Source organism: Malurus melanocephalus, unplaced genomic scaffold (genome assembly GCF_030028575.1).
Source record: "Malurus melanocephalus ecotype Western Australia unplaced genomic scaffold, MMel_1.1 scaffold_538, whole genome shotgun sequence".
Classification (NCBI taxonomy): domain Eukaryota; kingdom Metazoa; phylum Chordata; class Aves; order Passeriformes; family Maluridae; genus Malurus; species Malurus melanocephalus.
In genome coordinates this window covers 17,851-73,288 of record NW_026623770.1, presented here as the reverse complement: position 1 = coordinate 73,288, position 55,438 = coordinate 17,851, and the positions used below count along the sequence as shown (strand labels likewise).

Here is a 55,438-nt window from a genome sequence, read left to right as displayed (position 1 = left end):
TAATTCTTGTGAAGCTGTAACTACAAAAAATCGTATTTTAACAGTATTGTAGCAATAAAAGGAAGCTAAAATATATGTATGTAACATCAGTCTTTCCCACTTGGCAAATACTGAAATGAAGGGAGCAGAGTCTTTTTGTCTTAGATTTGTCCAGAGTAGAAAATATTATGTGCTTTCCACTTAAAAGACAAAAAAAGAAGACTATTAACTGAACAACACTGCATTTATGTGTTCCCAGCAACAAAGAAACCAGATATAAAGTAAAATATTTACAACTTGGAAGAATTCCTTGTGCAATTTGTAACAGGTCTACCTTATGAGAAATTTTTGAGGCTGAAATTATTAATAGTATCTTTGCATTAATATTTGCTCACATGAATGGGAATACTGAAACATTAAACATATTTCTGTAACTATTACAGAGTATTTTTCCATGTGAATTCCTCCCAGAAAACCTTATGTACTGTTTACAACTGGATGAAGAAATGACCAAAGATGGGAAAAATTAAAACTGTTGGCACATCATGACACAGGTATGAACTGTAGTTATGGTTTTTGGTGTGTTTTTCTTCATCCTAGGTTTTAATAAAAAATACTGTGAATATGCACTCTGGAAGCTTAGAACATATATGGAAGGCAGAGTAAYTATGAACAGATGAAAAGAGAATAAGGTTGACTTAAAGCACGGGAAYTTTAAGCCAGGTTAAAAAATTCATTGCAGCACAAAAACCAGTAATGACGTATTGTTAAGGAGTCCGTAGAACACTACTTAAGGGTCTACTGACACGTGTATTTTATGAATAGCAGAGTCATATGGATAGTATGTTGTTGAACAAAATGCTGCAAGGACAAATTCTAAGGGTTCTCGAATGATGTGTAATTACATGGAAAAAATTTGGTATTTACAGGTGGATTTTGCACTTTGATATAAAACTGCATACTTGTTAATATTTCAGTCTGGACATCAAGTTCTTTAAAAAAATTAGTGTAAAAGTTTTTGACTTCTAGTTGCAGGCACTGATATTAATTTAAAAAAAAAAAAACAAAAACATATGACCCATGGTATTACGATTAAGAATAATTTCCATAGAATAGAAATACTATTGAAATCAAAATTATAAAAATACATATACACTGGCATGCAAAATGACATCCAGTGCAATATTACTCTCCTGTCAGTCCACAGTGGGAGACTGAAAAAAGTGCAGCATATACAGATGTCAGTAAAAGCAGCCTGGGGGAGTCATGATCTCACCCAGAGGAGGAAGACCTTTCAGCCTACTACTCAGGAGTGAAGATGAGACATGCCATCCCCTTCACTGCATGTGCTGCACAGGTCAGAAAGCAGTGCAGGCCTCCCAAAAGGAGAAGCACAAAAATCACTCTGAAGCACAGACTGACCAATCTGCATGAGCCTACTTAATGAGATCAGACATTTAGATGCTCTTTAGAGTAGGTATCAGTGAGGTCAAAATATTGCTCTTGGTTTACCATTTGGGATTTAGGCTGCAGATGACAAAAATAACAGTCTTACTCATAATGGAAAAGATTCACATTTAATATTTGATTTAGGATACAAGTAACCTGCTGTTGCCTTTCTCCATTAAGATTTTGCTCAGCCATAACTAATTTCCCCAAGAGTACACAGTATTTTCTTTAGCCGCCTTCTTGTTCAATGTCTCCATTTTCTCTGTGTGCTTAATCCTTAACTAAAACTATCTATTAACTTTACAGGGACAAAATTAACGTGGAGTTAAGTCTGGGTGGAATGGGGCTGTGTCTAACAAATAAGTGTGCAAATTGTGTCATGTGAAAAAGCATTAAGAGTAGTATTTAAAAACTGATCAAAATGATCTCTGTGGAAAGCACAGATGTTTGAGAATAAATAGGTATAAGGCCTTTTACTTAGGAGAGCCTTCCAACAGCTTTAAGATCAGATGTGTTCAATTTTCTGTGTGATACATCCAAGACCACCATTTACCACTCAGCTGTAGTTACTGTAACGAAGTACAGCATTTTGAATTGTTCAAGTTATCTAGGTTTCTGTACTTGTTAACCACTACACTGAGTGAGGTTATGCTGCGTAATTATTGTGTTGGTATTTTGGTAGCATTTTTGTTCATACACAAATCTGACTTTACAATCCGGGGAAGAACATCTCTCTATTTAAACACCTTGCAGTAGTTGTGTCCCAAATGAGGAGAAAAACAACTGCCAAAGAAATTAATGTATTTGTAAGCATCTTCTTCTGTACAAGGATGTTCTCTTGTACTGATTGCTACCTGTTTTTCCTGTTATTTAATCCACTGACCCTTAAGAGAGAATTCTGGAAAATACTGTGCAGCTAACAAGACCTCAAAAACTGCATAACCCATAGCTCAAGAAGGAATTCAAATAGGACAAGTGCTGCCTGAGAATGTCATCTACAAAGTGTAAGAAAAGGCTTTCTATGATTTATTCTCCTTTTCTGAATCAACTTTTCTTTGCTCAGAAATAGCCCAAGTGTTATGTTTGAACCTCCCTGAACTTGCCGGAAGACTTGGATTTGTCATTACCTTAATCCTTTGTCTAAAGGGAGCTATACAATAAAAGTGCAGCGTTTAAACAATTATTAACAAGTTTGTTCATGTTTCAGCTGGAATTAGGATCTCTTTGAACTATTTCAAGGAACTGATTCTCAGAAAAAAGATAAAATTTAAACTAAATGGAAGTCAAAACACAATCTTGAAATAATTTAGCCTAGTTAGTTCTGAGTAGGGAACATAAGGAAAACACTGTAGACTGGCAACAGAAGTGAAGATAATGAGTCACATCACTAAGAAAGGAAGAGATTTGAATTTTAAAAAAGGAAGAAACAACATGGATTCTTTGCCAAAGGAATATTTCCTTCTAAAATCCCTCAGAAACCAGGGGAGACCTCACTGCAGTTTTCCAGTACCTAAAGGGTGCTTATAAAAAACAGGGAGAATGATGTTTTGCACAGGCAGAGAGTGACAGGACAAGGGGGAACAGTTTTAAACTAAAAGAGGGGAGCTTTAGATTAGCTATTAGGTAGGGAYTCTTGCTGTGAAGGTGGTGAGGCACTGGAGTTTCAAGGCCACGTTTGACAGGGCTTGGAGCATCTTGGTTTGGTGGAAAATGGTCCATTCCAGATCCATCCCAACCCAAACCATTCTAAAATTTTTTTAATTAAGTAGTAGAAAAAAAGCAAGACATAATGTTTAAGAATCCTGAATAAAACCCACCAACCTTTCAGACATGCTTTACTTGCTTTTCCATTTCAGCAAGGCACTGCCCTGCCATCGCCAGGTGCTGTAAAGGTCTCCATGAAACAAATAAAAAAGCATTTGCCAGCTGCTATTTCAAAGGAACTTATCTAAAGAAGTGACCAGATTCTCTTTTGAACCTTATATAATATACACTGAAGTCAGGACTACCAGGGATGCTTTGGTACTTTAAAAGACATTTTTGAGCATATTGTGTACTTGTAGGAAGCACTGCTCACAACCTTAGCAATATGGTCCCCCTAGTTTCACTGTCACCTCATATTTCAAAGGCTTTTATTTTATTACTTTTTGTAYGCCGCCTGGGCTCATGTCAGGATTGAATGGATCCAGAGAAAGACCAGCTCCTATTCAGATCAGACTGCTGACCAGAAGGTCAACCATTCAATTCTGCAGAAAAAGTCAGTAGAACAACAGTAGAGCACAATGGCTACAAGCACTGATCTTTGTATTTGCCACACCCAGGTGCCAATTTTTCACTGTGATCAGTGTGATGTCTGAAGAAAGGTAGTGTGAGCTCTTAGTAAAAACTGTGTGAAGCTCAGCTACACAATCCACTTATTACCTTTGCGGAATGCATTGTTATGTAACTACAATTCACTTTCGCTTATGACCTTTCAGAATAACTATGTCAACAGAAACTTGTTTAACGTTATTTTGAAGCATTCTCAAGTCTGCAAAATTTACTCCTTCACAATGCAACAACAGGTTACATCTCCTATACAGTGATATTTATCAGGAAAGTTCACTATCAGAATCAAATGGTTTTGCATAATTTTATTATTCTGAACAAAAGATGAGCATTGAACACCTAACTCTAACCTAAAAGCTGGCCTTATTAATTCTATTTGTAATGATCTATCTTGTAGTTATGATGTATCTTGAACTACTACAAAAGTGGGTCCAATTTTGCTGGACCTGTCATATTTTGTCATTCAATTATTTATCTGAAAGATACTTTCTAGGAATGCTTTGACATTTGAAAYTATGAGGTCAAATATTATTCTTTAGGCCAATTCACAGTTAAGCCTTTATCCCTATTAATTACARAAAGTTGGTGTGAAAAAAAACAAAGCTTGTAGCCCCAGTCACACTGAAATACTGCCATGAAACCAGTAGCATCATGCAAGGTGTTCTCAGACATCCCAAATGCATGCTGTAGGTACTAGGCTGGTGTACACAAATCTTTCCCCAACACCAATAAAATGCAACTTAATAAACTAATAAATAACTTAAAAGCTTTTTACACAGTAAGATAGTTTATCACCAGCTTAAATTCATGATTTTCTGCATTCATTGAGTTTGTTTTCCCATATGGTAGGTTTGCTACATATTAAATATTTAGTTAAGCTTTTCCATTTATAAATGCTTATTATATGCCAAAGCTGTACACAAATTCAAGAGAAAAGGAACAGTAACATAAAAACAGCTAGAATTAGTTAAAAAACCCACCAACCTCTGCAAAGTCTAATATTAACTGTTTAAAAAAGCTATTGTATATAAATCCCCATTCCTGTTTTGCAAATACACAAAACATCTGAAAAACTGTCAGTAATTTTATGACTGGAATCTATCTCTCCAGTTAAGCACAAATTGTAATTAATACTCTGCTATTCCCACTATATAGAAGTTTTATTACACAGAAAATCTATTTAGCCAAGGTATATTAATTATCATTATATGGTCAAGTTAGCAGATTGAAGAGGCAAGARATAATGATTTGACAGAGCAGAAATTTTAAGATTAACAGTTTAAGTAAATCTTTTCTTCCAAGACAGTGTAAGTTCTTTAGCATAGCTAAGTACCTCCAAAGAGGCACAAAAACCAAATAGCCCTTTCAACTGAAGTAAAAAANAAAAAAAAAAAAAAAAAAAAAAAAAAAAAAAAAAAAAAAAAAAAAAAAAAAAAAAAAAAAAAAAAAAAAAAAAAGAAAAGAAAAATTCAAAAGTTTCATTTCAAAAGGGGATCTCGAAATTACTAGATTCACATACATCCCTGTGCCATGGTCCTGTAAGATACATTCGGTAATTTAAAATAAAGATTCCATATTTCATATCTTCATATATATTATATATTTAATATATAATATATATTTATATGCACATTACACATATTATACACTCTCAGTCAGCAGGATTAAACTGTTTTGTTTTGAAATGTTTGACTGGTGTCACTAATTATCTTCTATTATTTTGTGAATTCAATGGAATATATCTACTACCTCCAAAGAAGAAATTTAAAAGATCCAGATGGAATCTGTGGATCAATACTAGCACCAATACATATGGCCATTATTTCAAAATGACTGCAGGGACTGGAGTAATATATTTGTTATAACTCTCTTCTTACTGCACAAGCACTTCTGCAAAATATGTAGGCAGCAATACCTCTCAGGTACATACATCTATTCCTGTTAAATTTATATTTTATACAACTTTCCTTACTGTAATATACAGTATCTCTCTTGTTCTGTTGGATTTTTCAATTTTCCAAGGAGAAAAGTGATCAATAGCTATCCAACAGATTTTTTTTTAAAATCCCCTCTTTCTCCTTTCACTGTATGGCTCAGTTTCAAGACTTAATTGATAGGCAGCCATCATCACTATGACCAGTACCCGATGAATGCAGTTCACACTGACTGTTGATGCTTAAAACGCAAATTTTTGAGGTTGGCTTGCTGTTTATGGAAACCAAGATACTCAGAAGTTGCATCTTTCCAGCATGCTTACCACCGTCTATCACACAATAATGTCAGTCAGTCCCAATACTACAACACAATCAGTTACCTACCATTTGGGTAACAAAAATAACAAACCCAGCTGCAATTTTAAACATTTTAAGATTATTCACCCTGAGAACACGAAGGAAGTGTTTAAAAATAATTATGATATGTTTTCTCTTCACATATATAGTTTTTTTTAATCTTCATTCCTCTTGGGTACCTGGGTTTGTATCAGAATTTAGCCTCACACTTGCTTTATCAATTGACTTGCTCATGCCACAGTCAGGTACTGGTGATAGAAGAGCCCAAAAAGGCTTGTAGAAAAAAGGCAAGCAGCAATCCACCAGGTGAGGAAAGACAGGAGTCCCCGGAACAGGAGAGGAGTGAAAATATTCTTTAGGCTTCCCAAAGCCATTGTTATTTGTACTACAGTCACTTTCATCTTTCCATCTGCAGGGGGAGACTCAGAATAAACAGAATTGGGAAGCAGACTGTTTTCTCCTGGAGTGTCAGAATTCAATTCAGGGTAGATGCCCCAAGAATAATTACCTGTTAAAAAGAAACAAGATTTTTGTAGAATTAAAGTTCTGTTATTTCAATCACTCTACAGATCGTCTTCAATATTTTTATACACAGGCAAAAATGTTAAGTTTTCATAACTTAGTAAATACAAAYATATTCATCTGCATGGCTTCCTGGTCATACCAATAAGCTACTGAGGTGGGATTCATCTTATATTTAGACATCCTAATATCTATGTGTGATACAGCTGCCCTGAGACCCCTGTACGTCCTGGATATGAGTCATCTCACCACATGGAGATGCCTACTCCAGGGCAGGATGAATCACAACCTAATAAAGCCTATCTCTACCCATTGCTTTTTTGCAGAGAGAATGACATGACAACATGGCAGGCTGTGAAAGACTTGCCTCACAAGTAATAAAGAAAAAAAACAAACTAGAGTGACATCAGATCTCCCAGTAATCAAATGAACCCTGTATCTCATAATTCCCATTCTAAAAGCCTACTGAAAATAAAAAAGCTGAAAAAATTCCTTTGTGAGGTGCTCATGAAGTTAAATCAACCATGCTTTATGCAGTTCATTTTTAAAATACTGCTAAAAAGACAAATATTTCAACAGAAGTAAAGAGCTTAATTGGTTGTATTATACAATTTCTCAGAAACAAATCAAAACAAATGAGCATGTAATTCAGATATCAAAAGCAGCAACAGAAAAAACTGCCTAAAAGCCACACATGAATGTCTGAAACTGCAGGAAACTACAAGGTGCATTTGTACTGCAGGTACCCATGAATTCTAATTCTCTTTAGTCAGCCTGTGTAGAACACAACAAACATTTGTTGATCCTATTTTGCCTACCTAGTGTTTTCAAGAGCAGAGTTGTGTGAAGGAGCATGACCAATGGTGCAACATACTGCAGTGCAATTACACAAAGATAATAGAATACCCGAGCCACCTGGAAAAACAGAAGAGAGAAAAATTCATGAATCAAAGCAGACATTTATGAACATAAAAAACCAGTACCTATGCATTAAAGCCGTTTTAAGAGTAACTCTTAACATATGACAGACTGTCTTCAAAAGACCTAATGAAGAAATACCTATAATGAATTCTAGTTTCAGAACAAAACTTGAGAGAAATGCTGAAAGGAAATAATTAAAAGTATCAATTGTGTCAAAACAAACAGAATCAATTTTGCTTCTGCAAACTGCATGGCATCACTCAATGATTCCTATTTTAATACACCAGAAACAAAAACATATATGCTTAATTTTACAGGTTTCCAGTGATTTACAAAAGAAATCCTATTTCAAAAAAGAAATAGTAGTCACAGTCCAAAGCCCATAAAAAGTAAATGAAAGTTTGGTTAAGATTACAGTCCCTTTTCAAAAGCAAGATATTTTTAAGATTTCCAAGTGGAAAACATCTGTATTTTAAAAACAATGACAAGATGATTTTTATTAGATCAATAACAGCATTTAAATGGTCTTTATTTCAGGTATACACTATGGTTCATTGAAATCCATAGATACGTCCCTCTCCCTGCTTTCCACTTCTTCCATTTTTCTCAAGATTGTTACATTATATATTTTATATAAGCTATTTACCTCAAATATTAAACAAAATAAAGAAGGAAAAAAGTTATAAAATCAATAGCAAGCAAGCTAACTGGGTTTTTTAAAAAGAACAGAATGCAGGGTGGCAAAAAAGATGAAGGCAGACATGAGAGTTTTGGGAAAGCCTTTCAAGCCTCAAAGGGCTTCTTAATGAGCAAGCATCAAAAAACTAACATGAGAAGAAAAAGTAGTAGGACACTGGTAGAAGAAAAGGCATAAAGAAATATACTATCAAAATAGTATATTATTTTGATAGAAGAATATTTGATGGAATATGCCAAAAGTAACAAATTAAAAAATAATGATCACTGTAGAATGACAGACAGGAAAGAATTCACTGGCAGGAGCTCCTAAAAATGGTGAAGCAGACACGATTAGTAAAACAAGACAAGACTTTATCGAGTGACTATGGCCTTCTAAAAGAGAAGGTATGAAAATACTGGAGAAATGGATTTAAGGAATGCCAAACAGAGAAGACATTACTGATTTACAGATAGAATGAAAATTCCCAGTACTAAGTAATGCATTTATAGCAATTAGCACAGTTCTATCCTAACCAGTTGCCACTACATATATTACCTAACTTTTTTCCTGAAGAAAATTCCTAGCCACTTTATTTGTAAGTAACTACACACAATTCACTTATGACCTTCAGACATTCTAACTACAARTAATAATGACAATCGTGGGAGAGGAATCTTTGCCTTACAGTATGCTTCAAAATTTCTCTGCAATACATCTCAACTCAGTACTATCATGCAACACTAGAAAATGCAGTTTATTTTGCAGGYGACACAACACCACCATTCTACCTTGTCCATCTGTTCAAGGTGTGCTTTACTACTTCAAAAAAAAGAACCCTAAAAAATTTCACCTTGTCCCCAGTAAGACAGCTAGCTTTTTAATTAGGTGGGTGTACTTGAGAGTGGTTTGACAGAATTCAGTATTTGTCATTTTATTCCAAAATATAACCACCTTCTCATAAACTTTTCCTCAATTTAAAAAAACATAGTTGGTAACAGTATTACACTATTCTAYTGAAATTCTTTTTCATGTTGTAGTCAGAGATCACCTGTCATCAGAATGGATCTTTTTTAACAACTTCCAAATAATGGAGGACAAACCATCTACATGATACAGGTGATGCCTCTCTCTGTATTTTGGTTCACAGAACTTCTCCATAATGGCACTATTTTGTAAGAGATACAGTCTAGAAAGGTTCATTCAGATTTGTGGTCTGCTGCAGCACAAGACAGCAAACTGGAAAAAAAACACTTGCACAGCTGAAGTACTCCAACTATATAAACTCAGTGCCACCATACTTACCATTTTCTGTAAATCAACCATACTTATTCTACCAGCTTCCTTTTTCATCTGATCCACACTTTTCTGGGCTAAATTCAGATAGGCCTGTAAATGATGACGCATCATAGCCAACCGCAAAGCACACAACAGGATTATAATCCACAATCTGATGGTATCAAATGTATCTTCTGACATTCTGTGGATAATAAACAAAGGGTAATGCTGTTTTCCAGAGTCCACTAACTGCTACAGGTTTTTTTTTTRGTTTTACTTGTATCATCTGTAAAGTAGTTTTGAGGCTTATTGTTAAAAGCAGAACTCAGTTGCACCTTCCACAATACCCCTGACAGCAGATGCTATTAAATTTCAAGTCTTTCATATTTCTATGACTTTCACAGAGCTCTAAGACATAGTTTTATTCTCAATACCCGAAAGAATTTTTAAAGGAAATCTTACAAAGGAATGCTCTCTTTGCCCAAAGGTGGGTTCATAATGTAGTCCTTAGTGATTGGTTTTACCCACAGTAGAACCATAAATAAAGGTGCCAAGAAGTTTATATGTAGCAATGTTCTGAAAGAAGACAAAAAAGGGGAGATTAGTAAAAAAACACAATGACCATACTGTTGAAACACCGTATACATATTCAAAAGGAAAAATCTTAACTTTAAAATATTTGGGACAAAGATAAATAAGAAAATTACTTCCCTATTTTATATCTATGACTTACATTTCAACAAAACAGTAATATTACACATTGTGAAATCACACTGGATTTTGGCTTTAAAAAAGAACCGGAGAAACAGTTGCCAGAGGACAGATTTCACAGTTTAATGAAGCATTTAATTAGGAACCCTGACTAAATTAAACTTGGTACTTACATCCAATTAAAGATACTCAGAGTAGGAAAAAAAATTCCAAAAAGCCAGCACAGCTTTTCCCTATTAAAAGCATTGTATGAAACTGTCCAACAGAAATAAAAGTAGAGTCTTTTGCAATCTTTGAGTATGAAAAAGCAGAATGTACAAGGGGATACAGTTTTTGCAGTTCTCTCTGAAATTAATATCCTTCTTTATTTCTAAATTTTCTCCTCTATTTCTAAACCCATTTTCCCAATAATTTTTCATTACTAAAATGAATTGAGAACAGTTGAAGGGACTGGGTGGTTTTGTTAGTGYTGTATTTCCTTATTAACAGTCGGGTTTGTCTCCACCTCCACAACAGTGCTTCCCCACTACAGAAAAAACAATGTAATCAAAAGTTGTTCTAAAGAACACAAGACCTTCCTGAATACAAACTATGAAGCTTCCTAAAGCATTAAAATGTTCACATGTTTCAGAAGCTGTCATCACACATGAATTTAAATCTTCGGTTTCAGATGAAGAAATAAGTCCTGCTAGCTATTCAGTGTTGTTAGGGAATGCAACAGCATCAAGGAGCAGTCCAAAGCATTTCATTAGATAGTGAATGGCTTTTACCTGATCTTTTACTGATTTAAGAAATCCTACTGAGTCAATGGACTGGAATGTGCCCAAGGGTGGTTAGAAGCACTTTTACCTTTTTCTCTTTTTTTTTTTTTTTTCTCCTCATGGTACAGGAAGAAAGACTGAAAGACTCTTGAAGCCAGCTCTGGCAAAGGAGGGAATGTGTATGAAAACGGTACAAATTTGTTAAAGAGACTCCAAATATATGCAGGGAAGGATACCACTGCCAAAGAAAAACAATCAAACCAGTTCTCAAAACCARAAGGGACAAGATGATTTTTATTCTGCTTACAAAAAGCAAGGAAAACTTACTCCCTGTACCCATAAAAGAATCACGCTAATAATTTTGAACACATTAGGAAAGTGGTAATTAATCATTAACCTGTAAGTTTTTGCGTTTTTTCTGGTCAGTGTTCCCTCTAAGTGTTCCATTTCCTAAAGGAACAGATTTTATTTTGGTCTTTTATCGGTTGTTTAGTTTTGGGGTTTTTGTTGGGTTTTAAGGGAGACTGGTGCTTTTGGGGGGGCAGCTTTCAGTACTTGGGGATTTTCAGTTTGATTAAGGTTTTTTCTTTGATTTTTGTTGGTTTTGTGTTATTTGACTTTTTAATTGTCTTGGATGGGTTTTTTAAGCAGACAATGTATTTGCAGAGATAGACTCCTTTAGTCACTGTCAAACAACTGTAGTCAATAAATTATCTACTCATTGACCAAAAACCATTGGCAAGGACAAGTTACATTCAGAACCTATTATTATTAGAACTATCACTTGACAATTACTCTTTATAATGGCTTTACCTAATTATGCTGATATCTTATACAAGTTTTAACCCATTTAATGTTATTTTCATAGTGTTCCAGTTCAATAGTCAAAGTATTGGTTAGACTTTTGAAAAGAATTTGGTGTTGTTGCACGAAGTTACTGTCAACAAACAATATCCTCCAAAGATGCCAGAGAAGTTTAAATTTAAATTTTCATTTTAATGAAAACTAAATTAAATTGAATTTCATTTTATTTCAATTTAATGAAAATTTTAATAACCACACTCTAGTGGATATTAATTCCCCTTTCATCTTAATTAATGGATTTTTGTTTCAGAGTTTATATTTCTGCCTASGATGTCACATCCACAGATCAAGGAAGATGTTGGAAAATTTACAGAAAAGTCATAAGGAGTTTTAAAATACTGAGAACCATAAGAATCAAGCACCAAGTAGTTTATTTATTTGAAAAGAACAGATTAGGAAGTGACTTAGTGACAGTCTACACAGAGACAGAAATGTAACAGAAAATAAAACAAGCCAACGGCTGGCTGCTGTACCTGGACAACTACACTGAGTGCAAGTGTACTTGCTTCTAAATTTACCAAAAGTGAAGGACTCACTTCAAACAGATTAATTTTTAAACTGAGCATTCCTGAAGGGAAAGAAAAAAAAATGCAGTTTGAACAAAAATTATTTTCCTATTGGAAAACATACTGGCTCTCTTAGGAAATTTACCAGACTGGGCTATGCTGCAGAATCTTTCATTATCATGTATCGAACATCATCAGTCAAGATCTTTGAAAGTCATTTGGAGAGTTTCATCCTCCACCAGAAAACACTCAAGAGAAATAGTTACATTGGAGAGAACATTCTACTGTTTCCAAATGGAAAGAGGGCTGAAAATGAAAATATTCCTTTAAACTGGTATTAACATAGACMCTTACTAAATATTCTGGGTGATTTTTGCATTTTATTGTATGCTAAATTACTAAAGGCACAATACCCAGCTGGAAGCGTGGGTGGAAAAAAAATGTCTTTTGTTGTACTTCTTGAAGGTTATCTTAATTTCAATTCAGAAAGACATGATGGAAAAAGAAAGCTGGACAAAGAGACATTAATGGTGGAGCTCTGGCAGGAGAAAAGGAAAGCTCCTTTAACTGCAAGTCAAATTACAAGGCAAAGAATGTAACAGTGGCAGAGCATAGGTTGAGCAGAAAGTGGCAGGTGGGCAAGTCTGCTCAAGATGAGAAAAGCAGGCAGCAACAGAAGTCTTAAGTCACTACCTTCTTGTTGGAATAGTTTCCTTTGTTTATGTTTAGACATAAAAGATTTGAGACTGAGTAGCATATACCTATTTGCATATATTTTCTCTTACTGTGTTATTTTTTCTGTTGCTAAATTCAGAGCATCCAGATGCATTTGAGCCAGTCGCAAGCCAGGGAATGTCAAAAAAGCACCAATAAGTGAACACAGAACAGCCAGGAACAATTTGAAGGTTAGTTTAGACACAGGACCCCTAAAAGAAAAGAAAGGAAATAAGCATTTTCTTGGGGAGGAGGTTGGGGGAGCAGGGAATATAGAGACTACTTTCAACCCAACAGTAACTAACATTTAATTTAAAAAGCCAACAGTATTCTACAGGCTTCCTGTGGAATACCAACATCATTACAAAGCAATCAGAAATTAAAATTTTAAAAAATACTTTCAAAACCCAACCAAGTCACTTATTTATTTCCTAAAAAACCAGAAAACCTAATTTACTGCCTGTGAGGTGTTAATTTGTTAGTGGAGAAAAAGGAAAAAAAAGAGTATTTTAATATTGTAATTAACAACAAATTATATAACAGAAATAGCTAGAATAGAATGAATTTAAAGACTGTTTTTAAGAGAAGAACAGATGCCTCATAAATTTAACTGATCAAAGACAAAGTAGACACTTTACCGTTATCTATTAAAAAGCTCTATCAAATTGTTATTACTACAGCTTTTCACAGATTTATCTGAAATGTACATGTGGTAATTGACAAGTCTCTTCTATGTGATTAGTATAGTATATAAAAAAATAACAGGAAAAGCTTACAAACATCCAGGATCAACCAAATCACAGAATTAATTATACAATTAACAAACACAGGATTACAGAGGAAAAAAACCCCACAAAACAAAACAAAATCTTCCAGCAAACAACAAAAACATAAATGAAACGTAACTGACAGATTAAAGAGGAACAACCCCAAATCTAGTGATCCAAGTGAGTTTCAGATTCTTTCTTAATCTGTGTCATCTAAACTATCAAGAGACACCTCCATTAACTCAGTTGCTGCTAAAAACAGGCAAAGAACTGCAAAAGTTTAAAACTGAACAAACACGTAACATGAAAATGAATACAGAAGTTAATGACCTTGCAATTGCTTAGGAAAGCAGATTAAAGAAAGGCTAAGAAACACATGGGATTCAGTTCCAGTTTCCCATGAGTTTATTCATAAATTTCACTCGTCTAGTTTGAGGAAATGTATGTTTCCTCAAAAATAAAGACATGTCACAGCTTCTGCACGCTACTTGAGACCTAACAAGCAAGAAATTCAATATTCTGCTCCCAATGATGAAATAGTCCATAATTTTAGCACACATGTATAAGGAACTGTAACAGAAATCCATTTTGCAATATACACAGGCTGCCTATGACAGTATTCGTGTATTTATGTAACATCACAAGCTATGGGATATTCCTTCAATGGTCTACGTAAAACTTGGATGTGCTGTAGCAAGCAGATGTGTTTGCATGACAGGAACACAGTTTCAACCTGAAAACAGGATTGAACAACACAATTTACTCCTAATGTCAACAGTAACACAAACTCCATCTTGTTGCTTTTGCACATTCATCCTCTTGACTGCCATAGAAATGACAAAAGAACATTTACCTCTTTTAAACAATCCTTGCAAAGCTGAAGGCAAGTACTGTGAAAATAATGTTTACAGTTTTGAACTATACTTTATGAACGACAATCAAAATGTCAGAAATTATTTCCATTGAAATGAAAACATTAATGCAATTTCAGTTATTTTGGGTATTACCAGATTCTTTTCATTAGTCTCTTAAAACTATTGTAGAGGTTATAGTCACATACAAGAGCAGAACATGCAGGTCAAATGCTTGCTAAAAGAATCCAGATGGTTCAGTTAGAAATACCCAAATAAACAGACAAGTGAATTTCCAGAAACTTACTGGGATTCCAAACCTTGTTTTTCAAGAAACTGCATAGCACTTTCTGAGAAATTCGAGAATCCTGCAGAGATACATATATTTTATTTATTTTATTGCAGTACAAATGAATAATCCATTTTGTGAAATAAAATGCTAGGTACTAAGTCATCTTTTAAATAGTTTTTCATATGTCTAGCAGAGCTCTTTCATGTGCTAATTAGTTATCCACAATACAATAAAACTTGATTAACATAATCTGTAATTGAATACTTTGGGAAGATTAGAAAGGGAGTCACACTTTACTATGAAAGTCAAAAAGGGTTAAATATACAAGGCAAATAAATTAACAAAACAAACAACCTAGTCGAAGATCGCACTATTTAAGAAAAAGCAAGGAAAATATACAGGATATTATTTAGAATCTTCATTCCAAAGATAATTTTCTTAAGAAGCATATGATTTACACCATTCATTTTAACACAGATATTCTCAAAAATGCTGGAAATTATTTTTTTCAGATCATGCAATCACTACTATTTCAAACACAGCTATTTCAAACACTAAATAAAAGAGTTACCTGATTCCAATCCAAACTCTAGATAGTTTTCTGTCACAATGAGTATTGCCATTGCTTTCACAAAGAAGAAGAAACCAAAGGTGACACAGACTGATCTTTCACCTCCATCCTCAACTTTGAAATAATGGGTAGTCAATGAAAATAGTACCTTACTACACAAGAAAGAGGTCAAGGAAAATTAAATTTGTAAAGTAACTATAATTAATAATTATATTGTATTTCAGTCATCTACAGTAGGGCTCCTGTTCTATGACATGCATTTATTTCGTTTAATAAAGGTAAGACATATTGAGGCAGTTTCAGATTAAATTAAAAGATTATTATTAAAGCCTAAAAATCACGTAATGGGTAGCCTGGAATACTCTGGAGAAGAGTTTTGATCCAGGCTTACTTATAGTAAGAAAAAAGACACGTGAAAAGAYGAAACTTACACTTCTCTTTTCAAATAGAATCATTTTGTTTGGAAAAAAAACTTTAAGAACAAGTTCAACCATTAACCTAACACCAACATGTTCACTACTAAGACATATTCCCAAGCACTTCATTGATGTGCACACTTGAGACTTTTAGCTATCAAAGAGAGTTATGACAACAGCACATTGAGTACTATCTGGGAATGAAAAATCTATCCCATGTTCACCTTGGAAAAAAAGAATTAGCCTTAAAAACCATCCATGATCTGGTATGATATATCAAACCCTCTAATCTAGCCCCACTGCCACAAAGAGAAATATTTAAGACATCACCTGCTCTATTATCTTTTAATAAGGTTTTAAAGACCTTTATTGAGTAATCTTTTTTTTTATACATTTCTAAATTAGCTCTAAAGTGAAACAGATGAGGATAAACTTTTCATGATACACCGTCAACTCTTATTACAAACTGTAGCTCATAATTTATTTTATTTTCAAATGGTAGGCAATATCTAGCCCAGATTTAAATAAGGTATTTGGAGATCACTCCAGCCATTGCCTAATTAGGAAAAAAAAAACATGGAGAAAAAGGAAAAACAAGATTTTAAGGGCCAACTTTCCCCCCCCCCCACTATGCAATAACATAGTTGTATTTACCCATTTCTAATGCTGAAGAATTCTAATATATAGAGTACATGAAAACATTTTTGGGGGGTATTTACTAAAACATTTGAATAATCATCAGTTTCTCAAGAAATTATGATTATTCAATATCACACTTCAATGGGCAGCACACATTTAACATACACACTGCTGAATTTCACTATATGCAGAGAGATTCTAACATGCACATAGTGAAGTGGCCTAAGGACAGATTCTAATAATTCTAATCTCATAGTAATAACCTTCAGATCCCTTCATACTTCACAGAAAGAACTGACACATCTAAAGGAAGACTCATCGCAAATGGAAGTACATAATAGATCATACAAGACTGTGTTCTGGAAAGCTTTGTTTCTCTAATAGTACATGCTTAAACCAAGGGTATTTTTACAATTAGGGACATTAACTACAAATCGAAAACACCCTGAAGTAATACAAAAGACTTAAGAACAGTTGATGACCAACAGTTGTAACCTATAACCAGATTTATAACSCCCTAGATACTTTAAGACTTCAGCTATGGATTGTGCCTGAAGGATCTGGAAACAAGGAAAAAGAAAGCATACTAACAATACATCCCAATGATAGTGCAGATTCAGAACTCAAAAATAAATTAATTAATACGCAAACTACATACAACTGAAACCCTCTATTAGTTAAATAATCACCACAACTTCTATTTTTGTGTTGGAGAAAATGGAAGTACTATGGCTTGCTTCATCACTTCCTTTCACTGCATGACCTAATATTCAAGACCTACTGAAGGACTAATTTGGGAGTATTCAGTGCTAAATTAATGGATTGCCCACATCCCCCCTCCTCAGGTTTTTTTTTTGGCTACAAGAGGCACTACAGAATTGTGTACTTTGCATATTGTATATATTTGCAGCCACTGTAGAAACTACACTCTTTTACAAAATTATTTTATTTTTAAAATGACTGTGATTACAGAAATCTTGAATTTTATAGTACATAAGGTTGAAGTGAAAAAGATCCATGTCCTGTTCTTACCAAAACACATGAAAATTGTAAATTCACAGAAACACAGAATATTCAGAGCTGGACATGACCCATAATATCATGCAGCTCCTGAGCCTGCACAGCACCATCCCTAAGAATCACACTATGTGCCTGACACCATTGTCCAGCTGCTTCCTGAACTTTGTCAGGCTTGGTGATGTGAGCACTTCCCTGTGGAGCCTGTTCCAGTGCCCAAACACCCTGTGGGTCAAAAACCTTGCCCTGATATCCAACCTTGTCACAAATGAGTGTGCTTGAGATTGCCCAAAACCAGGTGGTGTTTCCAGGTGATCACATTGCAGCCTGGAAAAGGAGGAGGGCAGGGGGAATGCACCACCACAAACCTAAACCTCCCCTGAGTCAACTTCACACTATTTACTTGAGCCCTGCCATTGGGCACTACAGAGACGAAATCAGTGCCTGCCCCTCTTCTTCCCCTCATAAGAGATCAGTGCCAGCCTCTCTTTGCCTTCCACCAGGAAGTTCCAGACTGTGCTAAGGTCTCCCCTCAGTCTCTTCTCAGGCTGAATAGACCAAGTGAACTCAGCCACTCCTCATACGGCTTCCTCTCCGGATCCCTCATCATGGCTTCCTTTAGATACTCTCTAATAGCTGAATGTTTGTCTTAGTGCAGGACAATCCCTGCCCTTGCCCAGCTAGTGATGATGGGCCAGTTGGGCCTCCATTGCTGCCAGGGCACTGCTGACTCACATTAAACTTTCTATCAATCAGCAGCCCCCCATCTTTTTCCAAGGCACTGCTTTTCAGACTCCTGTTCTCCAGCCTGTCCATCCATACAGCCAGGGATGCCCTATCCCAGGTGCAGAATCCAGCACTGACACTTGCTGAAATTCTTATGGTTGGTGATGGCCCAGTCCTCTAATTTGCTAAGGGTTCTCTGAAGGGCCACCTCCCTTTGAGGGAGTCACTGCCCAGTTTTCTATCATCTGCAAACTTGCTTTGTATCCTTAGTACAACTAACTCATCACCTCTTAATGCACAGGCATAAAACAGAAGAAACACTTGGCAGCAAACACAAAATTGGTCTATATTGAACACTGACATATCATGTTGATTGCTTTCTGTCAAAAATAAGGAGCCAACAAAATTTTTCTAAAACTTCAATTATCATTGAATCTTCTTTCTTCTGCATAGATTAAACTCGAATTCTTAACTTCACACCAAAAAATAAAACAAAGGATGTGCAGTAACAACTACATATTAGCTATACTATAGCTATAATATAAGAGGTGGACACCAATTCTCTTGTCACTACTTACAGACAGGAAAAAGCACCTTTTGGACCAAGGATCTGCTCACTGACAAGTCAAAGGAGAAATACCTGTTCTGGAAGTAAGCTACTGACACTCAGTTCCCAATGTGAGTTAACTCTCTCTTCAAGCAAATTTTTACACACCACAAGTAAAAATTCTGAAAAAAAATTATCATTTATACTTCAGGCTACTTAAGAAAAGATTTCCCGTTCTCCTAAAGGCAGCACACATTTTAATTATCAAGGGCAGACAAGCATTAAGCATATTCAGAATTCTTCGCCAAGTGTAACTAACCATTAGAGTTCAAGGTTTTATATAACACTACCAGCCACTGCTAGTATTACAAACCAACTGAACAAACCACAACAAATGAAGAACCTCTAAYGAAGAACAAGCATTTATATAGAGTAAACAATTTTGAATATTGAAGTGGTTTATTGTCTGTAACTTACCACTTTATCCATTCTCACCTGCTGAGGGAACAGAAGATCTGTAGCAACTCCCTTTCCAGTTCACCTTTCCATAATATGCATTCTTGCAAGCCCGTATTCAAATCTACTGCTTTATTCCCTTTCATATCTTTAAAACACAAATTTCCTTCCTAAAGCATGTGTCTGAATTGATATGTGGAAAGCAGTATGCATCAGACAGATGCAGCAAGCATGTGTCTGATACTGCCTTCTCCAGTAAAAAATAAAGCAAATGAACAGCATTCTCCACAACAAAACAAACATTTTATGGTTTGATACAACCTGTTTCTAAATACTCCACTTTACCTCAGCTTCAGAGGCCAGTTTAGCTTTCCACAGAGCATTGACGACACACCACCTCAGCTCTTACAGCAGTTGACATATCTTATTTTCTGTACTGTATTGAATTGTATTGAAATGCCTTGAATGTATATTAAAGTAATAAATTAATGTATGTATTATTGCAATAAACTAGTATAACACAGTACCATCCTGTTCAGGAAGTATCAGATTAAACATACTGAAAACAAAATATGGGCAATAAATCTCCAAAGTCCTCTAAAAGCTATACTTTCTGTACACAAAGCTATTTCTGATTGCCAAACTGAGCAAAACCAAGTTAGTTTAGAACCACACATACCACAGATGAGCACTAACTGTAYATTCACATACATGTAATTTACCATAAATGGTTTCGTATTAATGTTAACAAGCTACCGACATCAGCATTTACAAATAGCACACAAAGCATATACATTATCCAACATAGCATTAGCTCACACGACCCTTTTTCAAATGCRAAATATTTGTGTATCCTGCTCATCAACAGCGGAGAGATTTATATGAATTGCAGAATGATGTAAACTATTTGGAACAGGTAGAGGGATTCAAGAAAACTGAAAAGGATACACTGCAAAAGTCAACACAAGCAGACACCACACTATGCTGATATTCATTTCTTGTGAGGGCTTCACGATGCTGTAATAGGCTTCTGTCACCACATACACAACTGTAGCAGCAACAGTAAAATCCACTAACCACTGATATTCTGGAAAGTAATGCAATGCTGAAAAATAAAAGTTTGTGAATGTTAAAGGTATGTTTTAAGGTGTCCTGGTGTAGCTGAGTATTTGTATTCCTACCATCTGCTTATGACAGAGGAAAGACAAACAACCCTTCTGTAAACATCAGTTGAGACTGTTCTGGTTTATTTTGTGGTGTTCCTCCCTTCAAGGACAGTGGGAGGGAGAGGTACAAGTCACACACATTCCTGGAGTGGGTGACTATGGTGGAGTGGGGAGGAGGAAGCTGCTCTCTGGGACTGCTCTTTTTCCTTCTTCTTAAGACTTGGTTTTTTTCGACCTTTTTTCATCATCTGAGAATTAGAAGATTCCCGTGGCACAACAGGCAAGGAAAAAAAAAAAAAATCCTCCAGTGAACCACCGGGGCGACTGTCCAACCCCTCTGGGGACCCCCGGAAGGGAAGCCACTCCCAGGAAGAAAGAAAATACTTTGAGATTCAACAGCTGGTTCCACAGGTTCTTTGTTCTATAACATAATTTTTTCCCCCCTCTCTTCTTTGTACCTTGTGGGCAATAAATAGTGGGGTCTTTTTTTCCCTTTTTCTTTTCACTTTCCTCTCGGTGGAAAAAGTTTGTTTCTAGAACTTGGGTGTGGAAGGGAGGGGGCTTGCTGGAACTCGGCAGTGTTTGCCCCCCATTAAATTAGCTCAAACCACAACATAAGGCAGTTACTGATATATATAGACTGGAGTAGCAATGAACAGCGGTTTTCAACTGTGTATTAAAATGAAGTTTAGGTAGACTCACATCAAGTGAAATGCACAACAAGAAAAGTCACTCAACAATTTGAGCTYCATTCTTCACTTACGTCTTTCAATGTTACTACTCAAATTCATAAGGCTATGAGCTCTTACTATTTTATTACCTCAATTTTTATACATTAACATCCTAAAACAACAAGCACACTTAAATTATATTTCATAACACAGAAGTAAACAGTTTTCCAGTTGAGTCTAGCTGCAATTCCCAGTGAGAGGCATTTTTTGACCCTTTGGTAAAGATTAAAAGCTCACTGGCTATCACTTATTATATTACAAATAAATACTTTATTTTAAAAAGCCCACCATCTAAGATCGGATTGTTCTTTGAGATTTTAATACATCCTATAAAGCAGTAACCCTTGTGTAAACTTCACGGTAAAAATTCTGGGGATCGTAGTATGTTGCGCACAGGTTGGATGTTATGGAGAAAGTTCCCACAGCTGTTGGAAACTGCAAAGAACAATTTGTGACAACACGGTATAACCTGTCCCTACCAAACACCTTCTCTACACTTACACAATTTGAAAACATTACTTGAAAATCTAACTTGACTACAAGCTACCTCTTGGCAAAGATATGAAACTGGGCAAACTTTGTATTTCCAAGTCCTATACTTATACTGACATAATCATCTGGTTAGATTCACCCAAAAATTGTATATACAACTTTTCAAACACAGTCAAACCCTATCCAGTATCACTCAGATTGACAATTAAGTGCTATAATTTTGAGGAAATAACACTAATTGAAACCTGTGAATGCTTTGTTGATTCATGTCCGATCTTCAAAAATTTCATTTGTTACAYTAACATTGTCTTCCATAACTTAAGCTGAGAAGTCTCCTGCATAGGGCTCTGCATCCTTTCTTTCTATACTTATCCAGAGAGCAGATAAATGTAAAAAACTAGAGAAAATATGTATCACAAGTACCCATACATGAATTTTCTGTAACAGAATGACTGATTATGATTAAGTAATCGACAATTACCATCTAAAAGAAAAAGTAACTTCCAAAATACTTAATGCTGCACATTTCTGTATTGTCACTTGCTGTTTTTAAGCATTTTACCTGAATGTTTCAGATGGGTGGTTGAAAGGCCTTAGTTCCAATGCTACAGCACATTTCCTATTTTAGATGAGCAGAAAGTGCATGGCTTGACATCTGCTAATTGTTACTTTCTTGTACAAATCTACAAACTTCATATTTAATAGGCTACAATGTTATTTTTTTGATGTGGTCTCATATTGCTATGGAAGCCTGATACAATAGACATGATTTATGCTGGATTTCACTACTCATTCCTTTCCACAACACTCCTACTAACATGTCACCCCTGGAACACAAAAGGAGATTTAGCCCTTTACTACCTGCTTTATGAACAGTTCTACTTCTCTTCATTGTCTACAAAAAAGGATATTTCAGCATTAATCACAAATAAACACTGGAAAGAAATATCAGGATGCATTAGAAATAATATATTATTGTTTGCACACAGTTACGCTTACCAATAGTGTCCCTTTCTGTTACTGATTTTGTTTCCAGATGCAGGTCAATATCTTTTGGAATGGTTAAGGGTTTGTTTTCAATATGACCATTATATTTTCTGTAAAGTAAAAGAAAATAAATAATACAAGCATGGGTATGACAAAATAAACTTTTTCAATATATAATGACATTTCAAATTCACAGAAAATACAAACTGTTTTTTTCCAAATACAAGTATTTTTTATGCACCTGGCGTAAAGTACTATTTCAAGTTCAAATCTTGAGAAATAACCAGGTATGTCAATAGCTCCCACATATAACTTGACAGATTCTGACATACTACTGTGGTATTGGTTTAAATGGCCTCCAGGTGCTTTAYTCCAAGCATGCATCGGGTCAAGATCCAGGGGACAGTATTTATTTCAGCCCACTGATTATCACTAATCAGAGCTGTGTGTTCCCAGGGTCAAAAAAAGAAAAAACAACCTCACATTAGTCCTTCTTGTCACAAAAAGCAAGTACATCATGAGCTGGACTACTCTAGATCCTTTAAAGGTCCAACCTACTAGCCATCAAGCAAAGGTATTTTTAAGGTATCTTTCTAATCCAAAAAGGTATGTATTTAAAACAAAAGATGGTTTTCACCTGGAGCTCTCAAACCATACCAATATCATGATCTTCACTTCCCAGAAATTAAGTCACATTAGTAGACTTCAAATAAAAAAAAAAACAGCACCCCATTAAAAGAACATGAACACTGTTACATGAATTTAGTCTGGTAGAGCAGCATTACTAACTAAGGTAAAACTTAACTTTCCCACTATTTAAAAAAAAGGAAACACATTAAAGCAGATCAGATGATTTGTTAGATTAAAAGAATTAAACTCTAAATGGCTAGAAGAAAACAATAAATGCCACATTTGAGAACACCACCTCTGAAATTAGAAAAGGAGTGGTGGATTTTCCATAGAGAAATGAATTACTGGGATACAAGCATTAAAAAGAAATCCAATCAATCAGGAACTTAGTTTTCAGGAATTTTCATCTTAGCTTATATGCAAGATGAAAATACAAGCAAAAGGCATTAATAATTTTTTTCAGGTTATATTAATGCTTAGTATAACTAAAATAATTTTAATGCACAAACTGAGGATAGGCATCTAAAGAATTACTCAAAAAATTCTTGAGTTGCGTAAATATACATATGAAGCCCCAAACACTGCCCACTGATTTGACTACTTGCAAGCTCCTGTGTACTTCCCTGCCCCCAGCTTACTCATGATTATTTTCCTACTGCTTGTATCCAGGAGTACAACTCCATCTTGAGTAAGACGAGTATTTTGATCACTGATCTCATTTGAGATCAATAAAACTTGGTGTTCCTACATTTTAATTATCCCAGGGGCCTCACAATCCAAGAGGCATTGACAGAACATACCCAAGATTATTGAATGCTTTAATTTAAAGTAAATGACAGTAGCTACGGATCTTTTCATTAGTCTTACAATGTAATAGAATACTATTACTGAACTATTCTGAAGCAGAAAACCTTCATGTGCTATTAAATAATATTCATGTGCTATTAAAACCTATAGCATAATATACTGAGGTTCAACATGCAGTGAATTAACTAAAATTTCACACTATAGCTGTTTCTAAGGCTAATTTTCAAGCAAGCTCCTTGTACCTCCTTTCATCATTTCTCTTTTAATTAGTTCAGACTGTGAGTGTATTTAAGTAAGAAGCAGGTATTACACTTTGCAAGACTATGGGCTTGACAAAGCGGATTCTTCATGAAAAGACATGGACAGTATAAAACAGATGCGTCTTTATTTCTCCCACAACTGTTTCACATCTTCTTGTTGAGATAACTCGCAAGATGTGCATTCCATTATGTGCAATTTAAAACAGTAAATCAAAGCAACTCAACAGGAACAATGCCCACTTAACTATGGTTCTTCCTGAACAAGTTGCCTCTTTCAAGGACACAGAGGTGTGTATATTCATTAAAAAAAAAACGGTATTATTAATTCCGCTGTTAAACGAGCAAAGCAAATAAAATATCATTTAAGCATCCACATTACTGCTTCAGTTTCTTGAGGTTTTATATTTCCCTGTGATTAAMATTTAGCCTTGTACAATCACCTACTACTACTATTGCAAAAGACTGGTGAGGCTGAGGAAAGTCAATAAGACCAGAATACAATTATTATTTGGCAGTGTAATTGTGGTTTTTTTTTCAGTTTAAGGCTCCTATGGGGGGGACTTAAACTTCTAATTACATAATTAAAATTATTTTACATATGAATAAATATCACKGGTTAAATGGATAGCAATAAACTGTGATGTTATTCACAACTGTTTTGTTACAGAAAACTGTYAAGATAAAAAGAGATTCTTAATTTTAAGGAACGTTGAATAAAAAAAAAAATTACTGCTTTACTTAGAACTATTTAACTCGGAGAAAGGCAGCAAATGATGGTACATCCACTTGGCAGCCGGTCACTGACTTTGCTCCACAAGGCTTAGTATTGGGCTCAGTCCTGCTCAAGATCTCTGCAGATCATCTGGACAAGGGGATCGAGGGCACCTTCAGTAAATCTGCAAACACTTTATTTGGGTGGGAACAGTTGATCTACTGGAGACCAGAAGGCTCTGCAGAGTCTGGACAAGCTGGATTAATGGGCCAACATCAATGGTGTCAGGTTCAACATGACCAAGTGCTGGGTCCTATACTGAGGTACAACAACTCCAAGCAGTGCTACAGGCTGGGGCAGCCACTTGAGAACAGCCCAGCAGAAGAGGATCTGGGAGTGCTGGTCAACAGTGGCTGAACACAAGCCAGCATGGGCCTGGGGGCAAGAAGTCCAATGGTAGACTGGCTTGGGTCAGCAGTAGCATGGGCAGCAGGACCAGGACAGTGACTGTCCCCCCATAATCAGGACTGCTGAAGTCCCATCTAGAAGCCCTTGTTCAGTTTTGGGCCCTTCACAATCCAAAAGACATTGAGGTGCTTCAGCGAGTATGGAGAAGGGCCGTGGAACTGGGAACAATCTGGACTACAAGTTTGATGCGGAGAGGCTGAAGGAGCTAGGTGGCTCTGGCTGGAGAAAAGGAGGCTCGCAGGAAACCTTGTTCTCTACAACTACCTGAAAGAAGGCTGATAGCCAGGCAGGGGTTGGTCTCTTCTCAAGGTAACTAGTGATGGAAAAGAGATCACAGCTTCAAGTTGTGCCAGGGGAGGTTCAGGATGGATCTCAACAGGAGATTTTTCATGGAATTGGTATGGCTGCCTAGGGAGGCAGTGGAGTCACCACCCCTGAAGGTCTTCAAGAAATGACTGGATGTGGCCCTTAGTTCTAATGAACATGGTAGTGATCAAAGGTTGGGCAACATAATCTCAGAAGTCTTTTCCAACCTAACTGAGAATCACAGAGGCAAATAAGATTGCTAACCATGTTGCTTAAGAGCTAGGACACAGTAGGAAAATATTACATTACAATTATATATGAGCAGTTGTATTAGTACACAAACATGTACTAATTTGAATCTTAAGATTTATAAGAGAGCTCATACTGGGATAGAAGAAACGGGTAAAACAAATCTCCTGTGCTACCAAAAAGAAAGCCAGAGCGGGCTGGTTTTTTTAAAATACAGCTGATTTAGAAATATTTCAACATGGCCAGCTCCAGCACCTCAAGATGTCTCCACTCTTGATGAAGCTGTACTTCTGGTAAGGCTGATCAGAACTTCATGTTTGAACACCAGAAATCTGTTTCAGCTTAAGCTGGTAGACAGTTACTCTATCCTCCCAGGTGTCTTTTTGACAGGTTCAACAAGACTAGCTCTTTTAGCCCCTCTTAGTAAGGTAGACTTTGTTTCCTGGTTGATCCTAGCAACTCTGTTCACCTGTTTATATACAAAATTAGTTTTTCTTGCACACAAATGGTCAGAACTGTACACAGGAATCCAGATAAAGTTCTACACTGGCATCTTGTCCAAGAGGAATAATATGGCACTCTTTCTTCACTAGAAATATTTCACATAATCCTTCCTAAGAGCCCACTTTACYTTTTTCGCAGCTGTGCTAAGAGTGGCTGCTCATAATAATCCTATGGTGAACTATTGTACTCAAATCTTTCTTCTCTTGCTTCAAGATGAAGAGCTACAATCCTAAGATTTATTTTATTCCGTTTTTATCTAAATGAATACATTCACTAAAAAAAAACAAAACCCTTGCCACCAAATTAGCATTTCACMGACATTTTGTGGATGGAAATAAATAATTTCTGCACAACTCGGGAATGCTCAACTCWGTTAAACTGAAAGAACACATTTTAGTAAAGAACTGTGACAATTAATGAAAGCAGGGCAGTCATACGCAACTAGAAGTTTTTAACCCATACTATGACAAATGTTGGTTGGCAAAGTTGTTAGATGAACCATATCATGCTGAAAAAAAAAACAAAAAACCAAAAACAAAAGAAGGGGGAAGAAAACCTTAAAACAAGGATTTACCTATCTTTTTTACTCTTCCCTCTTTGCTTCCCTGCAAGAATCCGTAGTTCTTCTTCAGTGGGATGCTGATACCACCGTAAGCTAAAGAAAAAGAAAATTTCAAGTAAGACATTATTAGCAATTTACAGCATAACTTTTAAAAAACTATTTCACAACACAGATTTATGTGTACTAAGACACCTGTCATTTGCCACTCTTAAGCACAACACCTCTATGTGCCAGTACCAACCGTGCCTGAACTGAACTACAGGTAAACTTCTCTTCAGTATGAGGCCTTTATACATAATTAGAAAGCTTTACCACTTTTCTTATTCACATGAAAGACCTTCAGTTTTCAAAACAACAGCTTTCAAAGTTACCACCAAATACAGCAAATGCAGTTGTACAAAGTGGACAATTTCACTAGAATAATGATACCATTACAATTAATCATCAGAACCATATTCTAAACAATTTTATAAAGTATAATTATATCTCCCCACAACCAGCAATTTTCCAGAATCTGAAGYATTATCTAGTAATCACTACCAATCTTTTTTTAGAACCCAACTAAATTGTAACATCATTTCTTTCCTTAAACAACTCCTCAGTGACATCTTCAACTCCTACTAGAAAAAGCACTATTAAAAAAAATCACTAATTTAAATGTAGTTGACCTACAAGTTTTTCCACTTTCACAAATTAATGCACCATTGATTGCTATTTTATTTAAACGGCAAGAAGTGGCATGGATGTTCTGAAGAGGACAAACAGAGATAATTAAATGCCTAAAATGGTACATTTTACCTAAATCTCTAAGAATGGCAAAAATTTCATTAGCTGAAACAAGGCCTTTTCCACATTCAACAAGGGATGGCTACTGTCTGGATCCAGGAAGGAKATCACTCTGATTTCCACTCTGAAATGCTGAGGTGAAGGAGACCAAGTATTAACAGGAATAGACTTGAGAAATGTATGTGGAAGTAGAGGGCCACTAATTGTCAGCCATGGTGACACAGGTCAAGATAGAGATGCTAAAGAAATCCAYAAACACCACTTCATATTAAGAAAACTTCACCAAGCAGGATCATTCAAATCCATATTGGTGAATTAGAGATTATGTCAATTTCAAAGAGTTAGTAAGGCAGATTTGGAAGGCATCAAAACCCAAACAATCTCAAGCCATTTGATAACACTTGATTCTCAGCTCTATTTTATGAAGGCTTAATTGCAAAGGAAGAGTTTGGGATCTCTTCAAAAGAAAAGAGTCAACAAAACATCAAAACATTGCACACTGCAAATTTCCCTTGAAGGAATTATTTGCCAGTTCTAAAACTGAAAACAGCAAATATTACAGATTTTGCATGAATAGTTTTTGAAGAGAAAAAAGGAACTGGATTTAGTGTAAGTGAGAGTGAAAGCTATTTCATTTATTTACTTGTATTATGTGTGGCCCAGTTAAGAATATGCGATTTGCAAACTATGCTGCAACTTTTAAGAAACTTTTAAGACTGAGACACACATAAAACAGAGAAACAACTTTTTCATCCAAGAAGTCAAACTACACTAGAGATGTTAACTTCTATCTTTCACATGACCCAAAGCAAGTGGGATGAAGCAGAGATATATTCTCCTGTTTTGTCTTTTACCATCATCCTGATCTGAACTTAGGATGCTAATAATAAAAGGCACATATGCTGTAAAGAAATGCTTGTACACCAACAAAGTGCCTAATGCAGCAAAATAGACAAAATTATTATTCTGTGTAGCATGCTAATACAAATCAAACCACGAATTAACCCAAAATTTGCTCTTAATTGTATTACAGAACTATGTTGCAAGTGATAGCTAATTACAACTAATAGGATAAAGAATTTCAGTATCTTGTAGTTGATAAACTCTACAAACACCTTGCATTAAAACCTCTAAGATATTTTCATAAACATTTTCATAAAGATAGAGCTAATAAAAAGTAGTTTACATGTGTTTCAGCTTAAGTATGTTTAAAACTTAAATCCCACAACTGATTACCCTGTGACCTTGACATAAGCAAGTCAGCCTGAAAAGCAACACTCATAGAGACATGACCTAGTTAGTTTGAATGAAGGTCATTAATGAATGCACAACAAATCATCCATTTTCTCCTGTCTTCCTGACATGGCTTGAAAATATAGTAACTTAAATAGCTGAGTGACTAAAAAGCAACATTTTGGCAGAGAATGTTTAATCAGAAAAAAAAATGCAAGGCCTATGTAGATATTTAGGCTGCCCATTCTTTCAGTAAATATATTTAGTTACATTCAAGATTTGAAAATAGCACTGATTGAAACAGTTTTTATTACTTAACAAGTTTATGTAAATAGCTTTCCAAGAGTCAATGATACCAGTGTATTCTACTAACAAGTAATTACCTTAAGTCTATCTATCCTAAGAATTCTTCTGGATTTTAAAAAGTCCATGTTTTCTTTTAACAGACTTTCCAAAAACACATACAGGCATCTTGAAACAAACTGGTCTGTCTTATCTGATGTTTATACTCCCTCCCATTCAGCAAGGGCTATCTATAGAGTATCTTGCTTTGAAAAGCCTGCCAGTCCTCTGGAAACAAAACATTCAAAACAAATCACTTAAAAACAACTGTTGGGTACCAAAGACTATTGAAGTCCTTTAACAAAAGAAAAGAAGAACAGGTGATAATTTTTCTCAAGACAGCTGGACTGCTTAGGAGTGTGCCTGTACCAGGACACTTAGGTATAAAACCCTCTACCACCTCACCTACACAGATCTGTCAAAAGAAAATACCACTGGCAAAAACACAGCACTAAGAAAAAAAAGGGTTAAAGATAAAATACAGTTTGTCAAGTTAACTAAGAAAATAACTGCTTTTCTTTCTGCCATTAAAATTTAGTTTTTTGTTGCAGTGAAGCTTCTGATTTGTTTTTATTTCTGGAACACAGCATTATTTCTGACTCTTTATGCAATTACTGTATACAGGGGATTATTCAGAGTGCCTGAAATTACAATGCACTAAAATACTTATCAGCTAAATAAAAGAATACTGAAAATCAACAATGAGATTTTCCAGCTATTAACATGCAAGGCAATAAGACTCCCATTGACTTCAGTAGGAGCAGATTTACCTAAGCACAAGTGCTGAAATCCTGCTTTAGGTATTTATCAATCTCCAGATACACAAAGATAAACAGAGAAATAGATTTTAAAAATATTTGAACAATAAAGTTCTGCCTATCACTGGGATATGGCATGCCTTTAAACAAGGGTACATTGAGTGCAAACTCCACAAGATTGAAGAACATGGTCATAATACTGAGAAACTATTTCAGAAGAGCAATTAGAGATTTAAATTTTCAAATAAAAGTTTAAATCAATCTTTTAAATACAACACAAAAAGTTCAACGGGTCATTTGGATAACTGCTGATAAAAATACTCTTGTGGCAGTATACCTTAAAAATGTATGGTAGGCAGTTTCATATTCACTAATGTAATGTTCTTTTTAGAGCACAAGAAACATGATCAACACCCTGCCAATACGGTCAACAGTGAAACTTCACACAACAATTAAGAGTATGATTACTGTTTGTGTTATCTACCTAACAATCACTGTTTTCTGTTATACCTCACACACTTCTAAACAACATTTACAGTCACTTCTAATTAGCAATTTGGGTGATTAAAAAAGAACAAGCTGATGAGATGCAGAGGAAAAAAGTCAATGGAAAGACTTGAACAATAATGCCCTCCATAGGACTATTAAAAAGGATACTCCTTCAGAAATCAGGAAGTAAGGATTTGATATTCTCAAAATTTTAACAATTACAAAAAACAGCACACTACATTCTAATCATACAAAGTGCTCCTCTTACCAAATGAAAAAAAAACACAGTGACTATGATCTTTTAAATATTTAACATATTGATTTAGATTCAAAACAGCTGCTCTTTTCCATTGTTATTATGGATACAGCCACACAGCAAATGCTCCCCTTGCAACTCATTAAGTCTGTCTGATCTGTTGTTATGAGGAAATAGTATACAGAAACTTATACTAATCCTGCTCTATGAAGTATTTAAAAAAATAGAATTTTTAATTAATACCTAACCATATGCAAGGCTAATCAGGAGGTGGATTATCAACAACATAGAAACAGTACAGAGGAAAAAAAATTCTTTTATTCTCCAGTATCTTGTAACTAAATTAGCTTTTTAATATTAAAGGATCTACCTTGTACCTTTAATATAGGAGCTGAACAACAGTTAATTTTATGACTGATACAATTAATAGCAACAAACAAGCATGTTCTTTTACAGCAACAGTGTCTTTTTACCTTGAGCCTGCAAATTATGAGTCACAATGCTGTGGTAATAAATTTACTAACTCAATTATTTTTTAAAAAACCTAACTAAATTAGTATGTTTACTGTTACTACTCCGATGCACAATTGCATGACCATATTCACACACTACAGCAATTGTTTCTTATCTTACCTGCCACTACAGAGAAGCCAACGAGCAAGAGAATAGTGAGGTATGATCTTCTGTATGACACTAGCCATTACCATGGTAACCACCAACTGTATACCTATCACACCCTGTGAAGTAAATTAATAACAAGTCAGTATGTGTTTTAGAAAAATTATGAAGTATCTTTTTTAAAAAATAAATTTCGTAATACTCGTATAARAGGCATAACATAACTGAGGAGGAATTGGGGAGGGGGATGGTATCAGACTTCTGCAGTGGTTTTCAAACAAAAAAAATCCCCTGAAACTTGCTACAATCACAAACTTCCCCTGTCACCACATTTAATTTTCCTGAAGAGGTCTAAGATCTTCCCCCTCATAATGCTGCCCTCATTATCTAGGTACAAATATTTCTTCTTTGTGTTTACTAACGTGTGGGTTTCTAGCTTCTCTGATTAAATGTCTTCAAGGAATACTCTCCACATCCCGCTCATCTTTTGCTTACCAGCTCAGTCCACCACTTTTTCCTGTTGATCTGTGAGTCATTACCTATGTCCTCTTTAAGTCCTAGTCTAAATACCAATCTGGCCAGGTCATCAGCAAAGAGGTGCTTGTCCCACTTGGCCAGATGGATACTGTCCCTTCCTAGCAGTTGTTGCACCTCAGGAGTGAGTCCTATGGTCATACAAGCCAAATTCATGCTATCAACACCTGCTGTTATATATGCAAAAAGCTGTTAATGTACAACTCTTCATCAACCTTCCCCCTCCCTCTCGGTAGTACTACCTTTCATCTTAAATACTGCAGTAAGGGAAGTTCTGCTCTTTTCTCCCTTCAATGCTGTCTCCTTTTTTTATAATACAGGAACTGTCAATAATGCTTTTATTAAAAAAAAAAAAAACAACAAAACAACACAGGCAGATTAAAGTAGTTACAGATATACACTATCACCAGTAATACAACATGCTTGAAGGAGATCAAGATAACACAAATTGTCTTTTAAGAATTTATAAACACTTTCAACATGTTACCACACATCTCACAAAAACTTGTCAACTTTTTCATACTTTGAAGCAACACCTTAGGAGGGGGTCACAGACCATTAAATTTCTTCAGTGCTCAGGACTCTCTTTGCCTTCCGCCGCCTTTGGTGTGCATTAACTCCTTGAGGTGCCTCAGAAAGTAAGACCTCCCTTATGTTCATGTTCCGTGTCACTGAGATCAGAATCAAGATCAGGACTGAGAGCTGTACGTATTTGAACACACTACCTTTTTTAAGGATTATGCATGGTTCTGTGCATAAAAAACCAATTCCACCCATTCCCTAGCTAAGGGAAGTGTACTTATAATGAAGGAAAATGTTACAAGCTGCATGCATAATATATATGCTATACTTAAATTAATAAATTGCTAAGAAAGTATATACTCTTCAAGTACAAAATAAATCACGTATTTTAAAATCAGATGTTTATTCTGACCACCTCACTCTAAGCCTAACCACTTCCACCCAATGTAAGAGAGAAATGACTGCCCCTTCATCTAGCCTCTCCACTAAGCCACGATCCTCAGAATTCACCCTCTCAGAGTAAAGTGACATTAATCCTTCTCAAGGATAGTATTTTTATTAGGAGCACAGCCTAATCAGGTGCCAATATGTCTCTTCAACTGCTCCTAGAGCTTCCTATCTGTAAGGGAATCTTGCCTTAACTCAAGAAAACAGGAGGGAAAAAGATGCAAATCGAGGCAGTTATTTTTATACAGGGCAGTAGGCCCACTAGGAGAGCTAAAATCCTTCCAATCCAAGAGACTACTTAAAAGTTCACCAACAGACATTCATTTCCTTACTCAAGCAAAGGCTGCAAGTTGTACCAGAACACATTAGAAAATATTTCTCTTAGCCAGTGAACGCCTTTCTGTACCCCGTCTACCCCTTTCTGGCAGAAATTCATAGTGCTGATTCCCATAAAGTCACTGCTGTATGTTAAAAGTAAAAATACCTACAAACATTTCAGTGTACAAATGAAAATAACCCAGTGAGTTTTAAGACACATAAAAAAACCTCCAAACCTAAAACACCAATGGTATCTCTAAACTTAAATTTAAATTTGATTTTGTGGTGGAAATACTCTTTAGGTATTTTTCATACTACAAGCAATTAAAAAATGGATATATATGCCCTAAATGGGTATTTTTCTCAATTCCTGAAGGTCAGTAATCAATATGTTAATATCACAATAATCACAAGCAATATGTTAATAAAGCTGTCACATGAAATTTCTAAAAATCCACTGCATTAATCTTTCCGCAATCTGCCAAGAACACAAATCACAGGAATACAGTAGGTGATATGGTGAACCAAATCAACATGCTACATGCACAATGTTTTGCGAACTCTACCCTTTTGCCTGGACTTGGGTACACTCCACTTGCATGTTTACTCACTCCAGAAAAATCTACAACACCCAAACTACCCCATATCACAACACCAGAACACATTTTCCCTCCATCCCCAAATCAATTGAGACTCTGTCTAAATCCAGTCTCCTCTATACTCTAAGTCTTCCCTTTACACTAATATCAGTTTAAATTCAAAACCACTCATTTCAAAAACATTGACTGAGACTAGGTGTTGGTTTCCGCCAACATTTTACATCCTCTACTTGCACAGTATAAATTAGAGGACACATGGTTTAGATTTTACTCAGAAATCTACAACTTTAAAACTCCAGAGTATAAGAAATGAAGTATGATATGTGCCTGAGGGAGAAGATGTGGTATGGCAAAGCCCACACCACAGGGGGTTTTGAGGGCCCCCAGTAAACAAATCCTGGAACCCACCACCTGATCTGTGGTAAAGAAATTAGCAAAGAATCAGTGATCCGGTTGACTCAAGACTAACAGAAGCACTACGCACCTATGAAGAGATGAGGAACTGCTGCACCAATTAAATAAAGTGTCTGCAGTTATAGAATAGTTCATGGAATTTAAACCATTTTGTAAGGCCTTAAACACTCTGATTCCACATACCTCCATTATCCTATCATGCTTCAGCTTTGCAGCTTGGAATCTGAAATCTAAGTTCAAGACACTAGAGAGAGTTCAGTATTCCGTTGGTCAGAGACATTTCTTTTAATCTCTCTAAAGCCGGGAAGAAAGGGGACTAAAGAAAAGACTATTAGGTAAGTCAGTTTCTCTGCAAAATACAGGCTAGTAGGAAACGGAAATACTACAGCCATGTAGCAACACCACTGTCTAATGAATTACGGTCCAGCTGTGTTTCTGCCACTGAGGAAGATATTTGGTGAGAGGTGTCTCAAGACTTGAGCAATCTGATTACTTCCAGATCCTCCAGTAAGCATAGCACTCTTACCTTGGTGAAACCCAGCACACTTTACATGAAAACAACCCACATTGCAGAGAACGCTTAAGTGGTCCACAACAGTASTGTTAGCAGTTATATTAAAGTGAAGATTGACAGATTTCTTAAAATTAGTGGAAAAAAAAATGGCAACAGTATAAAAGTTAAAAGGCAACAGTATAAAGTTGAACAAAGCATAACCTAGACTTTGGTTTTCACAGTTTTTTATATTACATACCTGGAGACAGAATGGATGATTATGAAGAAAAAAAAAACACCTAAGAGTAAGTAACTAAGATAAGATCACAATACTCTTATCTACACGTTAAATGCACTCACAAAACAACAACAACTATCAGAGTTTAAAAAAAAAAAAAAGTTTTACAAGTACCTAAAGGACATTTGTCTTTTCATGATTAAATGATTTATAGAACATGAAATACAAATATAGCCAAGGTTGACTGTATCATGCAAAGAAACCACGCCAGTCTCCTAATTATGACCTTGCCCAAGGTTATTCCTCCTTACCTGTAGTAGAAGGTCAGGGTTTTCCATCTTTTCTTCCCTTTATCACCTATCTACACATTACAACTAATTCAAACACCAAGCTTTACAAAGGACTTTGAAACTACCTGTTCTTCAACAATAACCATCTCCTCCATTACAAGATGAAGTGAAGCCAATTGCTGTACACAACAGAACTGCAGTAGGAACACAGCTGCATGACTGAAAAAGAGCCGACAGAATCCCGTTTACCATTTCACCTTCAGGAATTTAATGCCAACTGCTTACTTTCTAAAGTGGCAAGTCTTGTAAAAATAAGATAGTAATACCACTGCACTTGAGTATTCTAAAAATTTAATACAGGGCATAAAAACATCTTTCAGGGGCAGCACACAAACATACTAACACTGCTGTGAATTTTCAAGTAAGAAATGCAAAAGGTATTGTATAAGTAGCGTCCACCAAGATTGGTAGAATATAATAGTCTTATCTCCTGCAATTTCAAAACAGTATTTGTAAAGCCCTGACGCTAAACCAATAACTCTTTTGAAATGCCTTTTAGTAGCTGACCCATTATTGCTTTTGCTGTTAAATGACACTTTTCCACACATAAATTTTTCTCCATATGCAAATTTCTCTCCATATGTATATGTCCAAGCCAAAGATGCAGCTTGCAAAAGCAAGACAGTGCTCTCCTGAAACCTAAAYGCAATTCAAAATTGTTTCCTGAACAGTAGAAAGTATTACATGAGATGGCCAAAGAAAAGTGAACTTGCTGTGCAACATCTTAAAATGAATGCTTCCTGGGAAAAAGACGACTTTTATAAAAAACCTATAGTATTTATGACAGTCAGCAATACAAGGCAGTTCAAATCCTATGATTTGTAAAAATCAAATATTCATAAAGCTAATTTTGGAAAAGAAATCTAATGCCAAGAGAATTCTTCAAACTTCAGATTTTTACTTTTTTCTCTTCTCGTGACCAAGTCTTCACTGAATTAGAATTTTCATGCTTCTACCACCATCTACAACACAGCAGAGACGAACAAAAGATCCATAAAGTGGCATGAAGAATACACAAGGAGTTCAAGACTACTACCCAATTGCTCACCCTCACTGAGGTTTTTGCACCCAAAAGTCACTTCTCTCTTGACCAGTGTCTTTCCACAGACTCAAAGAAGAGCCATAAACAGCTAAGTGGAAAGACTCAGCAACACATGAGTCCCTTTGAAACAAGGAGATTTCTCTAAAACCAAAATTAAGTTTCAGTCAGTGAACTGCATTTCATCTGACAGCCTGGCTTCTTTTACACTGAACTCTCTAAGCACTAAGATTACAGAACTAAGGGTCATTAGACAAATCAAGTTATTSCTACAGAAATCTCATGGTCAGAACAAGGGCACTTCTAAAAATGCAGATTTATCATTATTACTGAAAAGGCAATACAGAATATCTATTGTTGTGAACCCCAATATCTATGGAATATATTATTAAATTATAACTAAATCAAAACTAGTTCAGATAAATTATCTACTACACAAAGGAAAAAGGTTATATTCCATTATTACTACTCTAAGATTTTAAAAATCTAGTTTGCTCAATACTTCCACAAATGACACAAGTAGGAAATATGGAAGTTCCCACTCTAGAGCACTTGCTTTTTAAAGAGAAGGCTCTACCATTACAAGAATCATTCCAAGTATAAAAAGTGAAAAGTCTTCAATGCCTTTGCTGAACGCCTAAAACACCATGGCCTTACAAAGTATTAAGACACGTGTGCAGAGTTTAGTCATGGCCTGATTGGCATTGCAACTGCACAGATGAGTCCTGACAGTCCCAGCTTGGCAGCAGTTGATGTTTATAACTTGATTTATAAGCCTCTTGGTACAAAAGGAACTGATAAACATTTCATTCTCCTATTGCTTTAGAACTGGAAAATACAACTTCCAAACACCATAGAAACAGACTACCATCTTTTGCCTTTGCATACATCACGGAATCACACAGAAAGATCATTTGCCCACACTGCCAGCGCCCACCCAAGAAAACTGGACTTGATCTTTCAACACCATTAGGTAACACAAGCAAGCACTCAATTAATTTAACTAAGCACTTTCACTAAATAAGGAATTTCACCTACACTGAAAGGAAGATTTGTTTGTTTGTAATTTTCCAAATGTAGCTTCCAATACTAGACCATAGCACTCATGGACTCCTAGAAATGAGAGGAGCATCTCAAGACCTTTTGATTAAATATTCAAACCCCTATGGCAAAAAAAGGGAAAAAAAAAGAAAAAAGAAAAAATACATTTCCTTCCATAAGACAAAATCTTAAAAGTACTTTAGTGGAATAATGATTACATTTATGAGAACAGTTAAAAGGCAGATTTTACCAAACATGTAACTGTAAAGTGCATTTCTCAAGACATAGTTCAATGAACAAACATTGGCGTCATAGTTAAAATGACATATTGACACTTACAGTCATACGATCACATAAAAGAGAAATATATTATTGTGTATTAATATGTATACCTGCACTCCCTGCTCTTGGATCTCAAATATAAGTATGTTAAAAGCTGACTCAATCAACTCCAGTATTATAAACAGTATCTAAGACTTAAACACAAAATTCAGCATATCTTCATAATGAGGTAACTTTATAACATTTAATATTCATTAAATAATTAGCCTGGTCCATTGAAGCAACATATATGAAACAAGGTCACATCATTCACAGCAATTACACCAGTCAAACTTCATTCTTCTTCTACTATCTTACAAGGTCACTTACTGTGCACTACATTCAGCCCAATAAACTGTGGTTGTGCTGAAACACTCGTTGTGAAAAACAATTTGAGGTGGCACTTTTTTTCATAAGGTCCTTTCCAAAACAAAATGGTCTATGATATTACAACACTCGTGTGTTGCCACAGCACACATGGCCTCTGTAACATGAGTCAGAGCACCAAGAAATTGGAGGTAATGAACAACAAAGCGTCTGGCAAATGCTTCTAAATATATCCGAGACCACTTAGACGCTACATCACAAGGGAYTTAAGGAGAGGCAACAAGACAGTCACTCACAGAATCAAGGCTGGAAGAGAATTTAAGATCATCAAGGCCAAATGTCAACCCAGAACTGCGACTGTAATCCCTGAACCACTATAAATTATCMCCCAGCGCCAGGTTGAAACATTTATTAAACGTTTCCAGGGACGGTGACTCTACAATCTCGCCAGGCAACTTATTCCAATGCTTACCCACCTAAAACTGATTTTTATTTTCCTAGTATCTAATCAGAATATCCCGTGTCTCCGTTTGAGGCCATTTCCCTGGATTTCACTGCAGGCACGGTAGAAGAGACCAGCCCCCACCTCATTATATCCTCCTGTCAGGTAGCTAATGGAGAAGAATCCTGTACATTTATAAAGAGAGATCCTAACCCCTTTACAGAACACAAAGTACAGTGGCTCACTCTACTTCCCAAATAAGGAAACAACCACTGGGCAGTGGTTGTGTAAGTGTCGTGTAAGGTCGCGGAAGGCAGCAGCCGCCGCGGTGTTCCCTTCGTTAGCACCAATTACAATCACTCCGCTGCCTCCTTGCCACCCACACGCCCAAATCCGAGCTGTCCCCGCAGCCATAGACCGGGGCCTGCAGCACCTCAGCCCTGTGCCAAGGGACGCGGGCGCACCCGCGCCCCGCAAATCGCTGCTCACCATGGTGCCCGCGCCGGCCCCGCCCGCCGCCGCTGCCGCCCGGCCGGCCCGGCCCCGCTCCCAGCACATAAATCCACCCGCTCGCCGCTCCCGCTCGGCGCACGCCGAGGTCACGCCGGGATCCAGCTGCGATGAGGCCCGTCTGAGCTGGCTAACCAACTGCCTGCGCGGATGGGCCCCGGCATGCCGAGAATGCACCGCGGCGGACAGCACCGACCACCCTGCTCCGCGCACTCTGGCTGGGGACAAGCGAAGAAGGCAGAGACGCCTGCAGGGGAGCACGGCCCGCGGGCCCCTCAGCGACAGCCCTGTCAGGCGCCGTGGGGGCAGCCGGTCCTGGCCAGGGCACCGCCGCGACCCCGGCCACGTGACACGGGAGGTCACCCAGCGCTGAACCTCCCCTCGATCTCCGCGTGCGGCGCGGCACCGCCGGAGCACCAGGAGAGGAGAGAGGGGCGCAGGGGTGGAGCAGCCCCGCCCGGTCCAGCCGTGGCGCGAATAGAGCGCGGMGGCCCGTGGGGGGAGCGCGCGGTGTGCGCATGCGCGCGGGTCACCGCACCCTCCCTTTTGCCTTTGCCGCACAGGCGGTGAGGGCTGAGAGCGGAAGTGCTGCTAGGCTGGTGTTCCGTCGTGGGCGCGGAGCGCAGGAGCGGCTCTGTGGGGGATGGGGCGGAGTCGCTTCGCCGGAGGGAAATGTGTGTCCGGTTTGCCGAATGGTGTGCGTCCTTTGATCCCAGCACTTCTCACCGTSTGGATTTGCCCAAGGGGATGTGCCTGTATACCCCTTCCCAAAGGAGCGCTGGGAATCAGTTGCGTCTCTAAAATGGAATAGCAGCAGCTTTCTCGTAAATCATGGGGTTTTAAACGCAGCGCCGTGATCGTTATGTGTGAGCTGTAAACAAGTAGGAGCATTCTGCTTAAACAAATAGTATTTCTGCAGAAAATGCTTACATTTGTTGGTATTTTRTCAAGCTTTACGTTTTGAGAAACCCAGGAGGGCGCTTCATAGAATCACAGGTCGGTTTGAGTTGGAAGGAACCTTATGGCTAATCTCATTCCAAGCCTGTGCCGTGTGCAGAGATACCTTTCATGAGAGCAGGTGGCTCAGGATCCTGTTCAATGGACATTCCTGGGCTTCCAGGAATGGAGCATCTGCCCAGTTTTCCTGGGCAACCTGTGCCAGTGCCTCACCACCCTCACAGTAAGGAACTTTTTCCTGACATCTATCCYAATTCCCCTTTTAGTTTAAAACTGCTCCCACTGATCTTACCACTGTCTACCTGTGTAAAAACTCATTCTCCCTCTTTCTTACAACCCCACCTCTAGAAAGGGGCTCTAAGGTCTCCAGTCTTCTCTGGACCGAACACTGCTTTCTCAGCCCATCTCCTTAGCAGAGGTGCTCCAGTCCTGTGATCATCTTTGCAGGCCTTCCTGGACTCACTCCAGCAGGTCCATGTCTTTCTTGTGTTGAGGACCCCAGAGCTGGACACAGAACCCCAGGTGATGGTCTCAAGACATCAGAGCGGAGGGCCAGAATCACCTCCTTCAACCTGTTGACCAGGTTAGTTACGAYGCAGCCCAGGACATGGTTGTCTTTCCAGGCTCCATTCCTTTTAAGTGCATGTCCAGCTTTTTGTCCACCAGAACCTCAAAAATTATAAGTTCTTTAAAAAGCAAAGTTACAACAGAAAGCTGTCAATCTTATTGCAGAAATAGTAAGAGATGAGATGCATTTGGAGAGCAACTGATTTGAGACACATTTAACACTTGTGGAGGTAAGAATCTCAAAAGTCTTTTAACCAAAATTCTTACTTGTGAAACTCTCTGGTATAAGATTTTGTCACTGGTGTGAATTTGGTGGCATTTTATGAATAATCAAAACTGGATTTTGAGCGGAGCTGTTTCACTAACTGAAACAAGAATTACGTGTTGGCCAACTTGAACTCTAGCAATCATGATTTCAGAGCTTTAGTATTTTAATTGTAGTGTTGTTTAAGTTAATGTTTCACCAAAATAATATTCACGCAAGACCAAGGCCAAAGTTGTCCTAATCACCATGGAAAATGGATTTTTTAATGGATTTATATGGGCTGAATGGGACCTTTACAGCAGCAAGGTAAAGAAAATTTTCCTATTTATTGTCTCCCCAGTTATTGCCACTGGTACAGACATCACCTAACATGTGAAGTTGCTCTCCTGAGCCCTCRTCTCAAACACTAGGCAAGTTTTTAGAAATGCATTAGAGAAGACATGTTTTTACTGCCTGTGCCACCTGGATACAAAGCTGTCTTAAGCTGGATATATCTGCCTCATTATTCAGAAGAGAGTCAAGGCTCCCCAAAATACACTTCTAGACTGTCAAATGTAGTCTCTACTGCCACAGTTGAAGAAGTTGTAACATTTACAGATAATTAAGAAGTCTGCAAGTGTAATGTTAAAGCAAGGCAACTGAGCTGCTGAAGGAAAATTTATTGTAATACCATCTACAGTCCCTAAGTGACAGAAGTTAAGTTTAGATCAACAAAGGCCAAGTCACCTAACACATGAAAACTTGCATCCTAAATCAGTACAAAGTTATTTATTAAGTGAACAACGTGAACACATCATGTAATATGTTCTGTTTATTTCTCACTTTCCATTATTTAGGATATTTTTTGTAAGGCAAAGACTATTAAGAGATTCACTTAAAGCCTGATTTAACACGTGAGAGGACATGAAGAAAYAGACTGGCAAGATCATAAAAATATTTTTCATAAAGGGATTGTTAATTTTATTTTTGACAGCATGTCAGGCTGGAAATTTTCCATTTAGGAATATAATTCTAAATGTTCCAGCTACTGTGGAAGCATTTCCCAGCATTTTGAAATATAGTGACAGGACAAGGGGGAATGGCTTTAAACTGACAGTATTTAGATTGGATGTTAGGAAAAAATTCTTTACTGGGAGGGTGGTGAGACTAGCACAGTTTGCGCAGAGAAGCTGTAAATGCCCTGTCTGGAAGTGTTAAAGGCCAGGTTGAATGGGGCTCTCAGCAACATGGTTTAGTGGAAAGTGTTCCTACCCATGGCACGGAGTTGAAACAAGATGACCTTTATGGTCCTTCCAACCCAAAACATTCTGTAGTGACTTTATGGTTTAGTACAAAATATAAAATGTAGGAGTGGGTTTACTTGGTGGTACTTTCGACTTACGTAGTTGGCTGCTCAGCTTATTTGAAATACTTCCATGAATAGTGGGGCTAATTAAGTTTGGTTTTCTGTGGATTTCTCTCACATGATTGATAGATTAGAAGTGTTTTAGGAGTGTATCTGTTTGAGGCATTGATGGTATCTCTGACCTAAACACAGGCAGTATAACTATAATCAAGAATTTCCAGTGATAAGCACATTTGAAACAGGCCAGTGGGTTCTGAATTAGGTGCAAAATCACTTACCAGCATAGAAACAGACAGATCCATTGCAATTTACACGTGGCTGCATCATATGCCTTATTTCTCTGAGACATCAAAACAAAAGGAGAACACTTGTATTTGTGCCAGTAGTGTGTTCATTTCACCTGTTTTACCATACTCTAACACAGAAAGTTTTGACTGCAGAAGTAGTGGGCTCATTTTCGTGTGCATGAGTGTGTGTGTGTGTCTGTGTTTTTCTAAGTTGCCTCAGGACCTAGGTCTGGCCTGAGTTTTCTAGATATTAATCCCCACCCCTAGCCTCTCCATTTTATTTAAAAAATGTGACCAAATAATTTTAACTATGTATGAAAGTACATACTTTTAACACATTGGTTCAGCTAGCTGTGCCATGCACACACATATTCACTCATGTATATACAGCTATATGCATAGAAAACTTGTGTTGTCTTAATGTGCTATTTCAAATGGAACACAATAAAAAACAGAAATGAAATTTGTCACTGCCTCGTTTTATATACTATWTGGCACTTCTAAAGTGGTTACTTTTCTGTACAATTAACTTGAAATATGCTTTCTAATAGTGAGCACTTCTTTTTTTTTCTAAAAGTCAAGTTCCTGAGCAGCAAGTGCCTTCTTGCTGAGCAGTTCAGTAGTGCTAGAAAGGCCTGTGGTGTGTTGTGATTTCATTTAACCACTATGTGTTAAAATAATTTAAAAATAGATATCTCTTGATGGTAGTATTTTCTTCCAAAGAGCATTGAGTGGTTTTGATGCTTTTTTCTCTATATTCTATCTTAAGCTTTCATGTACAATTGTTTCAATAAACACTCAAGTATCTGAAAAACAAAGTCATAACAGCATCAACAGAACATAATTGTATCAGCAATGGGGCAGTATATGCTGCATTATCCCAGAACGGCATTTGTATGTAAAAAAAACTTGGGCATGAGTCAATATTCTACAAATTGGCAAAGCATTTCAGATGTGTTATGCAAAAATGGGAAAGTTCTTTGGTATTKTCATGTTAGAGCCAGCAGTAGGACGATCGATGGACTGGAGTTTGCAGTGCAGCTGGGGAAAACAGCTTGTGCTGTTGTGCAGGACCACTGAAGGTCTTGCAGGTTGCAACAAGAATTTTAAAATGAATCCTCTGCTTCTTACCTCAGCAGTGGTRGGCAGAGTAGGCTTGGAGGCTTGGAAGCAAGCTAGCAACCTGTCAGGAACATTCTTTAAATGTCTGGGGACAGTGCCACTGGCCTCCAATCAGTGTATCAGTTCCTTGGGTGTCAGGAAGTGTATCCTTACAAGCACTTGGAAGTATTACAAGCATAAGTAAACAAAAAAAAACAAAAAAAAACCAAAAAAAACCTAAACAAACAAAAAAAACCCCTTAGAAATCAAAACATTGACTACAATAGTATTCTTCCACAAATCAGAAGATAAAGGCAGCATTTGTAAGGCTCAGGACTAGGAGTTCTCCAGCCCTTTTTGGTGCTTGGAGAACTATTGTCGCTCTATTCCTTACAAGAATGATTTGTAGAACTCTAAACCATGAAAGGGGCTGCAAGAAGACTGATCATGAGTMCATGGGGAATCAGATAATGACTTGTTCTAGTCCCATGCTGTCAAAGGGGACATGAGGGTCAGGAGGCAAGTTTTCCCCTTCTCCCAATCCCTCGGCTATCTATCAAGGTCTGGGATGAATTTTTTACTTTCCCATGCTGTCAGGGGAGAGAACAGGTCGAGCTCAATCAGCTTTGTACAGAGCATTGCATGCAGAGAAAATGAAGCAGCCTTCCTTTTTTATTTGTTGTCTCCATCTACCCTTCCAACACATAAACAAATCATATGTGCAATCCCCTCTTCAGAAAAGTCCTCCGAAGGCCAGCATTGGGAAAACTGTCATGCAGTGTGCCCTGAAGAAGTTAGATGTTTTCATAGTGGGAAGCACTGCTGCTGTCTCGTAATTGAGAGTTCATAAAATGAGGTGGTAAACCAACATGTGAGTTATGAAGATTTTCCTTCACTAATAGGAGTTATCCAGTGTCCCATAGATGTTCCTTATGTGTTGTTTGTACCCAATAATAAAGTCTTGTGTTATTTTAGTAGCATTAAATGGAAATGGTACTCTGTTATCACAAAATAAAAGCTATTGAGTTTTGTTGCCTGTACTTCTCTCTGCATTTTTTTTTCTTTCTCTTCTCTGCCCTTCCTATCAGAATGTTATTTATAGGAGCAATTCTTCAGTCAGTTTAAAGTAAAGGAAATCTTAAAAACATCTTGATATAGGCTTAGTATGAAAATATGGGGATGTTGGCATAACAGGGCAAACTAATCCCCAAAATAAATCTATTTTTTTCTGCACAGTCACACTAAGAATAAATCTGTGTCCGAAATGTCCAATAGAAATGTAGTCCAGATGTAAGACTTAAATTAAAAAGTGGAACAGAATAATACATCTGTTCAGTCTTTTCAACTGTGTCCTTGTGTACCTTGTTATTACTCTGACATAGCCCTGGGTTTAAAATGTGAAGAACTCTTCCATTCTTCTGCAATATGAAGTGTCACAGAGCCTTAGTTCTCTAGTATGCAAAGGAGAGAATAGTGAATTTTATAGACTGTCTTTGGATAAATGATTCTGAAACAATCGCTGTTCTGGTGTTAACGGGGGTACGCATTTTTGAATGCCAGGATCCTTGAGTCTTGGGACATATTGGAAAAAGCTGAATGCTTTCAATCATGCCCTTCTRTTTGTCTGAGATTAAAAGGGAATCAATCATAAATTAAAAAATTAAAAAATATTTATAAATAAAAGAACAATTATTCTGTCAAACTCTGTGCTATAGAGCTTGTCGGTCGTGGTTTGGACTGTGCTGAAAGCCAAAAGCACCCATGACGTTCCCTCCCTTCCCACCAGAGAGAGCAGAAGGGAGAGCAAAAGCCCAATTTACCCAAAAATTTATGGCTTTCAGATAATATAGCATAATTGAGAGAAAGATACGTATATGCTCCAGAGAATGGTCAGACAGGCTGAATAACTTAAGTTGCAAAATAGATTTATTACTAAAAACTACTAAGAATACTATCTTAGGATAGTATTAGTATTCGGGGAGGGGAACAAAGATAGGGAAAAATTTACAAAGAGAAGAAAAATAAAAATGGACATTTTAAGACACCTGTTATCCTTTCTGGGGACCCATCTCTGTCTCAGGTCATCCCTTCGCCCCCCCGCCGCCCCCCCCATGTCTTCCTGCATTCAAAGGGGGGCAGGAATGAAAGTCTTACATAGATCAAACTACTCATTACGGTTGTCGTCCAGCATCATAGGAGAAACATTCTTACAGCTCTAAGCTGTGGAAAGTCTTTTCCCAAGAAACAGTGTATAACTGCTGATGGCAAGGGATTCTTTTCTTTACCTCATAGGAGAAAGGAAAGAATGTTCTTCAAGGCCAAACTGTGTTGTCCCGGTGGTGTAAGACTACTATTACAAATCTCCTGGCAGAATACAGCATCCACTTGCTTCAGATGTGGAGCGGGGGCACCTCTCCCTCCCCGCAGAGCACAATTTCTTCTTAGCATCAACTAGCTTCAAACATTGTGGTGGGGCCAAGCCTTTTCATCTTTTTTTTTGGCTTCTAATCAGTTCAGTCTAGTCCTCAAAGGCCAGTTGTTTTTTTTTTTCCTCAGAGCAAGATCGCTCTCCTTTTCTATACAYGTCTCCCATTGATGAAATAGTCCTTTCAAGAACAACTTGTTTTCTCTGTATTCGAGAACCACAGCAAAAGCACAGCAACCCATCCCATCTTCTTCTTACTGTGATCTTGGGTCTCCATTTTTTCTTCTTACATCTCCTCACCCTCCTGCTCTGTTTTTCCCCAGTGCATGATACTAAAACTAAATACTAACAACCTAAAAACTAAATAGCCACGCTCGATCTTGTTTTGAATTCTTCTTAAGTACAAGACCATACGTCATCACAGAGGTGTAACTAGCCAGTGCAATTGGCCCAGGCCTGACCAGCAGCTTGTCTGCCAACCTCAGAGCCATAATGGATTGGCTCTAAAACACAGGGGATAGGGCTCCTTTTGCTGGAGAAGAAGGAGAAAATTTCTAGAACTTCCTCACAGCAGCCATCTTTGTGGTTTCTTGGTCCCATCCCCCTACCCCCAAAAATTGGACCAAGTAAAACCATGACAGAGCTCTAAAGAGTTCTAACAGCCTGCATTACTCTGGGGAACAGGAAAACTCACACATACTGGAAGTAAACTTGTTTTTACTTAAATATTTCAGTCTGTTTTCTAAGGAGTTCAACTGTTTGTAATCATTCTGTATTTGCATGTGAGTGTGTAAATGATAATTGCATAGGAATTTCCCCTGGTTACTTCAGACCTTGTTTAGTTCCTACCAAACCAGTCTAAAGATACTAAATTCTTGCAAGTCTGATGAAATTGTGAAGCCAGAGATTGTCCATGAGAGACCCTCAATATTGCTACAAGCATAGTGTTACAGTGTGAACCTCTCTCATTAATATCTACCTCTAAATGCAGTCAAAGCATCAGCTGGCTCTCATATCTTATTCAGACAGTAGCAAATCTAAACACAAGACACAGGTACAAAGGACATCAGGGTTCATTAGCTTCGAGATTTGTACTCAGCCAAGTTTGGGTCTTTTGTTTAGGAGAACCCTGGACAAGAACGTTGGCTGTTTCAAAGTCTTTTTGAAAATTTATACACTGTCTTTTATGCAATTATCTCTAAACAATCCCTGAAGTGTTCATCACGGATGTTAAAGGCAGGTGGCACTTGGCCTTGTAGTACAGAGAAAGACAGTATATATGTATATATGATATGTGTTTTTGTGTGTATATAAATGTATGTATGCATAAAAACTCTTGAGATATATATATGTACACATGTCTAAATGTGTGTTAATGTGTGCATGTGTCTATATAACATATATGTTAGTATTTACAGAAAACTCAATAAAATGCAGTTTCCACATTCTCAGTTAACATTCTGAGAACAGTCCTCCATTAAGGATTTTATATTTAGATTCCAGTGAATACTGCTGAGTTGAATCTTTTAAGTTAGCCACTTAAGTGACCGAAAAATGGATTCTCCAAAATTATTTTATCTACCCCTTGGGCAAATACTGGTTTTCAGGCAGAGGGACTTCATCAGGAAAGCACTTTCCTTCCCCCCGCCTTCCTTTCCATCTCCTCTAGTCCAAGCAAGCAGAGAAGTGGACCTTTCTGTAAGCTGGGAGAGAAGAGTCCAGCAGTTTTCTGGCAATAAAACACTTACAAAAGAATGTGTGTTTTCTCAGCTACAGCCCAAAGAATACAACCATCTATATCAAATGAGACATATGTTAAATCTGACACTTAAAAATTATGAAATTGCAGCTGTCAAAAGCTTCACAAGACAAACAATTTTTGCTTCACATGTGTTATTTCTTGGCAAGTATGAGGTTCTATATCCACCGTTGGTGTAAGACAATTATAGGTTAATTGTTCTCTAACCAAAACGGTTTCTGACAGTGAAGGATTCTGATGGGATTTTACTGCAGAAGGACTTTGCAGACTATGCAGGGAAAAACGAGAGCTAAGACAATGCTTAAGTAGCCTCTTGGCTTTCAAAACACATCTTTGTTCAGGACAACCATCTGGGGCTTTTTCCCTCTTCTAGTGAGTGTTTTGCAAATATTTCAAGGTATTTTGGTTTGGGTGTCTATGGAGGACAAAAAAGGAAAAAAAATCCACAAAAACTAAGCTTTTTACAAAAATTGTTAGAATTCAGCCTGTCTGCAGAGCAAAGAAGCCTTCATCATAGGATATTAGTTCAAAACTGCTTTGCAAATAGTAGCAAGTTACAAATAAGTATTTAAATCCCAAAAGACAATAAAAAAGAATTATAGTTATGAAAGCCGACAAAGTTGATGATACATATACTTGCATTTCAATGTCTCAATACGATCTTACCCATATAAATTCTGAAGGATTGTAAGAGAATATGAGGAATGGGAACTCCAGCTGCAGTAACTCTCTAGTAGCAGACAGAATTATGTCAATAGCATATATGTCAGTAGCAGCAGTATTATGTCAATATTAAATTAGGAGGAAATCAGATGGCACTGTCTCTTCCCTCTTCAAATGTCTATTCACATCACTTAAACTCTATTTTCAGGCCAGTAAACACATCTTCCATTTCAGACTCCTGTACGCAGCATTTTTAGGAACGTAAGTATTTTTACTCCAAGGTCTTTTGGGTGTGAGAGAAATCTTTTCCCTTAAAAAGGAGTGAAACAGTATTGCTAAGTATGGCAAATAATGCCATATTTAGAAACCATATTGTAAAAGACAGGAGGGAATTGGAGCATAACATCTCTAGACACATGGAAAACAGAGCTGAGATATTCTCTCACAACCCTTTTACTCCTATTCTTTCTATCCACGTCTCAGGACTGGTTTTGGTCTTCACCATATCTGCACAAATGCAATGAATTACTTATTTGTCATGTATCACTTTAAAAAAAAATTATGGAAGTTTTTGGGTTTTTTTAAACAATGTTTTCCTGATGCTTCCCTTGTACAGAAAAACTGCAATAGCTTTAGACCTTGTGTCTTTCATTCTAATGTCTTGAGAAAGAGACCTAATAATTAAGTAGTAATTATTGATACAAATCGAACAGTAGCCCTTGGAATGTTATCATAATTTTTTGTGGGTGGCTCAATCTTTAAACTCCCTCTGTTAAACTCCCTCCTTCATCTGTCATACTCAATGATTTTGGTATATGTTTTAAAAATTAATTTTCTGTAAGAAAATGGATACAATCAGAGCAAACAGCTGCCTGAAAGCTGCACAATACAGGAGAAGTGAAGATGACATGCTGCCCTTTTGATATGTCCGTTCAATATTTACTGTCAATTTCAACTAACATTTACATAATATGAATACTTTAAAACAAACTCATTACTACACCCAAATAGTTACTTGAGTGAATATGCTACAACCAGCTCCACCCTCCTTCCTTTGTATACTAGCAAGTTGTCTGTACAGAGAAGAGCTGAAAATTGGTATATAATGGAAAATGAAATTGTTTTGTTAGTTCTGATTTGATACATCGTTCCTTTGTAGCAAGAATTGATCCTCTTTGTTTATCAGCAGAGTATCTTTAGTATTACCATAATAGGCAAAGTTGGCATTTTAAAAATTGTGCTCATTTTACAGTTATGTGACTATTTTACAGCTTTTCTATAAATTTCAGCTAAGGCATTTTGCTGTACAAATTGGTTGAATTCAAGACAGGAGAGACCAGCAGCTGGAAGAGTGAGATAGTTGCATGTATGTATAAGGATCATGGCTATACTTTCAAACTCAAGCTGGTAGTCATAATAAACATAAAACTATAAGTCCTAAAGATTATAACATGTGTCTAAACCAGCTTTTATGTTCTGGCATGTCTTTTTTCCTCTGATCTTGTACAGGACTGAATTCTTTAGTGACTAGCTGAGAGGTGGGGTGGCAGCTGACTTCTTAGATTTAGCTTGAAGACTGTTTCACTCTGGTTCAATCATCTGTGTTGATCAAAACTATGATTCTTACCATGGAATACGCTATTGTTATCTAGAACTAGTGTGTTTAGCATGTGTCACTGAGACATTTCAACATTAGGCCACCTTCATAATTCATGATTCATGTGTTTAGGGTTTTTTTTTTTAGCTAYATAACTATTTGTTCACTTCCATGGTTTGTTTGTTTAGCCTGTACTGAATGGACATCCCAACTCCTAAAGCATAATGCCTATAAGTCAGGGAGTATGAGAACACAGTAAACAGAGTGAGTTTTTGCTACAAACATCACCCACACAAAGTAGCTCTGACAGGTAAGGAGTGTACGAAGGTGGAAGCCTTATTTAAATGGATTGGTTAACAAGAGATACTCAGGTAACCATTTTAACAGTCACTGATCATGAGCGGGTTCTTGAAATATTTTTATATGTTTACAGTTTATGAATGTCTGCCACAATCTTCCCCCTTAGCAAAGAGGGAATACATGATCTTTACCGTGGGACAAGTCAAAAATCCTCAGCTGATACTATAAAAACAGCCGGGAAAACTTGGTGTCTATTTCTGCTCTGGTCAGGAGGAAGGTGGAGAGCTGGATCAAACTGTAATAAGCCTACCAAGCCCACCAAGAGGTTTGTGGAGATTAGTGTAAGATAGCTTTTGGTGTTTCTAAGAGGGGAGAAATTGATTTCGTTTGCATTCTGTTGTCTAGTCCTGGAAGGCTGCCAAACAGCTGTCAGGTTATGTTGAGAAGAGTTGCCTCAGTATGTACTCAAATGGATTTAGGAGGTTGCTGCTGGGAACTCCTTTGCTGAAAAGACATGCATATGCAGTGTTGTTTCCTCTGACTAGACATGGTTAAAGCATTTGTGCCATATTCTTCACAGCTGCAAATTATGGAGCAACTGTTATGTCAGGTCACTGTGAATTATTCAGAATATGTGACTCACTCTACTTCTTTAAGTTAAAAAAAAATATTATTTTTTAGTTTATTTTAATTACACGTGCCCGTCTCATTCCCCGAACTGCTAAATTACTAGAGATCATCATTTGCAAATAAAGGAAATACTTTTAATGGCAGGAGGGAAAATTGCAGTAAAATAGAGTATGATTGGTGAAAAACTTCAAGTAATTATCTTTTAAAATATTTTTACTTCTATTTTTACAAGGTTCTAGTTAGTTTCTAAGAAGGTCACTGAGAAATAAGTAACCTTTGATTCAAATCTAATGTCCTCAACTGTGAAGAACAGAGAAAACACAGGAAAATTATAGAGCTAGAGATGTGTATCGTAAGTGGAAGTGAAATATTGCATATTCCTCGTTCTGTTCTCAAAATATGTAGCAAAACTGAAGTTCAGATACAGTGTAAGAAACTTTATCTGCAATGCTTACAGGGTTAGGAGACTTTGTATGGGTGGACTGTTGTGCAAGTGGATATCTTCGCAGGTTGTCTGCTGCCTAACTGCACCTATTACAGAAAGCTGTAGGGAAGTGTTAACAGCCTGAATGGGAGAAAAACACCATATCCTTGGCTGCCTTGAGAAAAAGAGATTGGAATGTAGAATTGATAATACAGGTGGCCGAACTGAAAACACTGGCGACACTGCAGCTCTTTCAAACTCACCAATCATATACTTTTSAGTAATTAAACAGCTGTCTCTTAACCAATGTATGCTTGACACAAATGTATGAACTGGTTGCTAAAGTAGATAAAAGAGGCCTGTCTCAGAATAAAGGGGTTACTTTTTGTGTGTGTATATGTGTGTCTTTGTTATTTTGTGTCTGCTGTCTGGCCAACAGCGACAGATGGCGCTCAACAGGTTGAAGCTGCCTGCTAGGAATGCTGAGCAGCTACCTGGCCCTGATATTTTCCAGGGTGCCCAGCCTTCGAGGCAGGGTGCTGCCGATCTTGCCCGAGCGAGGATTAGCCTTCGAGGCTGGGGAAACGGCGAGTGGGGGCCGCGGATTCGCCTGCTAGCAAGCAGGAAAAGCTTGTCTTGCAGACAAGAGGGAGGGCTAGGAGCTGCTGGTTTTCGCCGCGAGCAGAAAAGCACCGGGGCCAGAGAAGGTCTGGACCAGTAGCAAGAAACCTGAAACCTGACTCCTGAAGTTAAGGTGAGCCACCGGGAAATTAACCCATTATGGGAAATAATCTAAGTACATAGGAAAAGACTATGTTATCTATGTGGAAAGGAAGCAGCTGCCGGCAGTCAATTACCTTGGGAGGTTAGGTGAGCCGTGGGATAATGGGACATACATTTTCCGAAGACGAGCAGTCTGTTTTCAAACTTACAAAAGAGCTGCTAGAAGAATATGAGACTCTGTCCTCTCATTCACTTAAGCGGTTTTTGAGATGGACTGCAGCCAATGGCAAAGGACTAAAGTGTGAGTATTTTTCCTGCTGATCTGTGGGATAATATCGGGGTCCAGCTATGGGATTGGACTACGGGGGGAGATCAGGCCAAACTGCTCCCTTCATGGAGAATGATCCTAGAAGCTGTGAGAAAACAAGATGGGTCTCGAGAACCGCCCCCGGATACTGTCTACAAACTCCCTACAGATTCTAATTCAGACTCCAACGACATCAGGAGACTTTCTTGGCTAACTACAATCTGGCCGAGAGGAAATTGATAGCACAGCCTATGAGATAAGGACAGCAGTATTGCCCAGATGAAAAACAGGGCTTTGTGAGTATTATGGAACTGGGAGGTGTCCTGGGAGAGTTGGTGCAGTATTCTCCACAATGGAGAGACTTTTATTATTGACTAAAGGAGCCTGTAGCTGCCTCGTCTTGGAGGCTGCTCCGTGAATCGGCCAGAAGCTTTGGGTGATGGTGGAAAGCCCCGCTTTCCCCTGGACTGCTGAAGTTTGTACTCCCTCAAAATGAGCAGCCCTACAGCACTGGAATGCAACTCGCCCAGGGAGAGAGGAAAAGTTCCCTGAAACAGCAGCACTGAGAACAGAAGGGTCCAGAAGTGGCTGTTTCGCCGCTTCCCCCTGCCACTTTTTCACCCCCCCACCCCCCTTTCCCTGCTCACTCTCTCCCGCAGCTGCTTCATTCTCACTATGTATCTGTGGAGGCAGCAGGGGAAGGCAGACGGGCTCCAGCAGCAGCAGACTTGGGACACCTGCCYTGCATGGGGGGAGCTTGGAGGACCCAGGGGGCCCCTCCAGGGTTTCACAGCCGAACCGTATTTTGCTAATGACAGCAACTGAGTTGTATTTTAAATTTGTCTCTAATTTTCCAATAGAAAAGCCTTTCCAACAAGAAAAAGGAGTATAGTAATTACTTGATTGTGATCAGAGAGTTGAGCAGGAGGACCGAAGGAAATGCCATATCTCCTTAAAGCAGCAGTACCTTTGGTTGCCTTGGGTGCAGTTCCCTTGGTTGGAATCACTGGAAATGCCACAGAATAGCAACTGTTGTTGATTTATCCAAAGCAATGGATGGCTTTGGTACTGTCACACCATCCGTTCTAGGAAGTGGCTTGTGTGGCCTGGTTTTAATTGCTGTAAAATCCTTGGTGAAAAGAAGTGTGTCATTCTGATTTCTCAGAGCCTCCAGCTCTTGAGCTTTATGGCTGATTGGATCCTTCTCCCTTTTGTGATCCTTTATCTCTAGCTGAATCCAACAAAGTTGTTGCTTATTGTGATTACTGAGAACTTTCAGGATTCTTTTTGTTCTCTAGCTGCAGGTGCATCTCTCTGAACAGGTCCTCAAGCTTAAGCAGGTTTGCTATGACTGAACCAGCTTTGTGGTTTTTCCAATGTTTTCAGAGTTCCAGCAAAAGGTATCTGAGCTTTGTCAAAGCCTCCTCCAAGCTGAGAATCCTGTGGTCCTTAGACCAAACATACACAACTAGTACATGAATGGCAAGCGTTTACCTTATTTGAAGCTTTTGCTGTGGATAGACCTCAGCTCTCTTTCTCTCTGAGGTTATCCGAGGTTTAAAGGCTTCGTCTCTGTCTTTATGCTTGAACAAGTAGTTTTTTGCTCTGCTCAGTTTTATACAGATACATTGCATCAGCTTTATTGGGATGTGCAAATTGAGGCTATAATGTCATCCAACTGATAAAAGTGAAGCATCACAGTTAACACTATAGGGTTAAATTTGTAATTTCCTGTACACAGCCCAGGTTTCAAGGAGCTGAACATGTTGACACCTATCCAACAGAAGCTTTGGGAATGGCTGATGTCAGTCATGTGTCCTTAGAATGCCAAAGCAACTCATTTCAGGCAGCACAGTCTTCTGTTGGTTGCTGGACTACACCCTTTTTTCTTATTCCATAAGAGACTGGGAAAGTAGTACTTATTGCATTATTTTCGGGCTATCCCTTCAGAGCATTTTAATTTTGCTCAGCATGAATGCAGAAGGCCCTGACAAATTCAGTAGATCTTGGAATATTTATGGTGATCACTAACTGGACAAATGTAAGGCCATAATAATTAACTGATATCAAAACATTGAATGATTTATAAAAGTTTCTAGGAACAATTAGGTGTGTAAGGCCATGCTAGGCTTAACTCCATGTGTGTTATCTGTAGAAGCTGTTCAGGARTTGGATATAATTATTTCAAGACTCTCTACTGTGAAGCCATACAGAATAGTGCTGGTTTTACCTGTTTGCTTACACAGCTTTAATCAGAAAATTTGAAGGTGATTATTTTGCCATGAAGATACATGTGAGAGCATTTCAAACCACTACAGCTGTTCAGTGATTCAAATTTGTTTCTTCTTCCTTGACTACACTGTCGGCCCAGAAAAGTGACTAAAGGTGACACCATCTCATGGAAGGGACTTGCCCATGAGTGTTGTGCTCTCTGCTCAGTCACTGACTTCCTGATGCCCTCTGTTCTTGTGGAGGAAGGGAACAGTGCGGTATACAGTGGCTCACTCCTTTGGGGTCAGTGAACRCTGTGACTGTGGCTGCTTAGGTGCATGCCTTGGTCTTATCCTCCCACTGAACTCACAAAGTTACATGCGCAAAAATCATGGCAGTATTATATAATTATGTCCTTCAGTATTTGTATCTCAAATCTATTGTAATGACAATTACTAGAAGCTGTCCTACCATCTCTGAACTGAGCATGTTTTAAATACAATGTTTTCATTTCTCTGAGTAAGGCTGCACTTTGAAAAATCCTGGTAAATTAATACTAGAAAGGTACTGACAATGAACAAGCATTTTCAATAATGCTTATAGYTACCATGAGCTATCCTCAAAACTAAATGATGTAAATTAAA

At 37.5% G+C, this 55,438-nt stretch overlaps 1 protein-coding gene and 1 long non-coding RNA gene across 3 annotated transcripts; one reads left to right on the top strand and one right to left on the bottom strand.

The window, feature by feature from the left end:
* Positions 1 to 5,145: 5,145 nt before the first annotated feature.
* Positions 5,146 to 39,347, bottom strand: TMEM161B (transmembrane protein 161B). 2 transcript variants are annotated; one of them, XM_057381879.1, is made up of 12 exons: positions 39,213 to 39,347; positions 31,654 to 31,757; positions 27,169 to 27,249; positions 22,671 to 22,768; positions 20,231 to 20,387; positions 15,482 to 15,633; positions 14,926 to 14,986; positions 13,072 to 13,212; positions 9,907 to 10,020; positions 9,472 to 9,646; positions 7,388 to 7,484; positions 5,146 to 6,555 (listed from the first exon to the last, which is right to left on the bottom strand). In XM_057381879.1, exons 1-12 carry the CDS (start codon positions 39,279 to 39,281, stop codon positions 6,278 to 6,280), a joined length of 1,527 nt encoding a protein of 508 aa, XP_057237862.1. In that variant the 5' UTR covers positions 39,282 to 39,347; the 3' UTR covers positions 5,146 to 6,277. The 2 variants fall into 2 exon arrangements, with proteins under 2 accessions (XP_057237862.1, XP_057237863.1); XM_057381880.1 differs by lacking the exon at positions 13,072 to 13,212.
* Positions 39,348 to 39,680: 333 nt separating this feature from the next.
* Positions 39,681 to 43,122, top strand: LOC130582908 (uncharacterized). Its single transcript, XR_008966371.1, has 3 exons — positions 39,681 to 40,773; positions 40,923 to 40,987; positions 41,363 to 43,122. It is a non-coding gene; the product is annotated as an uncharacterized LOC130582908 (long non-coding RNA).
* Positions 43,123 to 55,438: the final 12,316 nt, after the last annotated feature.

Excerpts from the sequence above, each read along its gene's own strand:
- TMEM161B (XM_057381879.1), bottom strand. The coding sequence starts at position 39,281 with ATGTGCTGGGAGCGGGGCCGGGCCGGCCGGGCGGCAGCGGCGGCGGGC. Across the intron at positions 13,213-14,925 it reads AAACAAGGTTTGGAATCCCA|GGGTCCTGTGTCTAAACTAA; the intron begins GTAAGTTTCTGG and ends CTTTTCTTTTAG. Across the intron at positions 6,556-7,387 it reads TCTGCTCTTGAAAACACTAG|GTAATTATTCTTGGGGCATC; the intron begins GTAGGCAAAATA and ends TCTTTTTAACAG.